Consider the following 72089-nt stretch of genomic DNA (forward strand, 5'->3'; position numbering starts at 1 on the left):
TGTGTATTAAATATTTTGAGAATCTAATGATTCATTCCCATTCTATATTCAGTCTCATCTATAACACTGAAAAAAATTCACTCCCCCTAGCTGCTACCCTTGGTTCTTAGGATAAAATGCCTTAGTTCAATCAAAAAAGTAAGCAAAAGTTGAGGTACTCCTACACTTAACAGTAGGGCTAAATGGAACTTTAACAAGCTTTTGTAATTCATTAAAACAGAATACTTTTTTAAAAAGTTGTAATGTAGGGTGTTAGGCTTATCAGAATAGCATAGGCTACAGTAGTTTTATAAACATTTCCTTTATTTTTAGGTGGTTTCAGAGGTGGAAGAGGAGGTGGAGGTGGAGGCTTCAGAGGAGGAAGGGGTGGTGGTGGTTTCAGAGGTGAGTGTGAAAAAAAAAATCTTTGAATCACTGAATTTCTGAATTGGTATTATCTACCATTGTAAATTTTTATTCAGTCTTATTTTGGTTTCCCAAGTATATAGAGCATCATTGCTTTAGCCTAATTTATAGCTTTATTTTTATATCACTTTCTTACTTTCCCCTTTGAATTTTTTCACCTACTTCTAATTTGTTTTGCTGTATTAATTTGAAAAATTAAAAGGTGTGTAATATGAATGACAGTTAAATTTGGTAAATTGGTTGTCTAACCAGTATAAGAAGAGATTTTAAACTTGCGATTTCGGGTATAGTGCTATTAAAAATTTATTTTCTATAGCCTTAATACTTTCATTTTCTCTTAATCAGGGAGAGGACATTAAGTGTAACAGTTGACAGAGAAACTTCCTGCATGATCTACTTCTGTGGATAAGAAACTTGTTTCTTGAGCAAGTCTCGAAGAACTGGTCATTTTCTGACAGTGGGACTGGGACTAAAATGACAACGCCATGCAAAAATGAGTGCAACAGAATAGGCAATTTTGCTCTAAAAGAGTATGAGCAAATGTTTTAATGTTTTGTACAATGCTTGGAACTTTGTGGGTGCTTAATAAATGGGCAGTTTTCATTTGAAGCATACTTGGAATTTTTAAAATAAAATGTTTTATTTCTTTAAGTTATAACATAGTAGCTGTGTTTATTAAAACAGAGCTATTTTTTAAGTTAAAAGGAATAACTAAGCTTAAACTCAGTGGATTTCAGGTAGGAAAAATGATTTGTTTGCATATATAACTGATCTTTAAAAAAGTAGGTTAGGGGAACAGTACTTTAACGTTATTTATAAATTAACACCCCCTTTCAAAATCTTTGCCTTTTGTATATGAAAACATCAGCACCTTTTATTTCATTTCACTTGTGTACGTTAAGAGTTACTAAAGCAGTTTTTTTAATTTCAATTAATAATTGATTAGCAAATTTTAGTGTTGATTATGAACCTATTAAAGTTGGAACAGCTCTGTTCATGTGAGAATTGAAGTTCAAGTAATTTCTGGAGAAACGTTCAATTCTCATTCAACAATCTTAGATGGGATCTTGAAAGTTTTACTGAATGTTTTTATTTTACTTTTTTAAAAGAAACTCTAAAGGTTTAAGATGTTATTTGTCATAAGAAAAGATGTTATTCATTATAAATAAATATTTGTTCAGATTCCTGGGTAGGGACATTACAAATGAAATTGATTTTTGATCCCTACTGCTAGTGTAGTATCAAGAAGTAACTATGATAGCAAGTTAGAATACTGTGATAATGGGACCATTTCCCTGCCATTGATTCCCCCCCAACACATGTGTTCGTTCTCAGAAAGAATGATGTTTCCATCTTTCCTTATATTTTCTAGCATGCTGTACCTAATATTAATACTTGGTTAACTCTGGACTGCTTGTTTGAGTAGCATATAGTATTGTCTATGTCAGTAATTTGGTTTTTACTTACCTTTTTTGATTAATGGAATTGCAGCAGAATTAATAAATATGTAGGCCATAAATATATCTGATGAACAAATACGCTGAAAATTACTTTTTCAGAAAATTACTTTTGGAATCTGATGAGATTCACTTTCCTAATATAGATACTCTTTGGAGTATTAACTTTATAAAGTTTTGAGTACTGGTAGCTATAAGATCTGGGACAGATCAGCCTGGCTCAACTTCATTTTATTTTTTAATTCTTTTATTTTTATTTTTTTTTAAAGATTTTATTTATTTGACAGAGACAGAGATAGCGAGAGCAGGAACACAAGCAGCGGGAGTGGGAGAGGTAGAGCAGGCTTCCTGGCGAGGAGGGAGCCCAATGTGGGGCTCGATCCCAGGATCCTGGGATCATGACCTGAGCCGAAGGCAGACGCTTAACTAAGACTGAGCCACCCAGGCGCCCCTATTTTTTAATTCTTTTAAAAAAATATTTTATTTATTTGAGAGAGAGAGCACAAGAGAACACGAGTGGTGGTGGCGGGCAGAGGGAGAGGGAGAAGTAGACTCCCCATTGAGCAGGGAGCCTGAAGACCCAGATCTCTAACCCAGGACCCTGGGACCATGACCTGAACTGAAGGCAGACACTTACCCAACTGAGCCACCCAGGCGCCCCTCAACTTCATTTTATACATAGCTGGAAGAATTGAGGCAAAGGATTATCTTGGGTCTTTCCTGCTGTGCCATTTTAGGAGTTATAAAATTAAGTAGGTAAATATAGCCCCCTAGTGGTTCTGTTCCATGTTTACACTGTTAGCTGGTGCATCTAGCATTTCTCTGAAGTTACTGATTTTGAAAAATTAACTTGAAAAGAATCAGATTTTAGTAATAATACATGACAAAGAAAATGGGGGGGGGGAAGTGGTAGGGATATCATATTCTAACAATTTTCATGCTAGATTATAACCCATTTGTATAACTACTTTTTGGGTTATTACAAGGTGGTCCAGAATATTAGAATTGCTCTGTACCTTACAAGATGAATGAATGAATCCAGATTCTTTGCTGAGATATGCTCTGATTGTTATTATCTGATAATTACTTGTGCATATCAAAGCATAGGGTAAATTAAGTAAGGTGGGCTGTGAAGTAGATCATATATATCCATGCCATGAAATAAAAGCTATTAATAAGTTAGACTTAGGTTTATTGGCCTGGAATTTATGATATGACTTTAGGAGAAAACAAGGTAACAGAATGATTTTATATATGCATATCTCCCCATTTTTGCTTAAAAGAAAAAAGAAAATGGGAGAAACCTCAAATCCTAGTATGAATATATGTTTGTATAAGCAAAGAAAAACAGAGAAGATACACACCAAAAAATATTACTACCTTTAAGGAAGTGAGACTTGGAAGGATGGAAGGAGATTACTTCTCTGTTTATGTCTGATTATTCAAATTGTTATGGAAAAAGAAACAAATGGAAAAACTTGAAAGGCTCAGCAGAAAGCAGGGACCTTAATCTGAAAAGTTTTAGGAGACCAAGTCTTGTTCTTAATTTCAGAACTGATTTCCAGCAGCAGTCAGTTAAGTCAGCTCCTGCTGATTTTGAGTTTGCTTATTGTTTGAATGGGAGGTGTGTACTTGATAATCTCCTTAGATACAAGACTGATGACCCAATTGTTTAAAATGTGTGGTGCTTGGTATTTCTCTTTATTTTGCTAATAAGCTTTTTCCTTGTTCTGGGAATTAAAATCCTTTCCTCTCCAGCCCAATTAAGTTTGTTAAGGGAGGGCCTCTATGAAAATGCCCTTCTTTGAGGTCTGTAAGTGGAAATGATTGGTTCTGAAAATTCTTTCTTCATTGGTTCTTAAAATATTTCATAATTATTGAAGGCTCATTATGAAGGCTGTCTCAATTTCTTTCCTCCAAAATGCTAAGGAATAATTTAGACAACAGTACAGACTCTAAAAATGAAGATGGCTCTGTCTTTTCACAGACTGAACACAATGTTGTTGCAGCTTACTTGATCACAGCAGGTATGGATGTTTACTCCATTAACCATTATTTTGTTTCCGAATGGGTGAAGAAAAGCAGAGGTTTTCAGCATAAGGTTGTAGAAAAAGCATGGATTCAGAGATGTTTCAAGTTCCATGTTGTTGGCCAACAAGTCACTTATCCTTTCTGAGTTGGGGTGCGCATGTAACAAATAGGAATAATAATACTTGCCCTATTTCTTGGCTGTATAGTAAGAGAATGTAGGTGAAAGGATAATGAAGGCATTGTTAATGGTGGTTAATGCCACAAGTTATTTTGAATCTTGATAAACAATGTAACAGTAGTGAAGTGGGGCTAAGAAAAGTTTTATATAAAATGAATAATTCTTTTATAATCATCCATATATTTGGTTATTACATTGTCAAGTTTTTATTGGGGAAGAGCGTGTACCATGGCAAAAATGTATTTTTATGTCCTTTACTGCTCTCATACATACTGTTCATAGTCTTATCTTTGGTGGTGGAATCTAGTTAAGATGGAAAGGCCTTAAAAAGAAAATTAAAGTTGTAAAAAGAGCAGACTATTGTCACTGAGGACAGAATTTGAAAATTCAGCTCATTCCCAGAATATGCTGTATTGGAAAACTCTTGAGCTTTGGATTTCATCTTTTAGTATCTTATCTTTGCAACAGTAAGCAAGTTCCTTCAGCTTTTTGTTCTTCCATTTTCTTATCTGAAAACAGGATAAGAATAAGATAACTGTCATGATTGTTGAGAAGAGTAATATTAAATGACCTAAATGACACATACAGTAGGCATTGGACACATATACTTGTTTCTTTCTCCCCATGTGTACACACTCATTGATGTATACTGGATTAAGATAAAGGCATGTTTATTGGAAAAAAGGGATGGGGGAAATAAAATAGAAGTTGTCTAATTATCTTTTTAATGTATAGGTTGAATTGTATAAATTTTATATTGAGTCACTTCATTTCCAATTTTATACTCATTAATGAGTTTTAGAAGTAACTGTTAGTTATATTGGTTTATTGTAATTTTTTGGATTGACTTATGAAATTCTCAAATATATTCAAAAGTGGAGGGGAAAGTATCACAAATCCTACTATACCCGGTATAGTCTTTATAGTTGCTTAGTTTCCCTATAATTCATAATTACTTCTGTGCTAGAAATTGTGATTCTTCAGTTAATTTTTGTAAATTCAACTTGTTCACTTGACTACCTCTGTATGATAAGTACTAGACAAGTTCTATTTTCTTTTTGATTTTTGTTGTTGCAACAGTATGAAAAAACAATATGCTAATTAAAGAGAAAGTCTTATTACAACTACACAGAAATACTTTGTATACAAACTTTTAGTTTAGTTAGTTTTTTGTAGATGACCAAGTAAAGCTGTCTTGTTTGATCTGTTTACAACAGTAGCACGCAAAGAAAATTTCTTCTTAAGGAATTGTTCTCTCTGGTTCTTATGCCTGTAGCAGAAACAATAATTGGAATTTTACTACTACTACTATGACGATGATCATCACTACCACCACCACTACCACTGCTACTGTTATTTGAATATTTGCACTGTTCTAAATACTTACACATACAGAATAATTCATCCTCACACAAAGTCAGTAAGTGAATTAGTTTTATCTTCCCTGTTTATATAGACGAAGAGTTTAAGTAACTTACCTAACACACACATCTACTAAGTAGCTATGCTGAACTGAAGGCATTTTGATTCTAGAGCCCTCATTTAACCTCAATGGTCAGTTTTATTAAGGAATACCTTGGGCATGTGTTATTTATGGTTTTGGTAGATAAACTGAAGGGAGCATATCTAACCTCTTTATGCTTCTGTTGAAAGATTTATTGTTCTTTAGGTCCCCTAGTTTTCCCCTTTTAACAAAACCCACTTATATTTCCAAATCAAAACCAAAGCTATGAGAAGAAGAATTTAGTTAAAGCATTTGTTTCATTTGTTACTTTTATCAAGAGTTTATTAGATTTTTTGTTTAAATTTTAATTTTCAATTTAATATTTCTTTTAGATTTTAGCTCTTACAAACTTTCACCAGCTTGAGCACTCTCCCTTTCTCCAGGTAAGGCTGGGAGGCAACAGGACATGGTAAATTGAGGATCTGAAATCATTCATTATGGATGAATTGTAAATTGAAGGGTAAGAGATACTAGGCTGCAGAGGAGGCTATGTACCAAGTAATGAAGAATCACCTAAGTCATAAAGGCGATGAGGAGTCACTGAAGGACATGATTCCATTTGCATTTTAGAAATATGCTATCGGGGGCGCCTGGGTGGCTCAGTCGGTTGGGTGACTGCCTTCGGCTCAGGTCATGATCTCAGGGTCCCGGGATTGAGCCCCGCATCGGGTTCCCTGCTCAGCAGGAAGCCTGCTTCTCCCTCTCCCACTCCCCCTGCTTGTGTTCCCTCTCTGTCAAATAAATAAAATCTTTAAAAAAAAAAAAAAAGAAAGAAATATGCTATCGTAGTAGCTAAGAGACCACATAGGAGGCCCCTGTGTGATTAGGAAGGATCCTGAGGAGGGAGAAGTGGCAATCGAGATAGAAGTAGATACATTCAAAAGCCAGAAGTTAGAATTGATGGTTGGATGTGGCAATTGAGGGAGAAGGGAAGGGAGTGTCAAAGATGACAAGTTTTCTGTTTGGGGGCTCTTGTGGTTAGATGGTGAAGCTATTCACCAAGATAGGAATACATGTGGGGAAGAACAGGTTTGAAGAAGGAACTCACACTGAATCTCTTGGTTCAATGTGAGAGATATCCAGTAAAAAGCTGGACACGTGGGTTTGAATTTTATGAGATCAATCTGGAAAGAAGCAGCACATAGCCTCAGATATGTATGAAATCACAGATTATGTGGTCAATGGGAAAAGAAGGGGGTTCTAAGAAGCTTGGATGAGGCACATCTTTAATAAGGTAGAGATGGAGAAAGGCAGGCCAGGGTGTAGATTAAGTAGGATCTGCCAAGAGATTGTAAGAAAGCCACAGAAGTCAAGAGGAAATTAATTTAGACCTAACTATTAAATGATCTATTGTCTACTCATTAGAAAATACCTGCAGTTAGGAAAACAGAACAGAGAGCTTGAGATAGCTGCTGAACGAATAGAGAAAAAGGCCAAATTGTTTACCTCATACCCTCCATTATATCCAAGACCTCCCCCAAAGTACAGTTACTTTATTCTGGTTGTGTACTTGGTAGGCAACAACTTACTGTACTATGTTTTATCTGACTTTCAAAATCGTCAATTAGTAGTTAGCTTAGGAAGATTCTTCAATTCATTAAGCTTTTTGGAGTATTTCTTGTATGTATGCTACAATACTTGATGCTAAAATTAGAGCCAGAGAGGGGCACCTGGCTAGCTCAGTTGGTAGAGCATATGACTCTTGATCTCGGGTTTGTGAGTTCTAGCCCCATGTTGGATGTAGAGATTACTTAAAAATAAAATCTTAAGAAAAAATAAAAAGTTAAAAATAGAGCCAAAGAATCACCAAATTTGCTATCATTGTGCCTTACTTATGCCTTGCAGGAATAATAGAAATTAATACGAGTTTTAGTTGTGCTCTGTTTATTAAACAAATCTGCTATATGCCACATACTCATAGAACACAGAAGTCATTAGGAACCTGAAATCTAGATGAGAAGACTAGGAGTATCTAAAAGTTAAATATAGCACCACATAAGATGAATAATGTGTAATATAAGCAAGTGCTTTGGGAATTTAGAGAAGGGAGAATTACTGTGGGTAGGGGAAGGCTCTAGAGCAGAGCTGGGCTTGAATAGAACTTTGAAGGATGGTTAGCATTTGTATAGGTACTGGAAAAAAACAGGGTGTTCCAAGTGGGAGAGGCTTTACAACAAGCCTCGTGTGTTTGATAAATAATTAGAATGGATGGCTTGTTTGGCAAGTGTGGAAATTTGCTTAGAGAGGTGAAAACAGATTGAGGCAAAACCTGGGTATCAGGTTGGGATGTGTGGGCTTTTATCCCACAGCCAATGGAGAGTATTGGAGCTCTGAGAAGAAACATGGCTAATTCTGTGTTGTAGCCAGCTTATTCTGCCAACAGCACAGAGGGGAAAGAATAGGATCTGGAGGATTAGTGTCACAGGATGCTAAAAGGAAGTTTTACTGAGGTGCCAAGATATAATGGAAGTTCTTCCTCAGCTGATACTTTTGTGTGTTGGTGCTTGGAAACCTTCCCTCTACAATTGTTGGGGGCTGCTCACACCCCCACTGTTAGGACCTAATATGACCTACATCTGGCTTATAGGAAATTTATGCATCCTTTGCAGGATGTAGAGGTTGTTAATTGGGCTAACATGAGTGTCTGGTTCATTCAACAATACCACTCATTGTATATTAATACACTGCCATTCTGATTATGAAGTTCAGTCATCTATCTACCTGAATTCAGTCCATTCCAGGGCATTGACAACAGTGAGTTTCTGGAACCCCAAGGCTAACAGATCCCAGACTGTGGAACCTTGACTAGGGAGGTATCACCTGTGAGGCCTCTCAATGTACGTAAAAGCCAGCCCAATTCCCTTTCTGAATAGTCAAACCTTGCAGTGTGCTTTCTGCAGGGGAGTGTTCATGTGTGCACGTTGGACGAGGTACTCAGATTTGGACATGGTGAGTTTCCAGAAATACTGGAACAGTCATGATCTTACACATGGTAGATCCCTAGTAAATGTTTAATGGCAATGAGCTGAATGCAAAGGGATATGGAACTGGAGCATGGGTCAGGGCTGGAAAGTGACAGAAGAGCTGTTAAGGTAGAATGACAGTTGAGGCTTGAGAAAGCAAACTATAGAGAAAGAAAAGCCTCAGGCCTCAGGAAGGAGGGGGAGGAAGACTGCCAAAAGAGATGGTATGGTCATACATATATCTTAAAAATCAGCAGAGGTGGTCTCATGGAAGACGGGAGGAATTTCAAGGGCAGCATGATTAACAGGGAGGACATTAAAACCAGCCTGCAGTGCTCTGTATGCAATTGGTAGATTCTTTGTTTAAATTTTCTTATTTCTATTTCACAGAAGGGCTGGGAAGGTATTACAACCAGTTTTAAGAACAGTTGGAGCTCCTAACATAAATGAACTAAAATGGATTTGCTGTTTTTGAAGGGGCTTAAATCTTTAATTTGGATACTACTTTTATTTTTATTTTATTTTATTTATTTATTTTTTAAAGATTTTATTTATTTATTTGAGAGAGAATGAGAGAGAGCAAGCACATGAGAGGGGAGAGGGTCAGAGGGAGAAGCAGACTCCCTGCCGAGCAGGGAGCCCAATGCGGGACTCGATCCAGGGACTCCAGGATCATGACCTGAGCCGAAGGCAGTCGCTTAACCAACTGAGCCACCCAGGCGCCCTGGATACTACTTTTAAACATTCAAATTAAACAAAGTGGTTTTGTGTGTGTGTGTGTGTGTGTTTTCTTTTGTCTATGTTCTCAGGTATAATAAGTATTTTCAGCAACCTAATAGTTCTGGGCATCTTCATTAAGTACAAGGAACTTCGGACACCCACAAATGCAATTATCATTAACCTGGCTGTTACTGATATAGGGGTCAGTAGCATTGGATATCCCATGTCTGCAGCTTCAGATCTGTATGGAAGCTGGAAATTTGGATACGCAGGATGCCAGGTATTGGAGATCTTTGGAATGAAAGCAAAATAAAATATTAAAGAGATGTAAATTTAAATGTCTAAAAAAAGAAATCCCAAGGTATTCAAATAAGATCATGTAGGATAATAGGTAAAGTGCTGAAAATAGTTTCAGAAGTGACTGTGAAATGTATTACTTAATAAAAGAGAAATGACATTGGTAGTATTCATTATATTTTCAAAATTCCCCTAATCCAAAGGAAAAAACCAAAAAATTAGCATTCAACTAGAGAAGAAAGAAGTAAAAATTTGCATATTCAAAACTTGCATATTGCAAATTCAAAAAGAAATATCCTGTTTTCATTGGAAACAATAAACTTTAATGATAATATCATAATATCTAAGTAATGTAGTTAAACTACCAGATTTTTTCCCCCTATGGACAGTCCTCCAATGGACTTGCAATTAAGTATATCCATTATTATTTTTACTGACAAGGAAATATATTAATATTAATTCATATTAGGATAGTAGGCAGATACGACTTTTGGCCTGAGGTTTTAAAACAGTTTACTATTTTAAGCTATAAAATTATAGAGAATAAAATGAGAGTAATAGAATAATGAATACTCATGTATGTCCCACCTGGTTTTGTCAAATCTTAATGTTTTGCAATATGTGCCTCAGGTTGTTTTGCTTTTTAAAGATAAAAAAAACTTGAGGGGCACCTGCGTGGGTCAGTCAGTTAAGGGACCTACTCTTGGTTTCCGCTCAGGTGATGATCTCAGGGTCGTGAGATTGAGCCCTGTGTTGGCTCCGTGTGCTCAGTGAGGAGTTAGCTTGAAAGTCCTCCCCCTCCTGCTCGCTTGTGCACGTGCTGTCTCAAATAAATAAAATCTTAAAAAAGAATTAAGATCTAAAACTTGAAAAATACTGTTGAAGGCCATTGTATACTATCCCAATCTTACTCCCTTCTCTACCATGAATGTTTTTCTATCTTAATACATATTTACCTGCACATAAACTAAACTGTATATTTTAAACTCTGTATAAATAATATATTGTTTACATGATGCAATCTTATTATATGATACTATGAAGTTTATCCATGTTGATGGATGTAGCTATAAGTCACTCATTTTAACTGCTACATGATACTCCATTTTGTGAACATACCCCAATGTATTTATTTTTCTGTTATTAAGCATTTATTCCCATTTGTTTTCAGTCACAAAAAAAGGCTTCAATAAGCATTCGTATGTCTCCTACAATATGTAAGAGTTTCTTTAAACATATTGCCTAGGAGAAGGATGGTTGGGTTGTAGAGAATATTCATCTTCAACTCCATCAGATGTGGCCAAATTGCTTTCCAAAATGGGTATGCCAATTATGAGAACATCTATTATTTTCCACATTCTCTCCAATGCTTGGGATTATCAGACTTTTAATTTTTTTTTATCATTTTGATGGGTGTAAAATGGTATCTTAATGATTTACACTTATTTGAATACGTATTGTGGTTTACATCTTATAAACATTCAGGTTTCCTCCTGTGTGAATAGCCCATTTTCCTGTTTGTCTTTTCCTCTTGTTGAATTCTCTAGCTTGTGAACACTAGTATTTTGTTTGTTATATGCACTGCACCTAATTTATGGTTTGTTTTGCACTCTGTTTATAGAGTATGTTGTATAGAAGTTTTACTTTAAGTCTTAAAATTTTTAAAGGGTTTATTTTAAAGACCTAAAACACTTTCCACACATGCCTTTAATAAGCCAGTTACAACATGACAATGGAAAATGTATTCTAAAATTATTAAAACAAAAAACATTCAATGTCCTTAAGATGTATTCTAGCCATGGAATAAAAGTTTTAAGTGTCTCTTGGGAGGGTGTGTAGAATGGTGTTTTCTTTCCAATTTTGATTTTTAGATTTATGCCGGACTGAATATCTTTTTTGGAATGGCAAGTATTGGATTACTCACTGTTGTGGCCATGGATCGATACCTGACCATCTGTAGTCCGGACATAGGTATAGCACTTCTCTCAGCTTTCTCAATGAATCTGTTTCTTGCCTAAGTACCACTCAACACACATGTACTTTAAAATATAAATGTAATGATTGGGGCGCCCGGATGGCTCAGTCGGGTAAGCGTCTGCCTTCGGCTCAGATCATGATCCCAGAGTCCTGGGATCAAGTCCCGCATCCGCCTCCCTGCTCAGCGGAGAGTCTGCATCTCCCTCTGCCCCTCCCCCTGCTCATGCTCTTTCTCTCTCTCTCTCAGAAATAAATAAATAAAATCTTTAAAAAAAAATAAAACATAAATGTAATGAGTTGCATTAAGACTGTATGGTCAGTCTCATTTCTCTGACAATCCTTATTCAAAAGTTTCAGTGATTTCCTATGATTTTAGAATAAAATCCAAATTTCACAGCACAACCTCCAAGGCTCCACGTGGTCAGGCCCTTGGCTATCTTTCCAGCTTTGGCTGGGGCCCCCTCACTTTGGGGTACTGGCCTAGGCCTTTCCCACTTCGGGATCTTTGTAAATGCTGTTTCTGTAGGCCTGGAGAGTGCTTCTCCCTGCTTGTCCTCTAGTTGATCCTTTTTATCATTCAGGTACAGGCTTAAATGCCTTTTTTTTTTTTCCTGAATATGAATTCATGTAGATAGGCTCTGAGTGAACTAAAGTGCTTTGTAAAGAACGTACTTGACAACAACTTTGAATAATCAGTTAAAACAAAGTGAAGAAATGAATTCCATCAATGGCAAATGATGCTAATATCTCATCTGTTTGTTAACAGGAAGAAGAATGACCAGCAACACTTATATCCGCATGATTCTGGGGGCCTGGCTCAATGGTCTCTTTTGGGCTTTGATGCCAATCATAGGGTGGGCTAGTTATGCCCCAGATCCTACTGGGGCTACTTGTACCATAAACTGGCGGAAAAATGATGCGTAAGAGACACATTTTCACTTTACAGTAATCAAATGCTTCTAATGTAGACATTCTCTCATCATTTCAAATTTAAGCTCAGATCAGATGTTTTGCACACAGTGTGGCCAAGTGCTTCCTGTGTAGTGATGATGTGATTCCAGCACTGCATTATGCTCGTTTGCAAGTGAAGGCCATCAGGCTCCCTTGTTCCCTTACCCTCTTCCGTCTTCTCTCTCCTGAGCACCCATTCAGTGCTGGTATCTCAGGGGTAGAATCTGAAAGGGAAGACGGGGCGTTAGTATCGCCAGATAACATGTGGCTGTCCCGAAAGCCGAAAGCTCCGGCTGACTCCCTCCTATCTTTTCAGGATGATCTGGTGATAAAGCTGAAATGACACAGCAAAGGCACAGTCACCGGAAGGACTTGCTTGCTCCTTAGTGGTGCTCTTCTGTAGTTACCAGGGAAAAGAGGGTAACTCAGTTTGTTAAAGAAAATGAAAGATGACTCAGAAAAACTGGTAGAAAATTTCTAACTCTCAAACTAAATCTAAATCTTAAACTTTTTGTAAAGGGTCAACAAGAAAATATCTTAGGCTTTACAGACAAGACTGTCTCTGTTATAATTGTTCAACCCTGCCTGTGAAAGCAGCCATAGACAGTATGTAAATGAATGTAGTTCCAAGGAAGTTCAATTTACAAAGACAGACGACAGACTGGGTGTGGCCCATAGGCCATAGGTTTGCCACCCTCTAGTCTAAATGAACTAGTTAAATATCCTTCCTAAGCTACGTCATAATATAGTGACTATTGAACAGTGCCAGGATTATTTTTAATTATTGTCCTGTTTCCTTTCCCCTATTCAGCACATTAAACAAATAGTGATATAATGATTCCCTTTTCTTATTTTCAGATCTTTTGTTTCTTTCACGATGACAGTTATTGCGGTAAATTTTATTGTGCCCTTGACAGTGATGTTTTACTGCTATTACCATGTCACTCGATCCATTAAATGTCATATCACTAGTAACTGCACTGAGTACCTCAACAGAGACTGGTCAGATCAGGTAGATGTAACCAAGGTAAGACATTAAAATCCTTAAAATGTTTTTGTAATGGAGCTTTTACACATATGTGGTCCATATTACCATCACCTCTCCCCAACACCTGATTTTTACTTTTTGGCTCTTTTTCTTGTGTTTGTCTCCATATTTCTAAATGATGTGTTTATCTGCTGTTTTGGATATTTTTGTTTGCTACTACTCTTGATTTCCTACTATGGATCATGAGAATTTATTTCTCTTACACCATCTGTCCTACTCCTCCACCCCAACCTTTCTCTTTCCTCATCTTGTCAGCATAATGTTAATATTTGGTTACATTATTGTACCTTATTGTAACTACTTAAATTTTGTTTATTGTAGATCTCTGTATGGTTCTGTGATTTGTATTTTTTGATACAATTTTTAATTTTGGGGTTAATCATTCATTTTCTTTTTTTCTCTTCCTCCTCTCAGTCCCCTCTTCTGCTCTTCCTCTATCCTCCCCACCCCCCATAGTTTTGTTTGCTCACTGTTCTGTGTATGGGTCACTAATTCATCTCTAAACTCCCGACCAGAAGCGCCAATCTCCTCTCTATTTTCAAATGCATTAGAGACTACTTGACTTTATCCTTTTCTTGGAACTGTCCTCCCGGCATTCTCACGCATCTTGCTCTACACTGGCCCTTCTCTAAGACCACTGCCGGCATCCTCAGATCTCCTTATCGACAGCTGGGAATGCCTGTGGCCTCTCTCGTGGGTTGGATCGCCTGTTTTCTGGCTTGCATATCTTCCCTTTTTTTTGGTTACTCGCTCTCATTTGGTGGAGCACATTCTCAAATAGATTTCTGAGGAGGTTATAGGGAGATAAATTTTTAAAGATTTTGTTGCCTGAAACTGTCTTAATTCTATGATCATATTTGACTGTTTGCCTTGCATGGAATTTTAAGTAGAACAATGATTTTCGAAGAATTTTGAAGGCATTGCTCTAGAGTCTCCTAGCTTCCGGTGTTGGTATTGTGAAAGCTGGCAGCATTATGGTGACTGACCCTTTGTAGTGTTCTATGTGTTCTCTCTGGAAGCTTGGAGGATCATCTCTGTTTCTCTAATTTCCTGGAATTTCATGCTGATGTGCCTTGAGGGGCCTCTTTATTCACCCATGTTCTGGGTACTTGGTGAGTGCTTTCAATATGAAGACTCAAGTCTTCCCCTTCTGGGAGATTTCTTGTATTATTTCTCTGGTGATTTCCTTCCTATGTTTTGTTTTGCTTTTTTTTCTGGAAGTTTTTTTTTTTTTTTTTTTTTGTTATTTTTTTTCTTTTTTTTTTTTTTCTTTTTTTTTTTTTTTTTTTTTTTGGGAGTTTTTTTTTTTTTTTTTTTTTTAGATATTGAATCTCCTGAATATATCTTCTAATTTTCTTAAATGTTCTCTCCTATATTGTCCCTGTCTTGGACTTTGTTTTTGTTTCTCCTTTCTGCAAGATTTCCTCAACCATGTCCCGGTCTGGGATTGGGTGAGAAAAGTGAGGTTCAAGCCTTGGGTGCAAGATTCAAACAGGCACCAAAAACTCAGCAATTCAAAAAAAAAGTAGTTGATGTAGTATTTTTTAAAAATCAAATTTAATGTCACATCAGAGAGAGAGAGACAAAGGATAAGAGACTCTTAACTCTAGGAAACAAACTGAGGGTTGCTGGAGGGGAGGGGGGTGGGGGGGTGGGGTAACTGGGTGATGGGTATTAAGGTGGGCACTTGATGGAATGAGAACTGGGTGTTATATGCAACTGATGAATCACTAAACTCTACCTCTGAAACTAATAATACACTATATGTTAATTGATTTTAAGTAAAAAAAAATAGTTAAAAAACCCATATTGAACAAAATATACAATTTTAAATAAAGACAGGATCTGACCCTGCACTTGCATGACTCACCTCATTACCCTAATCCTGGCTGACCACATCATTCAACCTTGCCACTGCATTTTTAAAATTCTGCCCTTCATTTTTTAAATAGGGTAAAGGATAAAAATGGTTTTTATAGATAAAAAGAGTTAATTTTACATCCTCTACTCCTTTCCAATAGCCTCCTCTTCTTGTTTTATGGATATATATCTTCTCTCATTTTTGTGATGGTATTATGTACATATTTACATTTTCCTTCTGTTCATCACATATTTTTTGTTTCCCCTGAATTTCTGCACCACTGTTTTTGGCCATCTTTTTAAAAAAATTATTGTTGAAGTATAGTTGGCATACAATGTTATATTAGTTTCAGGTGTACAACATAGTGATTCAGTGATTCTCCACATTACACAATATTCACCACAATAATTGTAGCTACTGTCTGTCATCATACAATGTTATTACAATATTATTGACTGTACTCCCTATGCTGTACTTTTCATCCCTATGACTTTATTTATTTTATAACTGGAAGTTTGTACCACTTAATCCCCTTCACCTACTTTGCCCATCCCCCTATGTTCCTCTCCTCTGGCAACCACCAGTTCTCTGTATTTATGAGTCTATTTCCATTTTCTGTCTGTTCATTTGTTTTGTTTCTTAGATTCCATATATAAATGAAGGCATATGGTATTTTCTTTCTCTGACTTATTTCATTTAGCATAATACCTTCTAGGTCCATCCATGTTGCTACAAATGGCAAGATTTCATTTTTTATGGCTAAGTAATATTCCAGTGTGTGTGTGTGTGTGTGTGTGTGCCATTTTTGTCTCTGTCTGTCAGTTTGTTTCCTCAATGTCTGGTGGTCAATGACTGTCTTCTGCATATTTAAGAGTGATGCACTAAAAAGCTGATTGTAAGCTCTGGGCATCCTTGTTCACTGGGATGTTCCTTTGGGGGAATTTCTGATGCTCTGTATCTCCATGTATTTTCTTTTGGGCTGGTCAATTTTCAAGGAGAAGATTCTTTCATGTTCCTGAGTGGGAAGCACAAGTCTGTTTCCCATACTCTTATGGCTCAGAACAGGGAGGGGACAGCATGCAGCACCCCTCTTTCTAGTATAGTGCTCCAGCTCTCAGTAGCCCAGTGCCCCCTAGTTTCCTGTCTTTTACACTGAACCTCTGGATTCTTCTGGGGAGAGGAAGGGGAGTTGCCTGGCTGAGGGAGGGGGTTCAGAAATCTAATTGCTTCTTTCTGCAGGTTTCAGTGAGTTCTGCTATTTTAAGTTCCATGTGCAGCCCCACATTCAAAGCTAGCTTGTTACCTCCAATTCCAGGGACTTTATGTAGTTCTGTGGAATGGATTAGTCTGTATTTAGTTTTCCCTCACTGCTGGCTCTTTTAAAAAAGTTTTACTTATTTTTAAATTATTCTTGTGTCTGGTAAGTAATTTGCTGCTTGTCCAGTGGTTGTTCAGTTTTAATTTTTACAAAGCTATTGTCTAATCTGTATTCTCAATCCTTATGGGTTTTTATCTTTTTTTTTTTTTTTAAAGATTTTATTTATTTACTTGAGAGAGAGAGAGAAAGAGAATGAGCAGGGTGGAGGGGCAGAGGGAGAGGGAGTAGCAGACCCCCACCCCCTCTGAGCAGGGAGCCCGACGTCTTGGGGGCAATCCCAAGAGCCCCGGATCATGACCTGAGCCAAAGGCAGATGCTTAACCATCTGAGCCACCCAGGCACTCCTGGGTTTTTATCTTTTTAAACCTCTTTCCATCATTTTAGTGGACAATCAATAAGGAACAATGTAAAAGTTATAATTTTTTATTTAAACAAGATGCAAGGGGAACTTCTTTACAAAACTATCTACACTGTACATGTATATCAAGCTCAAATTGTCTGTATTAGAATACAATGAACTCAAAAGAGGATTTTGTTTTTTTCCAGATTGAATTTAGAAAGTTATTTTTTTAGATGAGCATATGATGACAGTGCGGGGGGAAAGCACAATGCCAGCAGTCCATAGCACAATTACTGGAAGTGGGTTAGGAGTGGGTTTTCATCTGCCTCTCATCAAAGCCAGCTTTTGTATTCTTCCCTAGCACAGTAAAAGAAAGAGGTCATTCTTTACATTTGTTTACCGTTCTATCCATTTAACAAGCTCTTGTTATCATAGAGGACTTGAGGCACATAAGCAAAGTGCAACGAGGTTTGGAAAAGTTCAGTTTTTCCTCTATGTCATCAACAACATAAACTTACTCAGATTCTGATCTAGATAATTTTTCATGCTATTTTAAATATATTAGCTATTTCAATATTTTAGATACGGGGTTTGCCAAATACTGATTTTTTTTACAGATGTCTGTGATAATGATACTTATGTTTCTGGTGGCATGGTCCCCTTATTCCATCGTGTGCTTATGGGCTTCTTTTGGTGACCCAAAGAAGATTCCTCCCTCAATGGCCATCATAGCTCCGCTATTTGCAAAATCTTCTACATTCTACAATCCCTGTATTTACGTGGTTGCTAACAGAAAGTAAGTAATGTTTAAAATGCTTTTAAATAAAAAACATGGATATAGAAAGGATGTTAAAAAGATTTTTGGGGAGGTAAGTGACAGAAACTCACTTCAAACTAGTGTAAAAATTATTTGGCTCATGCAACTGGAGAGGCATCTAGGCCTTTAAATGCCTAGAGCTCCAGCTCTGGGACAGCCTCTTCCCATATGGAGGGGAGATGATTACAGCAACCCAAGACCCAAGTTCTACCAGCTAAGCACCCCCAAATTCGAGTGTCATCTCAGATGGCTTTCTGGCAGAAAAGCTACTAGAAGGTGGTTGGTGGGCTCAGCTTAGTTCTCATGGCTACCCCAACACATGGAACTGATTTTCCAAAGAAAAGAGTGGTTCTATTATGAGAAAATGGACAAGGTGAGGAAGGCAATGTTGGGCTCCATAAGTGGGTGGTGTAATTGTATATTTACTAGAAAGAAGATATTCAGGGCGCCTGGGTGGCTCAGATGGTTAAGCGTCTGCCTTCGGCTCAGGTCATGATCCCAGGGTCCTGGGATCAAGTCCCACATCGGGCTCCCTGCTCAGTGGGGAGCCTGCTTCTCCCTCTGCCTCTCTCTCTCTCTGTCTCTTATGAATAAATAAAATCTTTAAAAAAAAAAGAAAGAAAGAAGAAATTCAAATGCAAGAGAAAAACTCAGTGCTAAAATAAAATGGTTTCAGGAGTGGGTAGTCATTCAGGACAATAAAGAATACTTCCTTCTCCCTTTGTTGGAACTCAGCAAAGATTTCTGTCTCCTCAGTGAAGCCTAGATTATTTTACTTCCTGTTACTGCTAAAAGATGGAATAACCAATTTATTGTCCTTAAATATTTGATCAAAAAAAAAATCTCAGTAGAGGCCAGGTAATTTGATCCTGAAATGCAAACGTTTGTATTTATGCACATGTTTGGGAGAGCAGCTTTAGCTACAGGTATACAAAGAAACATAAAAAATTTAAGACCAAACAGATCACATAAGAAGAATAAAGAACGTATTTTAAATTCAGATTCTATAGGTAGTTCTTTTGGAAAGGTTAGTCATTCTCAAGCTCCCTTTAATTTCAACTGGCCTTTGTTCAGAAGAACAAATGTGTGAAATGCATATCCTTAGTTCAAGTAAATTGTAACTGACATTTGAAGTGTCATCTTAAACAGACATAATTTTTGATTTTTATTAAATGTCTTCAATGTTTATAATCAATGGTGCAAAACTGGTCTTTAACTATAACTATACCTTCTGTATTTATGAATGTTCTTAACAGGGGATGTTAAAGTTGGAGGCAAAAGTTTATTTGGAGATGTCAGTTAGCAGTAGAGGTGTCTTAGACATATTCGAAAATGCTTTAAGAGTTCCAAGTCGTTATAGGATAATGCCAGATTTCCCCTTTCTTACTGCAGATTTCGGAAGGCAATGTTTGCCATGTTCAAATGTCAGACTCACCAAGCAATGCCCGTGACGAGTATTTTACCAATGGATGTATCTCAAAATCCACTGACTCCTGGAAGAAACTGAAATAAGAGAAAAAGTACACAGCATCAAAATATCTTATTTACTTTTTTCCCCAGTGGTTTAGTTTTATTTTAAATATGATCCTGTTTAGACCAGATGCAGACATAGATTATTGTTTTATTAGACCCTGAATTCCTCAAGTGTAGCTCCGGGTTCTTCTGTTTGTGGGATGGCTATTCTAATGATTGCTTATTTCCTTCATGTAAACTTAACTATTCATCTCCTTTGATGAATCTAGGCACATGAGATTAAGGCCCATTCTCTTTCTCCCAATCATGGCATTCATTACACTGCATCAATGACCTCGTAACTTGCCTGGACTCTCCATTAGACTAGAAGTAGCCACTATTTTAATGTTAAAATAAATTAATAATGATAATAATAGTCTTCAATAAGTAAATTACTGAAATGAGTTGTTCCTAGGCAGATGGAAAACATTTTTAGCATTTCACACTTTTAAAATTGTAATACAATTATTAACTTCTGCTATTTGACAAAAATATTAAACACTGTTGCTTCTAAATCACATTAGTTGATGCACATACTTTATATAGCAATATAATCTCTGTGCATATCTTATGTATTCTGCATTTTTAATTAACATTTTTCTGTATATGTATTTCCATGTATTTGCCACTAGAATTAATTTAATCAATTTTTTTGTATATTTGTTCTCTTTTTCCTGTTTTGTTTGTCTGAAATTCGTTTTATTCTGGCAAGAACGCAACATGTATCTATCCTCTTAACCAGTTTTTAAGTGTACAGTACAGTATTGGTAACTACGTGTACAGCAGATCTGTAGAACATATTGTCTTGCTTAACTGAAACTTTATGTCCATTGATAGCTGTATGCTTGTTCTTTGATGTATCCTTAGCAGACAGATGCATTTTGCCTGGCACATAGTAGGCACTCAATAAAAAAAAATTGTTGAATGTTGAATGCATTTGTAGACTCAATTATTTGTTGTTTTACATAATCATTGTTTAGATAGTGGACATTTAAAATCTGTGGTATTTTTTTTTAATTGAGCAAATTTTTCTGACTTTATTGTTTCTATATGCATCCTATCAATTTTAAATAACATTTCTCATAATATTCTTATTTTTATAGAATTGACTTTCTTTTGAAAAGATTTTTGGTTTAAATTGTTGATAGAACCACCCAATATAATAACAAGATTAAATTATATATGTGTGTGTGTGTGTTATTGGGCAGGGCCATTCAGGAGGTACCTGATGTGCCCAGATATGTGTGTGTGTGTGTGTGTGCGTGTGTATAAAACCTAAATCCTTGATTGTCAATTATCCATGAGGATTTTCCATCTTATGTACATGGAGGTAGTTTTTAATGATTGAATTTAATTTTTATTTTCTGATAGAGCCTAATTTTGCTAAAAGACATGACAGTTGATTTTCAGATATGGCTTGATGCCTGTATTGAGAAACTAGTTGAGAATAAAATATATTCTTGAAGATAGATCATGGCCTTCATTACAAACTGCTGGGATAAGCCTTACACTGCTCTGAAGTGACCTGGGAGAGCCAGAGTCTTAGTCCTGCCACTTAGTGGTGGATTGAAGCATTTTGTCTAAAAAATCTAGGTACTAGATTTTTTTACTTTGTTTTTGGAGATCATAAATGCAAAAAATAAAATTTATAATGTTATAAATAATCTGCAGTATTTTCTAGCATCTGCTAAAAGATTGAATTATTTTTAACATTAAGTGTATCTTCAAGACATAGTAGCAATTACATCCACAGAAAAAGGACTTATTTTCTTGCAAATTTGCATATGGGCACCTATTGAAATTTTCTTGACATGTGCTTCATTTTCATTTTCCTTAGAATGTGTTACTTTGCTGAAACCATATTCAAAGGCTAGGTCGATTGATCCCCTGTAAAATACACTTGAAGGTTAAGTAACTACAGATCTCAGCTAATCCCATGTAATCTGCTGTTACTAAATGGCTGTTTGTATTCCTGGCACACCAGTTTCTGAAGCTTAGGATTTGGTTTTTACTTTTTGTTCAAATAACCTCTAGAAAGAGTGATGTGTCTCTCAGCATGTCTGTGCATTGTGCTTATTAGCTTTTTGGAGGGAGTGAGCTGTTTATGTCCTTCACAGTGCACCTGCGATTATCATGGCAGAAATGACGGCACGGGATCAAGGTATGCTCCTCTCTTTGCTACTAAGTGTTCTAATGATTCTAAGGAAAAGAACTCCACCTAGACAGCCTTGTTTTGAAAGCAAATTGTTGGCCAGATATCGGAGGAGAGAAGGTTTAATTTACATAGCTTTAACTCCATTGTTTTAATACCGGTTGCCCACTCCATTGTTTTCATTTTGAGCAGCTTAGCTTTTAAAAGCCCCTCAAATTATTTGAGATTCTCAAACACACTCTGTATTACAAAAATATCCATTGCACTCATATTCACAACATGTCCCTTTCAGGAGGTCAAAACCACTGAAATGAGTGTGGCCAGCTTAGCTTGTTTATAGAAAGAAAGCCCAGGAGGGAGGGCAGGTCAGGAGGTACTTGACGTGCCCAGATGATTTGCTTCCCTGGTTTTCCATTTCATTTTGAGGGTTATTCATGCCAACTAGATAGATTTTAAAAAGCAGGAAGGAAGATCACAAGGGTGAAATTAGAGAGGTTCATAATTAAGATTTTTCATTTTAAAGTTTTGGAGTTTACAAAGAAAAGAAGTTTGAAAGATGCGGATCAATTCTGTCTGTTGCAGATACTGGGGGGCCTCACAGAAGTTAGTCAACCTCTGGGTTGCTTTAACATCTACCTGTGAATTGAGAATAATTACATACTTATATATATGTGAGTCCTTTGAGATAGAAGTTAAATGCAAAACAGGACTTTTGTTAGCTAAACATGGTAGAACTTGATTTTTTTTTTTTTTTGGAGAGGATATTTATTTGAGAGGAGAGAGAGCGCGAGAGAGAGCACGGGGTGGGTGGGGGGAGGGCCGGGTGGGGAGAGGGAGAAGCAGGCGCCCCGCTGAGCAGGGAGCCCAATGCGGGACTCAATCCCAGGACCCTGAGATCATGACCGAAGCCCAAGGCAGATGCTTAAGGACTGAGCCACCCAGGTGCCCCTGGAAGAGTGTATTTAATAACAAAATAAGATTATTTTGTGACTTGGCTGAAGTGAACAGTGAGCCTCTTACAGAAAATAATTTGTTTAAAGAATCGCCCAATTTATGTCTTACAACTTTAAACGAGTAAATAATAACACTTAAAACATATTTTTGAGTAATTTGTCTTGTTATTGTATGAACTTTACTTAACCAACTCATGGTATCTTTTTGAGATATTCACTAGGTGGTTTGAGACAAAGAGAACAATGTAACAAAGACCTACTTGGCAAAAGATATGAAGCAGTTAATGACTCAGGGCAGGGTACTTTTGAGAAAAGTCACAGAAATGTTTCTTGGTGATGGCCCCATTATTGATGGATTTTATAAAAACCGTAGTGTATTAGGACTAGCAAGGACTCTAGAAATAATCTAGTTCGACTGCTGTCATTTTATAGACAAACGCAACCGTACAGACATTAAATGACTTGTCCAAGGTCACAGCACTGAACTGATGCAGGGACTAGTTGATAAGACCTTTCAGTTTCCTATGTAGGCTTTCTTCCATCACACTGGAATGCTGACCTAATGAGTAGAAACCAGATCATTCCTGTATAAAGTAGCAATGGAATTTGTAATACAGAATAGAGATGAAGAATAAGAGGTGTTCCCAGAGAATTTCAATGATTCCATAGAGCCATCTCCTAAAGTTACAGAAAGATGACCCTGTCGTCAGTACACCGCAGCTTTATGCTATCTACCTCTCTTCACATTATACGCTGACTTTTGAAATTCACTGATCTAATGTCATGTGTTTTTACTGAACGGCTGTTTCATTGTTACTATGTACAAGTATAATGTATTTGTGCATCTAATGTATTTATACATTATACAATTTAGGCTATGCTTTGCAAAATTTTTATTGTCTGTTTTCAGCAATCCAGTGGGGGTGAGTATATAATGATAAATAGGTCTTTTTTCAGGCTAAAATGAATCTAAATTCTCTGATTCTTCATCCTTTACACCCACACATGGGACAGGCTTGTTTTTCTATGCCTGTTTTACACGTGCCACTAAACAAGATCACGATGTGACTTATTCAAGGTCACTTCAGTTAGTGAGTGGTAAAAGGAATAAACTCGCAGTTTCTGGTTTATTCCTTAGGCTGAGAGCAATGCGCCAGTCACATTATTAAAATAGAGTTCAACTTTAAGCATCTAGTGTGAACACTTCCTTTTTCTTTCTCCTTCCTCCCTCCCTCCCTCCCTTCCTTTTTAAAATTAAATTACCTTCTTAAAGAGGATCAATTTATAACTTCAACAGGGGATTTTTTTTTTTTAAAAATAGGCCATTTCCTAAAGAGGTTAGGAGTGTGTATTTTGGAGTTGGACAGATGTGGGTTTGAAAGGCAGCTGTGTAACCCATTAGCTATGTGACCTTGGGCAGGTACCTTGTGTTGGTGGGCCTCAATTATTTTCTCTGTAAAAATGAGATTGATGATAAAAATAGCAAATAGCCGTTAAGTGCCTCTTATGTGCCAGGAAGGTATAAAACTTTATATCCATTTCAATTAATCATCCTAACAGTGCTATATGGGAAACTGAAGTTGAGGGACTGGTGAAGTGGCTTTTCATGGCCACAGAGAAGTGGCAGAGCTTAGATCTGAACCAAGATCAGCCTGACTCCAGAGCCTGTGCCTTTACCTATTACCCAATATCTACCTTATAGGGCTGTTGATGATCAAATAAGCCAGATGTGGTATGCTACATAGGCCTGACACATAAAGAGCTCCATCTGTATTAGGTTGAACCACCTGAAATTGCTTATATTTGATCATTTTTAACCTACAAAAATGACCATTTCATATGGTTCAATCTAGAAGAAGATGATGATGAATTATGAATAGGCCAGTCAGGCTGAACGAATATTTTGTGAAACCAGTAGGAAATGAAAAAGTGATGCATGTTTCAGGTATTATTTTTTCACATGGGTCTTGGAAAGCAAGTTTCCTTCCATTGGTCTTGTGACACTAGGTCGGTGCTATGCAATGACCTGGATATGAACGAGGTCCCTACGAACTTACCTGTGGACACTGTGAAGCTACGTCTAGAGAAGACTGTCATCCGCAGGATCCCTGCACAGGCCTTCTACTACCTGGTGGAGCTCCAGTACCTCTGGGTGACTTACAATTCCGTGGCCAGTCTTGATGTCAGCAGCTTTTACAACCTAAAGCAGCTGCGTGAGTTGCGCTTGGATGGAAATTCTCTGGCTGCTTTCCCTTGGGCATCTCTGCTGGACATGCCCCATCTGAGGACCCTGGATTTGCACAACAACAGAATAGCCAGTGTGCCAAATGAGGTGGTCAGGTACCTGAAGAACCTTGCCTACTTGGATTTATCAAGCAACAGACTAACCACACTACCACCAGATTTCCTGGAGAGCTGGTCCCACTTACTTACAACATCATCACGAAGCCTGGACCTTACACCACGAAGAATTATTCTTGGTAAGTTCAGAAGCCTCTGGGCTTCTCGGGTCCAGATAATTTGTTTTGCATGCCTTCAGTTGTCCAGTCTTCTCATATGTATTGAATTTGGCTCCTTGCTCTCTACTTGCACTTTTGTTGGGATGGCACTTTCTTTGCTTGACCTAGGTCAGCTGACCTGTTTACCCTGTGTAAGGTGTAATGGCTGTGTGTGTGTGCTGGAGGAGGGAGAGGAGAGCGCCTCATAAACTGAGAGGCTAACGCTGCTGTTAGCGAGCCTGGGGCTGAGTGATAAAATCTACCAACCTGCCCTGATTCTGAGAGCACAGCAGTGCTCCACGCTCTGCCACAGTCAACCTGCTCTGTTCTCTGTTCAGCCCTTCAGCAGGCTCTTCAGGGGTGGAAGAGGGGCACTGGCATCTTTATGAGGTGGCAGCGGATTTATTAGTTAGGGAGAATAGCTTCCAGATTTTCTTAATCTAAAAAGAAATGATGAAGACAATCTTCTAATGGATTAGTGTAGCTGTGATTTGTTTTGTAGACTTTGATCTTGACTTTGTTTAGGTTCTGTGGGTATTTGTCTTTGGTTCTTAAAGTATAAACTCCTTCCACTAAGTCTCTCTCTTCCTTTTTTTGTATCTTCCCGCAGTGCTTTGCATGGCACTCTGCACATGGCAAATGCCCAGTAAATATGGTTGCAGATTGAAATCAATGAGCTGAGACCCTTCTCAGGGGTACCTGTGGGCAGTGAGGCCTCCCATACTTTTGTGTGAGACATAAGCCTAAGGCTCTCATCAATCAATTCGATCTCCTACTAAATTCTTGTTCACCCAATAAGGCTGTGTTGTCAGTTCACTTGTGATGTCCATCAGGGCCACAGAAGAGGTTGTATTTCACAGGATGAAAAGAACTGAGTGTTTGGCCAGTGAAATGACTTTTAAGCCTTTTGGTGTGAGAAGCAACTCGATGCTAAATTTGTGCCAGGAATCCCTACTGACCAATATCACATGCTCAAATATTTGCTGAAGTGAAGTACAAATAAATAAAGATAACTTGAATTTTTTTTTTGATAAAAAGGAAAATGCTGTGACAGCACTTAAATGATTTTAGCATTGCTTTGGTTGAAATGAAAATGCATTTTGGTGCTTATGAGACTAAAAGTATGAGTGATTAGAACCAAATAGAAAGAGGAAAAATCATGTATTTATTCTATACCTATTTTATGTTTGCCTACTGCTTATCTAGTGCTTCAAACGTTTTTATTAGAGAATAAGAGAAGTATTGTAGGGTGAGTGGAAAAACATTAATTTAACGATAGTTGTGGAGTCCTTCGTATTATGTATACCATAATAGGCACCATGTAAACCTATACGATAGTATTTATTTACTCTATTTTAGCCACTAATTTAGTCCTTAGGACTAATAGCTGGAAATTGTCTTAGTGTAAATATTGAGATTCTGTTTCTCTACACATTTTTCTAAGTTTCTTTAGATTTACCAAGAGGAGATATATAGTAGAAAATAAAATCAAATTACCGAATTGCTAATCTGAGATGGGAGTGTCTTATAAAGAAAGACTCCTCTATTTTAGCTTTTTCTGTTATTTTACCTATATCTGAGTCTTCCAATTTCATCATTAAAATATGGTGATGAAAACCAGTACTAGCTTTTCTAGAATTCAGTGTTTAACTGTAGCAATTATATCTTTCCAGGTGCCCTGGAGAATTTACTTTTCTATTATTATAGTGGAATATAGTCTGTTTTATTTGTTAGTGTCTTGTGTTTATTACTGTTAGCAGATGGAAGTTCTGTTTGTAACAACAATAGTAATAGCTAATATTAATGGAGCTCAGGGCCAAACCCAGTTCTTATACTTTATAGATTTAACTTTTTCCGGTCTCATGTTAACCCTGTGGTAAGTACCATTTCATCCCCATTTTATAGAAGAAGAATTGAGATACACGTTAAGCCACGTGTCCAAATGTACCCATCACACAGTGATGCAGCTGGGGTATGAATACAGGTGGTTTGGCTCCACAGCTCTTGCTGTTCCCCATTCCTTTGTCATGCAAGGTATTGTATGTAATAATACCAGAGTTCTCTTCTTCATATATGCATTACTGATCTCTTTAAGTCATGTCTTTATTTAAAAAAAAAATTAGGAAGAGGCTTTTCCATTACTCCTCTTTTCTACATGAGTAAAAATATCAACTTAATAAAATTGTCCTCTAATGTATCATATAAACATAAACTAGTGTCCTGCAAGTAAACATTTAAATGAACTGTGAAACTAGACTGGATTTTTTATTTGCAATATAGGTAAATTTCCATGGCCTCTTCCTCAGGGATACACAAATATTTACACAGGCAGACTCTGTAAGGCCCAATACTCTTTGTCTTGGAAAAAGCATGCAGGAGGAGAGGGCATAAAATGCTTTTTTGGGGGCTTTTTACTGGTACTTGAATTTGCTCAATTGCAAACATGAGTTCTTTTCCTGTTCAGAATAAAGTTTACCTGAAGGGCAGTAGCCACACGAGTATTCCCACAAAATTTTTCTAAAATGGCATTCATTTAATTCAAAAACACTCCTCAATCCCTGTTGATATGCCTGTTCTTTTCGAGGCACAGAGGAGATAAATCCACATAGTTAACTCCTTGCCAGGTGCTCTTTTGGGGACTCCCTGGCAGTATCTCAGCCTTCAGGACAATGCCGTAAATTGGGTCTGATTATTACCTGCTTTGTACAGCTGGTGAAGACGCAGAGTCAAGCTTCAAGTTCAGTCCATCTCCAGAGATATCATTCTTTTGTTTTTAAAGCCTTTTCTAAATTGAGGAGTTGAGGTATAATTTGCACACGTGGATCTTAAGTGTACAGCTTAGTAAATGATGATAAATGAAATACCCCCCGAAACCCACACCCTCATTAAGATATGGAATAATTTCATCACACTGGGAAGTTCCCCTGCTCCTCTTCTCAATCAATGTCCTCCATTTCAAGCAACCACTGTTTTTATTTCATTGCAATAGGTTAATTTTGTCTGCCCTAGAATTTTACATAAATGGAATCATGTAAGATGGCCCTTGTGCCTGGCTTCTTTCATTTAGCATTATTGTTTTTGAGGTTCATCCACGTCACTGCATGTATGGGTAGTTCCTTCTGCTGAATCATTTTCAGTTTTATGAATATATGAATTGTTCATCCTTTCTCCTGTTTTTGGACACATGGGCTGTTACCAGTCTTTAGCTGTTATGAATTAAGCTGCTATTAACGTTCTTGTGCAAAGCTTTTTGTAGCACATATTTTCATTTCTCTTGGATAAATTCCTAGTCTTCAAATTGCTAGGTCACAGGATGGCCATATATCTTTTTAAGAAACTGCCCATTTTCCAAAGATGTTGAACCATTGTACACTCCCACAAGTACTATACAACAGTCTACTTGCTCCGTATCCTTACCAACACTTGAGGTTGTCAGATTTTTCTCATTTCAGCCTTTCCTGGGGGTGATGGGTCAGGGAGTGATTTGACATTGTGATTTTAATTTGCATTTCCCTGAAGACTAATGGTGTTGACCATGCTTTCATTGGCTTATTGGTCATTGCTATATTCCTTTATGCCAATATATAACTAAAAAAAAATTTTTTTTATTATTAAATACAAGCCTTTTGTTAGTTACATGTGTTATTGATATTTTCTCCAAATCTGTGATTTATTCATTTTCTTCATGGTGTCTTTGGAAAGAAAGTTTTAAATTTTATTTTTAATCTTTTTTTTTTTTTTTTTTTAATTTGACAGAGAGAGACACAGTGAGAGAGGGAACACAAGCAGGGGGAGTGGGAGAGGGAGAAGCAGGCCCCCCGCTGAACAGGGAGCCCGATGCAGGACTCAATATCAGGACCCTGGGATCATGACCTGAGCTGAAGGCAGACACTTAACGACTGAGCCACCCAGGTGCCCTGAAAGTTTTAAATTTTAATGATATCTGATTTATCAGTTCTTTCTTTTATAGTTAGTGCTTTGTGTGTCTCATCTAAGAAGTATTTGCCTGCCTACAAGTCACAGAGATTCTATTTTCCTTATAGTTTTAACTTATATATTCAATTTCTGGCTTTAATATTCTTAACTTTTATGCTTATGACTGTGGTCCATCTCAAAACAGTTTTTGAGTATAGTGTGAGGTAGGGGTTGAGGTTTTTTCCATGCAGATGTCCAGTTGTTCCCCCACCATTTGTCGAAAAGACCTTACTTTCCCCTGATTTGTTAAATGCCACTGCCACCACAAAACTGACTAAGGCATGGTTTTTGCTTTCAAGAGCTTATAGTCTGCAGAATTACTTTTGAACAGAAATTTATTGCTGACTTTTCACCAAAAAATAGCACATTTAATTCAACTACTGTGATGCATGGAAAACATTATCCTTTTAGAAAAGGAATAAAGCAAAGTTGATTTGCCCCTCTCCAAGAATAGTTAGATGAGCTAAATTTTAGTGCAAATTACTGTGATTGTGGTTGGTATGTTGCCTTGAAGGAATGCAGTACAAATAACAGTTTAACTTCAGGGAGTTTTTGTACCTCTGTCCCCAAAAGGAAAACAAAACAAAACAAAACACTTAATGAATGGGTTCAACACTCAGGTCACTATTATTATTCGGGTTTTAAAAGTTGTGCCTTTGACCTTGATATTTCAAAGCTAGAATAAATATATTTGAGGATTTAAAAATATTTTCCTGTTTTATATAACTTTAAGACAGAGCCAGTTGGATTAATTTTTATTTTTATTATTTATTTTATTTATTATTTTATATATTTTTTCCCAAAGATTTTATTTTATTTGACTTTTTAATTTTATTTTATTTGACAGAGAGAGACACAGTGAGAGAGGGAACACAAGCAGGGGGAGTGGGAGAGGGAGAAGCAGGCTTCCCACGGAGCAGGGAGCCCGAGGTGGGGCTCAATCCCAGGACCCCGGGATCATGACCTGAGCCGAAGGCAGACGCTTAACAACTGAGCCACCCAGGTGCCCTGGATTAATTTTTAAAAGAATTTTGTTGGGGCACCTGGGTGGCTCAGTCAGTTAAGTGTCCGACTCTTGATTTCAGCTCAGGTCATGATATCAGGGTTGTAAGATGGAGCCCCCGCATTGGGCTCCATGCTCGCAGAGAGTCTGCTTGAGATTCTCTCTCTCCCTCTCCCTTGGCCCCTCTCCCTGCTCATGTGCGCACGCGTGCTCTCTTTCTCTCTCAAATAAGTAAATAAATCTTTAAAAAATTTTTATTTCACCATTAACACATGTTTATGATAGTTTCAAAGCATGAATAAAACTATTAATGTTACAGTTCTTGGATCTTTCCCTATGTAGACATTTGTGCTCCAGACATCACGGCTTTGACATGTGTTTATAGATAATAGCACTTAGAGCTGCCACCCATGGCTCTAGATGTTTTTAGGTGACGAAATGAGTTATGGTGGAAGGAATATTAGATTAGGAGGCTGAAACATCTGGGACTTAGTCAGGATTCTAAGCTACTTACAGAATCAAGGCAATAATCTCTTTGTGCTTTAGTGTCCTCTCTGATGTGAAACTCAAAAGAATCATACTAACTTCCTGAGGTCAGGTAAGACAGATAGAGCTTGAGAATGAAAGCTTTAAAATCAGGATACCAAGGTTCAAATCCTGACTATATCCAGTTGTATGACCACAGGCAGATCCCTTAACCTCTCTGAGTGTTGGCTTTCTCCTCTTTAAAATGAGGATGGTACTAATGTTATCTACCTCAGCTATTGTCAGGATTGAGGTAGACAAATCCTTTAGCATGCTTAGCACTGTTGGAAGATAATTTTCCAAGGCCTCTCATATTTCTGCAAGTCTTGTGAGCCAGAGGCCGTCACTGACTGTCTTTTGTCCTCAACTATCTTTTTAAGGATGTTTGTGTACAGAACTGCTTTGGAAGGTAAAGGTATGTCTCCCTCCAGAGAAAGGGTAGGCATGTTTACTGCCCAGTATGATGAAGATAATGTCTTCCTCCAGAGCTGTAAACTATCCTCCATCTCTGACCAACTGAGAGGTGTTGGCCATCTAAAGTAGGATAAAACTCAGACCCTTTTACAATTCCTGACAGAGTACAGTATTTGCCACACAGGAAGCAATCAATAACTGTCAACTTGTTTTGTTATTATTTTATAAAGCAAAAATCTAGCATAGCAACTGTTTTGAGAGCATAACATTTACCCACATAGTAATTATTACATGACAGAATGAATTTGATGTTTGCTGGCAAGTTGGATATTAGAGACTGGTCATAGATTCATAGGACTAAATGTAAGAGGAAGAAGTTCAAGGTAATTCACCCATAAATGAAATTTCTAAGATAGAAGATAAAAAAAAAAAACAGTGAGTTTTTACCAATACTGGAAGAAAAATATGAACCAATCATCATGAAGTGCTATTATGATAAAAATAGACATAAATATAAACAAAAATAGATGTAAAAAGAATTTACGAATGAACGTTTAAATCTTCCAACATGGTCAGCATTTTAAAAAATTGCAGTTCTGTCTTTTCTCCTTATTAATCAATGTATAATCTACTCTACTGGTAAAAAGCCACAACCACAAACCTTTTTGAGATAAAGCCCCTGCAGCCTTGGGCTTTATGTGAGGCTGCTGTGGGACATCATCACCCTTAACATCCTTAGAGACTTTTGTCTGCCAAGGGCTCTGAAGCACCCTCTGAGATCTTTCTGGGGTCTTAGCAAATAATTTTATAGTTTCACCCTCCCTGGATCTGATTTTTGCTCAGAAGGCCTTTCTTAGTTTGAGAACTTTGGAGAGGCCAGGAGTAAGAAGTAGGTTGTTTTTTTTTTTTTACTTTTTTTTACTGTGTTCAGTTTTATTATTGAACCCAGCAAGTTTCGGCTCCTTTCTCTTTAACGGTTCTTCCTTACCTGCTGTCTGTCCTTTCCCATTTTACCGTGAGCAGCAAGAAGATGCCAGGTAGCACTCTCAGCACTTGGTGTGGAAATATCCTTAGCGAGAACATTCGTTTCATTGAGTGCACTTCATACTTTCCATGTTAACCACAGGTGACAGTGTTTCTCAACTTTCTGCTACTCCATCAAAGGTCTCCTTTCCTCTAGTTTCCAATAGTTACATTTTCCTCACTTTCCTTGAAGGCTCTCACTGACGGTCCCCTTGAAGGCCAACGCACTTCTGCTAACAGTCCGAACGCTGAGGGAGGCAGTCCTCCAATTGGAGGCTGTCAGCTAACTGTATTCCTTGCTGCTGATTCTCCGATGAAGGGGCTTTGAGCAGTGCACCTTCTCGGCCACCACGCATGACATTCATGCCAAACTCTGTTCCAGCCTCTGCCCGTTTCCAGTCTTACCTCCTGACATTGCGTGCTTCTCACTCTATACTTCTGCTACACAGAACTTGTACTACCTTCACAGGTCTTCAAATCACACAAAACCATGACATAGTGTGGGCTGAATTAGGTGCCTCTCTACACCCTCCAATATCTACAATAATATTAGTACTTTCCTAGCACCCTAGAACTATCTCTAGCCCTGTATTTCTAGTGTTCTGTGGTACTTGGATTAAAACCTTGGCTTGGATGCTGATTAAGCTATATGGCCCTGCTCAAATCATTTGATTTCTCTGTACCTCAGCTTCTTCATTTTTAAAATGGGAGTGGTAATCCTCTTCCTCATCTTTTGGGATTAAATGAGACAATACAGATAAGTGCTTAGAACAGAGCCTTGTCCAGAGTAAATGCTCAGTAAATGTTGGCTATGATCACTAATGACCTGACCTGACAGGCTCTGTTCATTCAGGTAGCCAAACTGCAGGGCAAGACTGACAGGGAGGTGATTCCATTTCATCTCTCAAAGCACTTCTGCTTTTTAGGGAGACAGTGCAGACCCCTGCTTGCCCAAGAGGTTGTGATGTAAGCGAAAGTCAACAGAATAACCTTTATCAATCTTTTCCTCCCTTCTGGTTTAGGTCTACAGGACAACCCTTGGTTCTGTGACTGTCACATTTCCAAAATGATCGAGCTGTCAAAAGTTGCGGACCCTGCTGTAGTGCTTCTCGATCCACTGATGGTCTGTAGTGAGCCTGAGCGCCTGACAGGGATTTTGTTTCAGCGGGCTGAGCTGGAGCAGTGTGTGAAGCCGTCTGTTATGACCTCGGCCACCCAGATCACGTCTGCTCTGGGCAGTAATGTTCTGCTGCGGTGTGACGCTTCTGGCTACCCTACCCCACAGCTCACCTGGACCAGATCCGACAGCTCGCCAGTTAATTATACAGGTATTTTCTTTTTTCCTGTCTTTAAAGATTTTATTTATTTATCTGAGAGACAGGCAGAGCACGGGCACGGGGAGGGGCAGAGGGAGAGGCAGACTCCCCGCAGAGCAGGGAGCCCGATGCAGGCTAGATCCCAGGACCCTGAGATCATGGTGTGAGCTGAAGGGAGACGCTTAACCGACTGAGCCACCCAGGTGCCCCCAAAATTGGCTAGTTAATTCTAATAAAATATGCCAAGATTGTTGGGTGAAAGGAATTTGAAAGGTTCGTTTTATTGGTTAATATTTTCCTCAGTATATCTAACTACATAGATGAAATTAGACAATCTGATTTTTTTTTAGATAGAAAACAACATGATCCAGTGGCTGGATGATTGTGAGTAAGGCCCTTTGTCTTGCTGCATCATCTTGGATATGGCTCACTTTAAAATGTGTAACTATTACAGTTTTCTTAGAAAAGATTTTCATACAGGTTTCTCAGTTTTGAATGATCATTTAAATAATAAATTACATGCAAACCTTATCATGAAGCAAAAAGTATAATTTTTAGAAATATTGGTTACATAGACTTTTTAGATCCTACTATGACCAACTCAATGTTTTGGCCTTAGTTTCAATAGTGATATTCTGATGAATTAAAGTGATACGTATTTTAAAAACTCCTTAAAATTAAATGTAAATCAAAGTAAAAATTATGAAACCTGATGGAATAAGAAATAGTTAAGCCCTAATATTCTTATAAGTAGATAGTAAATGGCCCACAGCTTATGGTATTAAGTTAAATTTTGGGATACTAAGATACCACTTAGTACATTATTATTCTACAGAAAGCTTCAGAAATCAAGACAGAATGGTAATATGTTAGGTTTTAGTGTTTAGGAAAGTAAAATTCCAATTTTGCAAAAACTATATATTATTCTACAAATAAAAGAATCCATGTTTTACTAATTTATCTAGATTAAATATAAAATGAAAGACTGAGAATACTAATTATGACTTCTCTATGTCAGAAAATGATCTGCTATGCCATCTGGCTGTGTAGATAGATAGCATTTTATTACAATGAAAAAATATTTGGGGAAATATTTAAGATCTTGTAAAAACCATTTTATGGGACCACAGTGAGTTAAAATTGGAGGGCATCCTTGAGATCACTTTGTCTTATCCCCTTATTTTAAAAGTACAGAAACAGGCCTAAAGATGCTAACTGACTTGTCTGAAATTACAGGTTACTGTGAACAAACGTTTACTAAAACCAAGTCTCCCAATTCATACCCTTGTGTCTTTTTAAAATACCATTCTCCATACAGACCTCATGGTACTTGACATGTCCTAGACTTTCATGTAGACAATTTACAGAACTATTACCTTCTATCAGAGACTGGTGACAGTGTGCCATTTCCCTCTTGGTTTATATGAAAGGGATGCATGTAAAACCAGATCGGTTAGCATGTTGCTTGAGTTTCTTTTTTTCCCTTCACAGAGTATATATATATTTTTTCTTACAGTAATTCAGGAATCTCCAGGGGAAGGAGTCAGATGGTCCATAATAAGCTTGACAGGCATTTCTTACAAGGATGCTGGGGATTACAAATGTAAGGCCAAAAATTTGGCTGGAATGTCAGAAGCTGTGGTTACTCTGACAGTGGTTGGTGTTGTCACGACCACCATATCATCAGATACCTCTGAAAGAACTGGAGATCACCCTGAGGAAGAAGTCCAGCCAGGAGCTAGAGCTACATCCATACCTGGTTCATTGTCATCTCCCTGGCCTTCTTCCTCCCCTGCTTCTTCCATTTTTCTTTCTACTTCTACTTCATTTCCTCCCTCCACTGCTTTCTTCTCCTCATCTCCTTTCCTCTCCTCCATCGTTTCTTCAGCCACAACTCTAAGCACTAGAATTTCAACAAGCCCCACCATGGCCAGCCAGCAGTCACTCCAGCTCCACCCAGATGGGGAAAGAAATTTAAAGGTGGAGATGGGTGGAAGTAAGCTTCCCTCAGCCAGTGCAAGTAAAAAAGAAGAGTTGGCATCAGTGGATCAAGCGACGCCAATGGAAAAGAATGCCACGATAGAAAATCTCAGGGTAGTCGGTGAGACTGAAGAGAGTGTGACTTTGATGTGGAACACCATCAACACCACACATAAGTCTGAGATGACAGTATGGTACTCCAAGTATGGTGAGAAGGACCTGCTGCTGCTGAATTCAGACTCCAGCAAGAGCCAAGTAACCATAGATGGCTTGGAGCCTGGTAGACAATACACAGCATGTGTCTGTCCGAAAGGAGTGCCTCCCCAGAAAGACCAATGTATTACCTTTTCTACTGACAGAGTTAAAGAAGAAGGTGATTCTCGAGTGTCTTTTCTTGTCGTGGTGAGCGGTGCTGCCTGTGTTGTTGTCTTGCCATTGATTTTTTTCCTGTTGTACAAAGTTTGTAAACTGCAGTGTAGGTCAGAATCCTTCTGGGAAGATGATCTGGCAAAAGAAACTTATATCCAATTTGAGACCCTGTCCCCCAGGTCTCAAAGTGTAGGGGAACTTTGGACGCGAAGGCATAGAGATGATTCAGAAAAACTGCTGCTTTGTTCTAGGTCAAGTGTGGAATCTCAGGTGACTTTTAAAAGTGAAGGTTCGAGGCCAGAGTATTATTGCTAAGGTTTTACAGCTTAGGTACATGTGAACTCCACAAAATTTCTTCCACGCAATTAAGGATCTGAGGATGTAGTTGACCCTCTGATTGGATGACTTTTGTTCAGACTTTCACATCCTCTATGAAAATCACAAATGGAGTGCTTTTAATTCTGCTTTAAAAAAATTACCTTGTGAGGGGCACCTGGTTGGCTCAGTCAGTAGAGCCTGCAACTCTTGACCTCGGAGTTGTAAGTTCGAGCCCCATGTTGGGTGGAGAGATTACTTAAAAGCTACCATGCGACTTCTGAACCGAAAAAACAAACAGTCTTGATTTTTGTTGTGCGGAAGATGTCCATAGAAATAATTTTTGGGGTAGTGCTTAATAAGTTAATAGTATGTTTTAGGGTAATGTTTTAGTTCTTAAAAATAAATTGATGTGAGAATTGTTGTAAAAAAGTGAAGTCTGAATTTTAAAAAGATAGTTTTTCTGGGAAGTGAAGAAAGATTAGTATAACCAGCTAAGCCTTGATGTTCATCATGTTTGAAGTGCTTTATGGTATTTGCTGTGGGTATTTATTGCCGTTGCCTAGTGGGCGAAAGTGAGAAAGTACAGAATTTTGCATTCACTAAGGTTAAGTCCAACCCAATGGAGAGGGAGGGCTCTAACTCTTGGTACCATTATGCATTACAAGACTGTAGAGTTGTATTAATATTGTAAGAAAAAATCTTCCTTTATCCTTAGAAATATAGGTATTAACAAAAAGAAGTTTAAAAAGAGGATCATGAAAATAGTAAGGCCAATTCTAAAAATATTAACCATTGCATCCTAATACATTTGCTAATAGACTGTATGGATCTTTAAAAAAAAATAAGTGCTCATTTTGAAACAATCTAATATTGTGATATTTACTCTTCTCTTCCTCTCCTTTTCTCCTTCTCTCCCTCCCTCCCTCCCCCTTCCTTCCTTCATTTCTTTTTTTCCCTTCTGCTTTGTCAGAAGATATTCAGGTAGCCAAAGGACCACAGCTAAGCTGTTTGTCTTTTGCCATGTTATATTTTGATTTCCTGGCTACAGGGAAGAACTTTGAAAGTTTTTTTTAGATCTGAAAAGGATGTTTTAGGATTCTGAAGAGCAGTTTCAATCAATTAACTTGGTCAAATTTTCTAGGTAAAAAACATAAGGGAAATTGAACTGGAGTTGGGCACACAGATAGGAAAGGGGCTTTGTACATAAAATTTAGGTTTTTTTTTTTTTTTAAAAGTTTATCACCACCTTTACTAAAGATTATATTCTCTTTACACTGGAGACATTGGAGTACAGAATGTATTTATTAAGGTGTGTCAGGAGTCTTGAAATATTCTGAGAAGCAAGTTCTAAGAAAATCCTATATTTTGCATAAGCAATAGATTGGCTTTAATGTAACATACTGTGGATATTATAATACAAGGAGCTGGACAATGAAAAATTGTTCATTCCAAATGGTTCTTAATTAAAAAGGAAAAAGAATTCCAGTTTAGACATACTCTGTATATTAGGAGGAGACCAGCATGGATGGAAGGCCTGTCCAAAATGCCCAAATGTATAATTTCTTTTTTTTTTTTAAAGATTTATTTATTTATTTGAGAGAATGAGAATGAGAGAGAGAGAGAGTACATGAGAGGGGGGAGGGTCAGAGGGAGAAGCAGGCTCCTCGCCGAGCAGAGAGCCCGATGTGGGACTCGATCCAGGGACTCCAGGATCATGACCTGAGCCGAAGGCATTCGCTCAACCAACTGAGCCACCCAGGCGCCCCAAATGTATAATTTCCTCTCCTTTCCTTCTCTTTCCTTTCCAGCCTGTTTGTCCTTGGTGCTTTCATCACTGAGTGCATTGTCTCATCATCTAACAGTTTTAAATTCAGTATGCATTGTTAAGATTTGTTAGAAAAATACCTTTTACAGACAATTTTATGTCTAGCTTCAAATTCTGTCGGGATCAACTTATTTTAAATTAAAAGACTGCAAAAACTTGCATTTTTTTACTCTAAAGACATGATGGAATTCACTGCCATATTTAATATGTTCATACAGACTGCCAAAGTACTACCAGGTTAGAAATAATGACTACTGGAGAATGTTACGGACTACTGAGGCAAGTGGCACCCAGATTGTACAAAGGAGGGTTATCTGTTAAGAAAGGAGACTTGGCCCACCCTGATCAGGTAAATTACTGACTGCCTTCATAACCAAAATCAAGTGAGGCCTGCATTTAATTTTGACCAATGAGGAAAAGCTAGCTGCTGGTGTGGAGGGGAGAAATCATCTCTGTCATCTTCAGCTTCATGGTCTTAGCCCATGAAGTGAATCCTAAGTAATGTGTTACTAATAGTAAAAGAACTAAAATTGTAAATCAGCTACTTTCTAAAAATACATACACTTGAGTGTAGTCAAATGATATCTGATGGTATCATTGCTCCTACGTTCTTACAGGTATGGTTTCCTGAGTGGGAGGAAAAGGTTGACATAGCAAGTAGCATGAAAGTCTACGTAATCAAGAGCCTGTTTCTCAATGTCACTACCAGCATTGTAGAGAGCAATCAGAACTGACATATAGCAAATATATGTGACAATTAAATATGATTACAATGTTTTACTTTCAGACAAGGTATATTTGAGGTTTGTAAAACTTGGGTAAATGGTGAGGGTGTGTCACATGGGAGACTATCATAAATGATGTGCTATGATATAAAAAATGTTGAGAACTCCAAGCTCATGGTTTATGATGGCCACAAAAGAAAACCCTGGACTCTAGAGTCAGACAAGTGTCCTGAACTTTGGGAAAATTTTACAAAAGGTCAAAGACAAAAAAAAAAATTTTTTTTTTTTGAAGATTTTATTTATTTATTTGACAGAGAGAGAGACAGTGAGAGAGGGAGCACAAGTGGGGGAGTGGCAGAGGGAGAAGCAGGCTTCCCGCTGAGCAGGGAGCCCGATGCGGGGCTCCATCCCAGGCCCCTGGGATCATGACCTGAGCTGAAGGCAGACGCATAACGACTGAGCCACTCGGGTGCCCCAAAGACAAAAAATTTTTGACCCACAGACTTGAGTCTCGAAAAGGGATTATGGCTAACAAAGGGAGATTTTATTTATTTATTTTATTTATTTTATTTTTTTTTAAAGATTTTATTTATTTATTTGACAGAGAGAGGCACAGTGAGAGAGGGAACACAAGCAGGGGGAATGGGAGAGGGAGAAGCAGGCTTCCCGCTGAGCAGGGAGCCCGATGCGGGGCCCGATCCCAGGACCCTAGGATCATGACCTGAGCCAAAGGCAGACACTTAACGACTGAGCCACCCAGGCGCCCCAACAAAGGGAGATTTTAAAAACCCAAAAACTTTTAGCTGAATAATTGTGAAATAATTTAAATAAAACAGGAGACAGCTCAGGAAAGTTGAATGGCTGTCTACTCATCTGAAAGTTTAAATAATATATGTAGAAGATATAAAGAAGGAAGAGTAATCAAGGATGAAGGTAGAGGTGTAGCAAATCTATTATGAAAGTGCCATAAACTAGGGCCCCCAATAAACTGAGGATCAAAAATATGGTAAAGTTGGCCAGAAGGAACTGGAAGGCTTTTCTGTTGTTGTAGTTGTTAAAAAGAAAAAGGAAATAATAAGTCTACTGTTTAGAGATGATAAGAGAAAGTATATCAAAGAAGTAGCAGAATCATTCAACTCCTATTTTTTCTTCTCTTTTCTAAATGGGTTTTTCAACTGAATATGGAGAAGAAACTACGAAAAGTGAAAATTTTAGCCCAAGATAGGTAAGGGATTAGTAAATTAACTCCAGGATATTTTAAATGAGGCCGGATAAATTACTATGATGGTAACAGAATTTTCAGCCATAATCTCAGAGCTACTGTTTAGTAGTCTTTGAAAAGTCATGGCAAAAAGGAGAGATACCACAGATCATTAATGACTAACTTTCATCTTTATTTTTGAAGATTAGAATAGGGTAGGTTTTGGAAATTATGGGCACCTTGATTCATGCATGCAGAACTGACAACAGATTGTTAAAAGGCTTGTTTTTGAGCATGCAGAAATGAATGTTATGGTCATTAGCAGCCAACAAATGTCAACTAAGGAGAAGCTTTAATAAACCAGTATGGCTTATTTTTTAGGAGGTTACTAGGCAGATAGATCAAAGGACTGCTTGAAAATCAAATAGTAGCTAGCTATTGTTATTTGTCCTTCCTTGATGGAGTACTAAGGGTTGCTTCCTCTCAAAAATGTCTAGTAATGGCTTTAAATAACACGAGAAAGTGTTTGTCAGGGTGCCTTTCCCCTATTTAGCATTTTTGTAAATGATTGGATGAACACAGACTTCTCAGTTCTGCAGAGGACATGAAAATAGGATATCTTAAGTAGGTGCTTCTCAAACTTTTCCACACAATATTCCTAATGGAAGGGGAAAGTAAACATGTACATCTGAGAAACCAGGGCAATTATCCTAAGTGGCTGCCAAAAGAGAGATGTTTCTCTGAATTATTTTGTCTTAATTAATAACTATGTGAATTTCCACTCTATTTCATATTTTTTAAAACTACAAAATAATTCTCTAATCAACTTCTTTCCTTCCTTCCTTCCTTTCTTTTTCTTTCTTTTTTGTAAAAATTGGCATCTCTGTGCCTTTGAATACTTTGGCACAGATTCTCCTCAGGTGCTCTGCTTATCTTCATCCAAGTCAATCATAAAAACCTTAAATAGAATAGGCTAAAAAACAGAGAACTATGGCTCTCTATTAGAGGCTTTTTCATGCTGAATAAAGCCATCAATGAATGGACTTATAGGATAGGTAAGACACCAAACTTGAAAAGGATCTTAATAAGATGGCATATTAACAGAATTAAATCTAACAGGGATAAATACAAAAATTTGCATTTAAATTGGCACAAATATAGGTGTTCAAGTGATAAAAAAATCTGTGACTTGAGATTTTTAATTTAGATTTAGAATGATTCCAATCATTCTATGAACCAACAGAGTTATGTAATTGCTAAGTATGGTAGCATTAAATTACTTTAATATAAGTGGTAGATAGACCAAGAAAGGTAACAGTCCCTCTATGTTCTGCATTAATAAACCATTTTTATAAGAGCAAGTTTAATTTGGGTGCCAAATTTAATAGGGACCTTGATAAACTATGGAGTATCCATAGGAAGAAAACTAAGATCACCAAGCATCTAGAAACTTTATCATGCAAGAAAGGGTTAAGAACCTAGAGCATAGACATAGACTATGAGGAGACCAGATGAGCTTAGTGCAGCACATGTCACTAAATGTTGTCCTAGAGCATGGTGCTGAGAAGCATCTACTTACGTTTTCAAAATGGAGGTTACTGGGTTCTGCAGGTAGAAATTTCGATTCAGCAGCCTGGGGCCTTGGAAGTTGCATTTTGAAACTCAAGCCAGGGGAATGATACAGGTGAGGTGAAGACTCTGAGAAACACTGTTCTATGTAATGGATGTAGTAGCAGTATTGGAATTATAAAGAAGCAGAGTGGCGCCACATGAAAAAAACCAATAATCTTTCTTGGTAACAACTAGAGTTAGAAAACAGTATAGAAAGGCGTATTGCAATAATATCATTCGGGACATTCACGGATACTCCAGGAGTCAGGGATGATACAGAAGGGACACTGAAGGACACTGTAGACTGAAAGTCCTCTGGTCAATCATTTGGACTATAACAGAGAGAAAGAAAAATTAATAAAAGTATATTCATTGGTTTTAGTGGAAAGAGAATGCTAACATTGGTATTTATGAGTAGCCACTTTTTTGTTTAATTTATAATAAAGTTGATTTTGTATACAAACATCTGACTCTTGATTTGTTTAAACAGTGCATATGTTGATGTTGTTTTCCTTTTATGCAGTTAATTTCAATTAAGTGGTTGCATGAAAGAGTTATTGTAATTTTTTTCTCTTTGGCATAGGATATAACATTGATTTATTTCTTAATTATTCAGGGAAAACCCCCCCAATGTTTATGGATTATTTTGGTACAATTTGTAGGCATGATTTAGTCCTTAGAGAAAAGCAGCAATTTTTGAGAATACCATGAACTACAAATTGCCTGCGAAAGAAATAAACATCAAATTCCCATGAATGTCCTGCCATTGGTGCAGACTGGTGAGTATGGAGAGCAGGAGAAGGAAGTGTTAAAGGACTGCAAGAAAGAAGAGAGCCGAGAGTATATGCAAAGCAAAAGCAAAATCACCAGAAAACAAAAGGCAAATATCAAGTGCAAATATATGGACCTTGCGTCTGAGACTTGGTAGTTCCAGCATGAGCTATAGGGAAGAGACATGAAAGTGAGTGGGACCAGAGTTGGAAGCCTCGGAAAGGCATTGCTTCTAGGAAAGAAGGAGCTAGAGTACAGTGGTAATCACCAAAGACATGGTATTAAGAAAAAAGAAAGAAACAAGAGGGGGAAATTAAAGCAAATGCACTGACACTGATCATTTAATACATTTAATTGAAGAGCAAAGACTAAAACAAGAGTGGGTACATGAGTGGAAGAATTGTATATGAACAGTGTACAAATGGACAGAGTAGGAAGAATGCAACTAAAAAATGGAAGAAGGAAGAGAGAAATAGGAGAGTAGAAGATTAATTGCCTGCTAGATAAGTAATAAGCGGAAGTCAAAGGATACTATTTAAAAATTATAGACCAGATAGTAAAATGTTAAGTAGGAAGGAAAAGAATTAAAAGCACTATAAAAGGCCCTTTAAAACAACAAAAACAAAATGCATGCCTTTCTAAAAGCCACGTGAAATTAAAAAACAAACAAAATAAACAAGCAAGACATGAAATAGAGAAAGAGTAAAACTATTTGTTTTTAAAGACAAAGAAAAATACCCTCAGGGTTTCCAAGCAAAAAGGTCAAATTACTTAAAAGGTTAAGAAAATTAGGTAGTCATCAGACTTCTAAAAAACAACATACTAAACAATGTACAGCAGAGACGCCTTTTGAGGAAACTCAGAGCAAAGAAAATGTAAGCCAGGAATCTTCTTTACAGTTAAGCTACCCTGTGAGGTTAAAGAGGATAAAAAGCTATTTTCCCCTTTTCCTAACAGGTTTAGTGGTTTAAAGCATATTTTGCACATGATTTTGTCAGGGAGGAATCTGGAAAGAGCTTAGCTGGGTTGTTCATTTCTGATGCTATCATGTCAGTTGGGATGGCTGAGGCTGAAGAATACACCTGCAAGATAGCTTCTCTACTCACATGTCTGTGCACTGGTGGGACAGTGGAAGGCTGGGTTTAGATGGGTCGCTCCCCTTCTCTGCATAGTTTCAGGGCCTCTGCACATGGTCTCTGTAGCTGAGTTGTCAGACTCCTATGTGGTGGCTCAGGGATTCAAGAAACCAAAGCAGAAACGGACAGTCCTCTTAAAAGATACACCCAGAACAACATATTCTGTTGATCTAAGTAGTTACAGCCCAATCCATAATCAATGGGGGAGATAAATAGAACCCCACCTGTCAATAGAAGTGTGTAAAAAAAATGTATGGCCATCATCTTCAATCCAGCAAGTAGAACCTCCCACCTAGACATTAAAAAACAAAACAATAAACAACCCTTGGTGAAAGCTAAAATATGAGAAGTTTCAGAATTTCTGAAAAATAGGGATAATTTAAAATTCTATATATAAAAATCAAGATACTTTTAAAAAGCAATCAGCAGAATATTCATAGTGGCAAATATATATGTCAATAAAAAAAGTGAATAAAAATAAGTAAATTAAATTTCCAAAAAAATTAGAAAAAGAGCAAAAAAGTAAGCAAAAGAAGCAAATACTGAAGGCAGAAATAGACATTAATGAGGCAGAAAATAGAAAAATAGGAAATCAAATAAATCCCATTTTTTTGAAAAAATGAACTAACGAGATGATCACTAAGAAATTTAATTTTAAAAGGGGATAAAGGGCAAATATACAACATAAAATGACAAGAGAGAAATAACTACTGATACACAGAAAATTTTAAAAATCAGAAGACTATTTTGCATACCAATATGTAAATAAATAAGAAAACCTAGATGAAACACATCATTTCATAGGAAAATACAACTTACCAAAATGGACCCAAGTATTGATAGAAAGCATAAGCAGAGCACTTATAATAGAGTTAAAAGAAGCTATCAAGGAACTGTCCCCCAAAAGTCACTGGGCCCAGATGATATCATAAGAAAATTCTCCAAAAGAGACCAAAAGAGATAATCTTAGTGTTACTTAAACCACTTCAGAGAAAATGAAGGAAAATTTTCAAATTCTTTTTACAAAGCAATTATAACACTAATATCTAAATATGATAAAGATAATTTAAAAGGAATATTTCACATATCATTTATGAATACTGACATAAAATAACCCAAAATAAAATTTTAGTGAAGAGACTTCAACAGCACATTAAGAAAACCAAGTAGGGTTTATAAAGAAATGCAAGGATAGTTCAATATTAGGAATTCTATTAATATAAACTACTATATTAATTCATTGATAGTTCCGAAAAGCCTTTGAAAAAAGTCAACACTTATTCCTAATAAAAACTCTCAAGAAAATAAAAATGGGTGAATAATTCCTTTATGTATGATATTCATATATCCATAGATCACTGATTAGGAAATGTCACATATCATTGATATGATTAGGGTTGACATATATACACACATATATATATTTTTTTAAGATTTTTAAAAAAAATTTTATTTATTTGACATAGAGAGAGACAGAGAGAGAGGGAACACAAGCGGGGGGGTAGGAGAGGGAGAAGCAGGCTTCCCGCGGAGCAGGGAGCCCGAAGCGAGGCTTGATCCCAGGACGCTGGGATCATGACCTGAGCTGAAGGCAGACGTTTAACTGTCTGAGCCACCCAGGCACCCCTACACACACATATGTTAATGTATATACACACACGTAAGTGTATGTGTCCATATGTACACACACACACACACACACACAAAGGCAAAGTTTTACCTAATGTGAAAACACAAAGGCATACCCAACGGGGCTCCTGGTGGCTCAGTAGGTTAACTATCTGCCTTTGGCTCAGGTCATGATCCCAGGGTCCTGGGATCGAGCCCGGCATGAGCCTGCTTCTCCCTCTCCCTCTGCCTGGAGCTCCCTGTGCTTGTGCATGCACTGTCAACTAAATAAATAAAATCTTAAAAAAAAAAAGGCATACCCATCAAGAACAGGAACACAGCAAGAATGCCTACTATCTCCACTATTATTTAACATAGTACTAGAGGTATTAACCAACTCAATTAGACAAGAGAAAACAATTAGAGGTGTAATAATTGGAAAACAAAAAAAGAAGTAAAATCTCTATTTGCAGATGATGTGATAGTAATGCTGAAAAACCTAAAGAATTAGTGATAAAAACAACTCAAAAAAACAATAGAAATGAGCAAGGTGGCAGTCTGTAAAGCCAACACATCAAATTTAATAACTTTTGTATGTACAAATAATAACCAATAGAAGATAGTATGGAAAAGAAAACCCTGTTTACAATAGCAAAACAAACAGACAAATAGCTAAAATAGGAAAAAATGAAATGTGAAATATTTAAAATTCACTTAAAGAAAAAAATCGTTCCTGAAAGATATAAAAACAAATTTGAACAAAGCGGAAGGCATTCCTTATTCCTGATTAGGATGTTTCAGTGCCATCAGGATGTGTTATCTCCAAGTTAATTTATAAATTTAATATCCCAATAAAAATACCAACAAACCCTTTATTTTTCTGGAGCTAGACACTAACTACTTAGAAAAAAAAGGGAAATAATAAAACATACACACATATCTGCTTATTCTTTAAAAAAAACACAGGTAATAAAGCAATGAAATAGATTGCCTACTAAGGATGTGTGTGGAGAAGCAGGGGGTGAGGAGGGGGTGATTTAGGGTGGGAGGAATAGGGGAGAGAGCACACTTCTCTGAGTATACCTTTTTGAAAATTTTTTCCTTTTGAAAGCATATTAATCTTCTATGTATTCAAAAATTAAAATTGAAACCTCAAGTATGGGAAAAGAAGTATGTAAACTAAATGCAAACAAAAACAAATGAACTCCAACTGTATTTCCAATTCATAACCTGTCCACATTGAAGGGGGGCAGGAAAAAAGAATTTAAATAATTTTCTCATTTTCATTTTAAATTAAAATTTTAATTTTGAGATAATTGTAGATTCACATGCAGCTATAGTGGGGGGAGGCTAGGATGCCTCATTACAGCCTGGCAGGGATGAAAGGCTAAGCTCCTCATTTGGCCTTTGCTGGTGGTGAAGATGGGGTGAAGATGGGGCCCCAGCTTTTTCTGTGGTGTTTGACTGGAGTAGAGTGGTTATTATCCAAAAGTTTCCTGTTTTGCTAGGCTGCCCTTTCCTAATCCTTTGGCTAGAGAAAGCAGCCTTTTGCTGTTTTTGTCTGTGCTTGTTGGCATTTCGGGATTGACAGCTTCTTCAGCTCCAAGTGTGGCATACAGAAGGCAAAAAGAAAAACCAGGGAACTCATCATCATGTTGTCCCTTGGGTCTTGAGGTACCTCGCTAGTCTGCCTTCTCTCTACCTTTCAGAGTCTTCTGTTTAAGTATAAAGTCCATTTTTTTTAGTTGCACTGAATAGAAGAAATAAAAAACAGTATGTCTATTCCATCTTACTAGAAGTGGGAGTTTTTCCCAAGTAACTTTTGAATATAGTCCTTTTATAATCTTGGTCTAAGGGGGGAAAAACCCACAAATAAATCTTGAACTCTTTCTTTTGGTATTTTTTTTGAATATTATAAGTGTAACAATTCTAAAACTATTTCCTATGTATTGTAGGAATAAGAGAACAGTGAATGGGTTGATATTCTTGGAAGCCCGGATTCTTACTGCACAGGGAGATACAAATATGGGGAAAAGAAAGAGAAGGAAAAACCTGGTGGGGTGGATTGAAATTTGGAATTGAAGGTATGAACTTATTATTTCATATCTCTATCCATCCATCCATCCATCCATCCATCCATCCATCCATCCATCCATCTGCATATATTTGCCTCTTTTAGCTCTCTATCTTTGGAACCAGCTATAAGCAATTATACTCCAATAGTAATCAGCACACCTAGTACCAAATCTTGCCTTCTAAATACCATTCCCCACTGAAAGGAACATTCCTTGGAGAAATAGCTAATTTCAAGATGGTGGTAAGGAAGGTAAGAGTTGAACCAGAAGCATCTTATTGCATCAGAATATAAAGAAGTTCTTTCTTTTTTTTTTTTTAAAGATTTTATTTATTTATTTGAGAGAGAGAATGAGAGAGAGAGAGAGAGCATGAGAAGGGGGAGGGTCAGAGGGAGAAACAGACTCCCTGCCGAGCAGGGAGCCCGATGTGGGACTCGATCCCGGGACTCCAGGATCATGACCTGAGCCGAAGGCAGTGGCTTAACCAACTGAGCCACCCAGGCGCCCAAGAAGTTCTTTAAAAATGGGTAACATCAAAAGCCCCCTTGAAACCACTTTGCAGGTTTTTCTCCTGGCTAGATCTGGGACAATTTGAGCATAAAAATGAGTGAAGATGGTAATGAATTATAACCCACTAAGTAAAATAGAAATCCATGAGTCAATCCATGGATAGTATATAGCGGACAGGTAGGTAGGCAGGTAAGTAGGGAAGTATGTAGGTAGGTAAGTAGGTAGGTAGATAGATAGATAGATAGATAGATAGATAGATAGATAGATGAGAAGTCCCAGCTCTTCCATATAGCAGAAAGCTGACTGATAAATCAGGAGTTGGAAAATCACCATTTTGTAATTATCAGACTGAAGATTGGTTTGAGCAAGAATCACCAATGAATGGCAAATCTAGGGGGAAAAGTTTGAGAAGGATTAGGATATTTGCATGGTTTTCCAACTGTCTCCCCACAGACTGCTCATTATTGCAATGGGAAAAATAATAACTGTACAGTGGATAAGAACAAACCATTGGGAAACGAAAATTAAGATCACTGGTAAGGGGGCAAGAGACATAACCTGCCTTGATATATTATTTCCTGAGAAGGGCACAGTATCACTTACATAGTATTCTGGCTGGGGATAAAATAAACAGAAAAAAAGATTTTATTTATTTATTTGAAAAAAAGAGAGAGAGAGAGAGAGAAGCAGGTTCCCCGTTGAGCAGGGAGCCCAATGCAGGGCTCGATCCCAGGACCCTAGGATCAGGACCTGAGCTGAAGGCAGAGGGTTAACCAGCTGAGCCACCCAGGTGCCCCTAATAAACAAACAGAATCTTATGAGAAAATAGTAGACTAGCCCAAATTGAGGAACTCTTGAAAATAACTGACCTGTATTCTTTAAAATATTTATGTCATTAAAGATAAAGAAAGACTGACAAATTGCTCCAGATTAATGGAGACTAAAGACTAAATAAGAACTAAATGCAGTATGTTATGCTGGACTGGATCCTGGACTCTTTGAAGAGAGAAAAAGTATAAAGGACATACCTGGTGAAATTGGGATAAGGATGCTTGATTAGATAAAAGTGTTATATCAGTGTTAAATATTTTGAATTTAATAGCTGTACTGAACTTATGTAAGGGAATAAAAATCAAAACTCATGTTCTTAAGAGATGCACATGTAATGCTGAGGAGTTAAACGGTTTGATGTATCATGATGTATGCAACCCATACTTCAATATATATTTCCAAAGAACAAGAGGTTGATTGCGCAAATATGCCAAAATGTTAACAACTGGTGAATCTGGATAAAGGATATTTTGGAGTTCACTTGTAACTTTCTCATGAGTTTGAAATTGTTTTAAAGTCAGAAAAATAAAAAACAATAGAGGATAGTAGATCAAAGGTCAGAATGAAGGTAGGAAATGAAAACCCTGCTAAAGCCCCGGCTCTGAATTATAGATAGAAATTTGGAATGAAACCAATTTTGTTCAGGTTGGCAGAGGTTATGATTATAATCATTTTTCATATATTCAACATATACTGGAAGAACAGAACTTCAATGAATGTAAGTGGTTATATCAGGTTCTTTAGCTTGTTGGGGAAGATGAACATTTAAGAAGTAGTGAAAAATTGAAAATTAGTTTTGATATTAATGCAATTAAGGTGTATCCTTAGATAGAATTCAATGGTGCAAATGCATTATTAGAATACAACCACTTTAGGCAGGTATTTTTGGTATTTGTTTAAACATGATCTGTGCCATATGTCCCAACACACTGTATCTATAGCCAGTGCCCAAGCACAGCAGCTGATACCCTTTCTTCTGGACAAATGGAGTAGTTTCCTTAGCCCAGGAAAATGCTTACGAACTCAACATTCATTGAATTCTCTTTCCTCAGGACTCCTTACCCCACCTCCTCACACACTCTTGCCAATCCTGATATCCTTTTACCCTTAGCAGAATCTTACTTCACTTTAGCAATTTGCACATTTGTAAAATTGGACACCTGGGGTTTTAGTTTTCAAAGCATTACTCAATGGGTGTGTCCCAGCTTCTTGGCTTCTTTGACTATGTGTGCACATCTAGAGTGTGCATGCTTATGCACATGCCTGGCAGTTTGCTCCTTGATAAACTGGCCCTCTAGTACTCTCTTGGGATTAAATTGAGTTCTTGATGTATGGCTACAAATGTATTGACTGTAGTCATGTTTCAGAAGCCAAGCTCTCAGAAGGAAGCAACCATGTCTGTCAGTTTGCTAGGTGTCATATAGGACTGTTTAATGGGTATTTCATGATGACCAAGGATTCTTTTGGACAGTTTTATGGCTCTGATATCCACTTATACTTAACAAGTATGACCTGAATTATTAACTTTTTGCTTGATGGCAGAAAACAAATTCTAACAAAGGATAATAAAAGATTAAAATAGAGATGCACATGTCAAGTTGAGGAGTAAAGGGGCATGATATATTATGATGTATGCAAACTATTCCTCAATATTTATTTGGAAAGAGCAAGAGATTGATGATGCAAATGTGGCAGAATGTTAACAACTGGTCAATCTGGATAAAGGATATTTTGGAGTTGTTTCCCCACCAAGAGAATCAAGGCCTCCTTGCAGTGCGATAAGTGGCCAAATATTTATTACTTCAATTTGAATTAATTTTTTCTTGCTGAGATTGAACACCTATCTGCTCATATATTTTGGTTGTTTATTCTCTTGTGAATAGCTTGTTTTTTGACATTTTTTCTATTGGGTTGATCTTTACCTTTTTAATTTGTAAGAATATCTAAATATTAAGGATATTAACCGTATATCTGCTATACATATTGCAAATATTCTTCCCTTCTTTTCATATGCTGTTTAGCCTTATTTATAGTGTTTTGCACAGAGAAGTTTTATATTGCTGTGTAGTTAAATCAGTTCATATTCACACTTATGGTTTCTGGCCTTATTACTGTACTTAAAAAGTCCTCCTTGTCCTCAAATTGCATATATATTCTCCAAATGTTCTCCTGAGCTTTTTATAGCTGTATTTTACTGTGAAGTTTCTAATTTACATGCAATTTTAATTTATGCATGATATGAAGTAGACAGCAGATATAATCCAAAATTTTGGTGAATTAATTTTTTGGTGAATTAAAATTAACTTAGTTTTGTAAATTTAATATTTCTTGTAACTTTACAATGGAAGGATCAGACTATGTATGTTTAAAATATATTTATAATGAAAAATTTAAATAATTATTTTGTTCTCAAGGGGAGAAATTAGAGAGATTTTATTTATTTATTTATTTATTTATTTATTTATTTGATAGAGAGAGAGCATGAACAGTGCAGAGGGGCAGAGGGAGAGGGAGAAGCAGACTCCTCACCGAGTAGGGAACCTGCCCTGTGGGGCTGGATCCCAGGACCCTGGAGATCATGACCTGAGCAGAAGGCAGACGCTTAACCGACTAAGCCAGCCAGGTGCCCCGGAATTTTGTTTTTCTATCTTGATATTTTCATGTAAGGAGGTATTACCATGAGCCCTTTGGATATTTTTTCTTTTTTCTTTTTCTCTCCTTCTTCAAGCCTCTTTTTCAAAGGGGGGCTGTTAATGTGAAAGTCAAGTGTCAACTGGGTCCTAGTTGCAGGCAGCAGCCTCACACACCTGAGCCAGCTCCCACCTCCTGCACTGCCTGCCTCATGGATGGGTCAGGACCAGATGTTTTCCATGGCGTCTGGTTTTGTGTGATGTGCACATCTAGGGTAGGAAGGAGACAGGCCTACTTATCTGCCCTGTGCTCCCAGGGTGGCTGTCAAGGCAGTTTGCAGTCCTCCATTCTCTTAGTCTCTTTGTCCATCTAGCTCTTCATCCCAATGGCTCCCAAGGAAGAAGAGAGGACGTGTGAAGCCTCATTTTGGTCTAAGCCCAAACCATATTTGCTAATCCATCTTCACCAAGGTGTCCTGTAGGCTGAGATTTACTGTGCCTCCAACAATAGGCCTCTCACTGTTATCTTCATGTATGTAGCAATGGTTTGTGTTTATGGGCTATTGGAGCAAAATCTAGAAGGGGAGTAGAATGGGAGTAGAGGAAGAGTAAATTGTTGGTACCCCCAGCTTTTCATACATTCTCCTAGAAGCATTCATGGGTGACATCCAGCAAATATTTACGGGGTGTCCACCATGGGTAAAACACTTTGGGGTGGATAAAGCCCTCTAATAGTTCACAATCTAAGTGTGCATAAGTGCCTGTGGGGTTGAGCATGCTTGACTCTATATGTATGTTCAAACCTGCACTCAACTAATTACAATGCAATGTGGTAAGTGGTAGAAGAAATGTTAGCAAAGAGCAAATATTAGCACAGAGAAGGGGGCATTTGACTCCTCCACTTCTTAGTTTATGCCAGACTTCCATTTTCAGTAGGAGACTTGACAAGTGTGCTTGACTACCTGTTGTAGACGTACCTAACAACACATCAAGGGATTTGGGTCTCAGTCTGTTCTGTCACTAACTGGGATATCTTTTGTCTATGGGCCTCATTCTTCCCTATTTTGGTGACAAAGGATGTTGGAGTTGGCTTTCCATGATTCCTTATAAAATGCTGTGATTTATTCCTTTCAGGAGATGAACAACGAACTGTAATTGGCAATTCACTGCCAATCACAGCACATACTATCTTTGAGTCAAAAGACACTTTACCAGCCATCTGATACAGCCCTCTTAATTCAGAGAAGGAAACCAGCACCCAGAAGGATGGGTATTTTGTACAAAGTCAGAGCCATTCTTGGTCCCCAGGTTTCCTCATGTTAGTGCAGCTGAATTACTTAGACTTCGAACAGAATTCAGTTAAGAGTTGCTGGACTAGGGGGCACCTACGTGGCACAGTCAGTTGAGCATCCGACTCTTGGTTTCAGCTCAGGTTGTGATCTCAGGGTGGTGAGATCCAGCCCTGAATTGGGCCCTGCGCTTGGCGAGGAGTTTGTTGAGACTCTCTTTCCCTCTGTCCCTGTGTGCTTTCTGTCTCTAAAATAAATAAATAAATCTTAAAACAAAACAAAACAAAACAAAACAAAAAAAGAGTTGCTGGACTGAATGCCCAATAGAATTTGACTCAACACAATCAGTATAAAACAAATGCATGCAGTCCAAGGGATTTCAGGTGAGATACATTCCCTTGAGCAATCAACTGGACATTCTTGGCAGGAGGTAGTAAATGTGATTGGGGAAACATCTGTGAATACCATTCTTTCTGTGCTCCAGAAATGTCACCCTTCTCAGGAATGTGATTAACTGGGTGTTTAGAAACAAACAAACAAAAAAAAACCCATGTGAAATAGACTGCTAAGGTACTGAAAATTTTCCTCTATTCACTTTAAAACAAATAGCATGTTTACAGCAGATTAAGTAAAAGGCATACTATTGGGTTTTGGTGAACTTGGTGTTCCCTCTTGATTTGTTTCTTGATTTTATCAGTAACTTCTGGGGTGAATGTTAAGTACAGAGTCAGTAAGTGTGAACTGCTCCAAGCAGTGTGTCATGCTGGAAAAAGGAACAGAGCCATTAAATAAAGTTCTGGTTTAAAATAGATTAAGTCTAGCAAAGATCAATTTATTTAAATATTAAGTGAGTCCAAGCACCAAATTCACTCCTGTGCCCTCTGACTTTGCTCTCAGTTGGCCTCCTCCTTGTCCCCATCCAAGGACAGCATGGACAGCTGTGGTAGAAAACAGGGTGTGTCTCTGGCTATGGGGCTCAAATGCCACACACTAGATTCTCTCTCATCGTGGCATTTGAGGTTGAGATCCACACACTGGCTTTGGTCCCTAGGCAGCTGGGAGGTTGTATGGGGTCACAGGCTTTCTCACATGGGTGCTCGGCTTCACCTTCCCAGTGGCTTCATTTCCTCCTAGGGTAGAAGTGATGCATCTCCATTCCCTGTTAGGATTCCTCAGAATTTTCCAAATGATGAGGTGGGTTTTACCTAGAGTTGATGCCATATTTGGGGGATGACTTCTGTGGGGGACAGGCACTTCACGTAACTATCACCTTCACAGAGGATTTTTCTGTTATTGGGTTTTGGGAAACTATTTGTCTGTGGGTATATTTTTGACTCCATATTTGCATGTGTGTGTGTATTCATACACACACAAATGCATGCACGCATACTGCAAGATGTTTTCCTCTGCTTTTTTACTTTTCACCTGCTAGTCATTCATTTCTTCACTTGACAAAGAGACACTGTCTGCTCTGTGCCAGGCACTGTCTCTATTGACAAGATGTGTGTTTGGTCATGTGACTTAGCAATCTGGTAGGAGTACTTTGAGGTAGTTCCATCTAAGATAATGAACTTTAAATAAAAATAAGCCAGTCATCCATACGAAAAGATGCTCAACTTCATTCACCATCAGAAAAATACACATCAAAACTACAATGAGATACCATCTCAAACCTGTCAGGATGGCTAAAATGAACAACACAAGAAACAACAGGTGTTGGTGAGGATGTGGAGAAAGGGGAACCTTCTTGAGCTGCTGGTGGGAATGCAGACTGGTGCAGTCACTATGGAAAATAGTATGGAGTTTTCTTAAAAAGTTAAAACTAGAACTACCCTATGATCCAGCAATTGCACCACTAGGTACTTACCCAAAGAATATAAAAATACTGATTCAAAGGGATACACGCACCCCAATGTTTATAGCAGCATTATCTACTGCAGCCAAATTGTCCATCAACTAATGAATAAAGATGTGGTATATATGGGTATATATGTATGTATATGTACATATGCATCTGTATATATGTGTAGATATGCATATGTATATATATAACATATATATTACTCAGCCATAAAATACCATATGTGGTAGATATGTGTATATATGTATATGTGTATATATATATTATATATACAACAAAATATTACTCAGCCATAAAAAAGAATGAAATCTTGCCATTTGCAATGATGTGGATAGAGCTAGAGAGTATAATGCTAAGTCAAACAAGTCAGAGGAAGACAAATATCATATGATTTTACTCATGTGGAATTTTGTTTTAGATTTTATTTTGAGAGAGCGAGAGTGAGAGAAAGCGAGAGGGAGCACAGGGGAGCGGGAGAAGAGCAAAGGAAGAGGAAGAGAATGTGTAGCAGATTCCACACTGGTCACAGAGCTCAAAGCGGGGCTCAATCTCAGGACCCTGGGATCATGAACTTAGTTGAAACCAAGAGCCAGACACTTAACTAAATGAGCCACCCAGGCACCCCTCACTTATGTGGAATTTAAGAAACAAAACAAATGAGCATAGGGAAAAGAGAGAAAGGCAAATCAAGAAACAGACTCTTAACTACAGAGAACAAACTGATGGTTACCAGAGGGGAGGTGGGTGAAGGATGGCTTAAACAGGTGATGGGGATTAAGGAGGGCATTTATGATGAGCACAGCGTGTTGTATATAAGTGTTGAATCACTAAATTGTACATCTGAAACTAATATTACACTGTATGTTGACTAAGTGGAATTTAAATAAAAACTTAAAAAAAAAAAAACAAAAAACCCAGGGGTCGCCTGGGTGGCTCAGATGGTTGGGCATCTGCCTTCAGCTCAGGTCATGATCTCCAGGTCCTGGGATCGAGCCCCACATCGGGCTCCCGGCTCAGTGGGGAGCCTGCTTTTCCCCCTCCCTCTGCCTGCAGCTCCCCCTGCTTGTGTTCTGTCTCTCTCTCTCTCTCAAATGAATAAATAAAATCTTAAAAAAAAAAAAAAGCCAGACACCAAGGAATAATAATTTGAGTCATAAAGGAAATGGGAAATTTATAATATCCAGGTACTATTCCCAGCATCAACTTTCTTAGTTATGTGATTAGTTAATTAATGTAGTTGATCTTTTCCTCAGAGTGAAGGAGTTTTTTGGTTTCAGAAGTAGAACATGATTTCTTTGGTGCTGCAAGACTGATTCAAACTACACCAATCCTTTCAGATAAATGCCAAGCCTATTATATTTTTCAAATCCAGAAGACCTTGTAATTTCATACATAAATTATCATTGATACATTAAAAATGATTTCTAACTTTTAATTTGATTCTATGCTTTTGGTATACCTCTCTGTACATGTGGGAGATTAAAAAAATTATGGTTTTCCCCATAAATGTAAAAGTCTTCAATTTACAGCCACAATTTCTGCCTTTGTCTTTTAATCCCTGGGCCAATATAATCCAGATTTGACTACCTTCTTGGGGGCTATATTTTCTACTCTAGGCACTGATTTTTTCTCCAAGAATGGTGAATCATGAGACAAATTGTTCTTGTTGAAGACTCAGATGTGGATAAAGATTATTATGTATCTATTTGCTACACATGAAACATTCCATGTGGAAATTTGTCTTAAAGCTCCATAACTGTATTACATTACTAGTTTAATACTTATTTGAATAGAGAGAGAAATGTTTAACACTATTAAGAAGACAAGCTTGATAGGAAGTGATGGAAAAGTCTCACCTTGAAGAGACACAGTGGTGGGCCAACTCCAAATATTCTCAAAAGGAATTTTAAAGGAAATCCTTTAGTAAATCTGTATGTATACATAAAAAATGGACTGAAAAGAAACTAGTTAAGGAAGGCAGAGCTAGGAAATTATCATATAAAACAGTACTAAGTGCATGTTTCTACCCACACATGCCTAATTTCAAGAATTATGTCAAGTAAACAATCTACTTAGTAATTGTCAGGGAAAAACTGTCCTGTCGAGGCTTATTATGTTTCTCCTTCTATGTTGGAAACATGTAATATGTTGGATAAAAATTAATTTGTTAGCAATGGGCAAGATAGAGATTTGAAATGTTAAACCAAGCATCCTTTGGAGAATCATTTTATCTTATGTCCCAGTTTCTAAATAGGATATATTGTTTTGGACTCCTGAATGTTCTTGACACGAACTACTGAGGCTGATGCAGAATCCTTACCTGTGAGGTCTTGAATTCCAGATGGAATTTTGAGTAAAGTATGGCTCTGTCGGAGGCAAGGAAACATTCTAAGGGAATTACATTCTAAATGTAATTTTCCTTTTAATAAACAAGGCAGTCCAAAGGACAGCACTATCACAGGCAGCACACCTGAGGGCAGGGTTTTAGGTTATAAGAGAACTGAACGTAATGTTCTTCATCTGAAGGCCAGCGGGTATCTTACTAAGTCTCCTTCGAAACAACTTCAGGCCTTATAGATTGGGACCGGCTGGGATTGCAGAAGGATCAACATCCCTTTGGCTACAGATTTATTACATCAACCTTGGAAGAGGAAAAGAAAAAACAAAAAGAAATGGCTAGTTCAAAGCCCAAATTCCTATTTTATAGATATAAGCTGTCCAGGTTCCTATAAGATTACCACCGTTTTCAGCCATGCTGAGATGGTGGTTCTTTGTGTAGCCTGTTCAACAGCGTTGTCCAGCCAATAGGAGGAAAGGCCAGGCTCACAGGAGGGTATTCATTTAGAAGAAGGCAGCACTAATGATCCACACCACCTCTTGAATTTGTGTTCTATCACAGAAAGCCTTAACAGTTCAGTAATTCAATTACTCTACCAAGATAATGTAATTTAATTCTGTAAGGTATACAACAGTGATCTCCTATTTTGGTGTCAGTTTTTCAATAAGGTTTTGGTTATGGGCAATAAATAAATATAATAAAATTACAACTTTAAAAACCAAATCTTAACTTAAAAATGAGGGAAAACCCATAATCTTACTGCCTAGTCAAATAAATTATTATCAGTTTTTCTCTGTTCTACAAAAATAAATACTAAAATTGTAGGACAGATAAGAGTTTGTATATTTTTCTATTAATATTGTGGTAAACATGTCCCTTTTAATGAGTATGTCATATTCTCATAATAATTTCTTCACTATTTGTTATTGTAAATGAAAACTCTAATTTTTGCTACCATGAATAACATTACAATACCTTTTTGTATGATTATAACTTCTTTTTTTAGTAGAGAGAATATTCCTTTAGCGAGAAATTGCCAAGAGTGAGATTACATGGTCAACGCCTATGAATATTTTTATGGCTCTGAAATGTGTTGCCAAATTGCTTGCTAAAAGGGTTGTACCAACTGCAAGTTGACTTTTAAAGGTCAGACTTATTTTGATACAAGATCAACATATGTGCTATATTAAACTAACCATTTATCAACTGGTGAGAAACAAAATATATCATTTCCTAATACATAGAATAAGAATATAATCCAGGAATCATGCCAAAGTCTGCCATATTGTGAATGGGCCAGGCAATCACAAACCTCAGTTCTGTTCATTTTGGTCACAATTCTAAAGTGGATCCCTTCTGGAAGTTACATTTTGGACAAGCTGTGGCCTGATGCCCAGAGAAGATAATTTCAATGCTTCTTTTTGCCTCAGCACACAGCAGGAGGACCGAGGTCGTAGTTTTACTTGTATATATGCATAGTGAGCTCAATTTTATTTTGTAATCTCCTTCATTTGAGAGGATTAAGAATGAAGATTACAGCTAATTCCCAAACTCCCTGGAAACAAGGTAATTTTCCTTTTAAGAAATCAGGGAGTCAGATTCTGATGCATAGTTTAAAAATACACAGGCACAAGCAGTTCTATCTGTACAATGCCATAGTTGTATAATTTTGTTATTCTTGGTTTAGCTGATACATTTAACGAAAGGGCTAAAATGAAGACATGAATGCATCCAGGGAAACCGGAGCCACAGGTGACCTATGAGAGAATGAATCCTTTCCATGGCATAGATTTAACTCAGGTGAATGATCACAGGATCTGAGATTCAGTGTTTTAACAACTGCCCCAGGATGTCTTGGTCTCAGTAAAAGTGGCTCAATCCCTTCCTCTCTTCTTTCTCTAATACACACAAAGTCTTTGTGTAGAGTTTGGAATAACACCATTTATCTGTTATTCCACAAACACTCATATTCATTCTTCGGGTTGTTTTCTTACATTCTCATTTGACTTCCCTGTCTTGCGTACTGAATTAAACTTCCTTGATAATCAGGATGTCTGTTTATTTAATGTAATGGCTGCCTCTTTTTTCTTATTGTCTCCAGGCACATCTTTATGGATCACTGAAAAAAACAACTTCGTTTCTCAAACAACACAACCAGCAGCCAGAGGGACCTTATCAGGTGGAATTCTCAATGCAGGGGAGACATCAAGAAGTTGGCAAAAGGGAACAGAAGGATGGATATGGTAACCCATATTTTCCTGTTGGTGCCCTGGCACAGGGGATGGGGGAGATGAGCGCCCATCTTAACATTTTTACCAAAATAAAAGAAGCCCTAGAGACCAGAGGTTTAGGCAAAAGTTCTAGAGTCAGACAGACTTGTGGTGTATGTCTCTCAATCACTTCATAGCGTCTCCATTACTCAATAGCTCTGAGACTTTGGGCAAGATCCTGAACTTCTCCAACCTCAGATTTACCTTCCATAAAATGGAGTTAATGTCTACTTTTCATAGGGCCAGGTAGAGGTTTTCTTTTCCAGTCTTTTTCCTGATGGTGGCTCCTGACTGATGGCAAGCAAAGGTAGCTGATATCTGAGGGAAAAAAAACATGACTTTGTATCTTATTTTTAATTTTACTTCTGGTATTGTGGGTAAAACATTAGGCTTTGGACTCATTGAAAAAACTCCTTATATAATGAATTATTCAGTGAGGTAGTAGGATACAAAGTCCCTGTATAAAACTCAATTTTATTTCTATAAAAGAGCCACAAATAAGTAGAAAATAAAATTGAAAAACCATTTACAGAAACATTCAAAAACATAAAATACAAATAAATTTAACAAAAGATAAGTAAAGTTCTACACTGAAAAGTGAAAAACATTGATGAAATTAAAGAAAACTTAAAATAAATGGAGAAATATATAATGTTCATAGATTGGAAGACTTAGTATTATTAAGATGTCAGTTCTTCCCAAATTGAACTATATATTCAGTGAATATATATGTGGAGAAAAATAAACTTCTACTCCAACCTCATATAATACACAAAAATTAACAAAGATGAATCACAAACCCCAACATAAATGCTAAAACTCTAAAAGTGCCTAGAAAAAAACCAGGAGAATATATTGAGCCTGGAATAGGTGACAACTTATTAGAGAGAACACATACAAAAAAATGTAAGCATAAAGAAAAAATTAATAACTTGGACTTCATCAGAATTAAAATCTTTTGCTCATCAATGAAAACTTTTTTTTTTAAGATTTTATTTATTTATTTGAGAGAGAGAATGAGATAGAGAGCATGAGAGGGGGGAGGGTCAGAGAGAGAGGCAGACTCCCTGCTGAGCAGGGAGCCCGACGTGGGACTCGATCCCGGGACTCTAGGATCATGACCTGAGCTGAAGGCAGTCGCTTAACCAACTGAGCCACCCAGGCGCCCATTCTCATCAATGAAAACTATTAAGAAAATGAATGGACAAGACACGGACTGGGAGAAAATATTTGTAATACACAGATATGAATTTATATCCAGAATATATACAAAAACTATAAATCAATAAAACAAAAAAATGAAAAAACCCAATAAAGAAATGGGCAAAAGATATGAATACACATCTCACAAAAGAGGCATGATCAATTAACATATGAAAAAATGGTCAACACTATTATTCATCAGGGAAAGGTATATTAAAATTGCAATGTAATATTAAGTCATGCTTATTAAAATATTTAAAATTTAAAAGATGGATAATACCAGATGTAGGTGAGGATGTGAGACAACCAGAACTGACATGCATTACTGATGAGAGTATAAAATGGAGCAGCCCCTTCAGAAAAATGTTTGGCAGCTTCTTATGAAGTTAAACATATACTTAACCTATGAACCAGCAATTAGGTGTTAACAGAACAGAAATAAAAACATTCATTGAGCGAAACCTAAAAACAATTCAAATGTCCATCGACAGGAGAATGGATAAATTATGATACATTCATACTAAAGAATATGCCCTACAATAATAAAGAAGTACCAATACATGCAAGATGGATGAATGTCAAACACACATTGAACAAAAGAAGTCAGATACAAAAGCAAACCTACTGTATTACTGCATTCTTCTCAAGTTCAAGAACAGACAAAACTAACCTATGATAGACATCAGAACCATGGGTGCACCTGTGGATGTGGGTGGGACTGACTGGAGGGAGCACAGGGGACATTTTGGTGGTTTTGGAAACATTTTTCATCTTGGTCATTGTGTTGGTTTAAAGTGTATATACATTTACCAAAACTCATCAGATTTTATACATAAGATCTGTTCTCTTTAAATTTTATTTTAATAAAAATAAAAAATGAATGCATCTCAATTGCAAGTCAGGCTGGGAAGACCAAATGAAAGCAACTTTATTTTTGTTTCTCTGGTATTCGAAATTTTAAAAATATACCATTTACTCAAATATTTTCTACCCTTTACTTTGTACATCCTTCCAATTTTAAGTGGTAAACAATGATTATTTTCCCCCAAAATAATTTCTATCCTTGGAGGTAGAAGAAAGGAAATAACTATTTCAGTTTTATAAATATTCTAAGAACAAAGAAAGAACTGCAAACTATGGTTTACATTTTCATTAGTTTCCAGCAAGCAGTTTTTTAAATTTTTATTTTAGAGAGAGAGGGAGAGAAAGGGCATGGGGGGGGGGGAGAGGGGGAGAGAGAGAGAACCTCAAACAGACTCCGCTAAACTCGGAGCCCAATGCGGGGCTCAATTCCACAACCCTGAGATCCCTGAGCCAAAACCAAGAGCGAGAGGTTTAACTGAGCCACCCAGGCGGCCCAAGCAAGTAGTTTATAGCATCTCTAGTACTCCTGTCAGCCTTCTAACAGTCTACACTTAAAAAAAATTTTTTTTTTTGAAAAAAGATTTGAGAGGAGAGAGAGAGAGCACGAGCGGGGAGGGGGTGGCGAGGGGCAGAGGGAGAGGGAGAAGCAGATTCCGCGCTGAGCAGGGAGCCCGATGCGGGGCTCCATCCCAGGACCCGGGGATCATGACCTGAGCCGAAGGCAGACGCTTAACCGAGTGAGCCACCCCGGCGCCCCCAGTCTATACTTAATGGAACTATGCTTCCTACAGATTCAGTGGAATTGAAAATCAGGGGAAAGAGTGTATTATGGATGATTAAAAAAAAAAAAAAAAAGCCAGAGTTCTTTCCCTAAACCTTAACATTTTTAGAGGTTAAAAATAGGGGTGCCTGGGTGGCTCAGTCGGTTAAGCGTCTGCCTTCGGCTCAGGTCATGATCCCAGGGTCCTGGGATCGAGCCCCACGTCGGGCTCCCTGCTCAGCAGGAGTCTGCTTCTCCCTCTCCTCCCCGCTTGTGCTCTCTCGCACGCACGCTATTTCCTCTCTCTCACTCTCAAATAAGCAAATAAAATCTTAAAAAAAAAAAAAAAAAGACGATAAAAATACCTGAGAGCACGGTGAAGGAAGCATAGTTGGATGAGCTCATGGAGAGGACGTGAGGCTGGTTGACCTGCCAGATGGACCAAGCAGTGGGAGGCTCCCACCTCCTCCCCTGGCTGGGAAGGTCCGTTCAGCTCATCGTTCCTGTAGCTGGAGCCATTTCAAGGATGCAACCTTGAGAGAGCAATGTGTTGCTGAGACTATCTGTAGGATATACACGATTAAACTCTGTTACGGCTTCTGTATAAACTTTTAAGATTCTGGCGAGTGAGTGCAGAGATCCACTTGTCTTGCAACCTCCTATGACGAGCCTCCTAAGTAAGTTCCCTTGCTTATTAAAACTGCCACCTCCCTAGCTTATCCTAAAATGTGTGTACAAAGCAGGTACTTTATGATAAAATTGTGTAGTGCACGCAATGTGTGGAATTCAGAGGAAAACCCAGAGTCAGTGATTAACAATGACAAAAAATGCAAGTAAATTAGCCATTGTTCAAGGAAAGCAGTGGTGCCATTTCTCTTTTGTGGCTTTTTAGACTTTTGTTGCCCCGAACTTCCATTTTATTGGAAACTCACTTTCTACCTGGTCTTCCTTTTTTTCCTTTCTTGGAGAGAGTGGGGGGAGGGGCAGAGGGAGCAGGGGAGAGAACCTTTAAGCAGACTCCACACCCAGCACAGAGCACCGCCGCCCCCCAGGGTTCCATCCCACAACCTTGAGATCAAGGCCTGAGCCGAAATCGAGAGCCTGATGCTTAACCGATAAGCCACCCAGGTGCCCATCCACCTGGTCTTTCTTGATAGGTTTTTTTTCTTTTTCTTTTTCCTATTTTAAAGAGTTTCTAAATAAAATTCTCTATTTCAGGAGTAAAACAAAAACCAAAAAGCTTCCACTTACCCATCTGGAGTGGCCTGCCCCTTTCTTGGCTTCTCCCTGCCCTTCCAGTACAGGGTCACTTTCAGATTTCACCCAAGAAACTCCTCAGGTTGCAAACAAACAGGCAGGCTGAGATTATGTAGATAAATGCAATACAGTCTAAAATGAGCTTTTCTTTTAATTTTAAATTTTGCTGCTGCTTCATAGAATTATAAATTATATATTATAGATTGTTATGTTCTTTTTTATTTGTCCAGTTTCTGGAGGCTTGTTTCTTCCTCTTGGTCAGAGGAACCTTTCTAGGTGACTGGGGTGGACTTAGCTGAAAAATGGAGCATGGGCAAGACTCCTCTTCTATTCTTGTTTATCAAGTGCTTTTTAAAATCTGATTTCATTTGGTAGAAGAAGCATGGCATTACTTAATCTGTGCATTAAGCATAGCATTGCTTAACTGGATAGTGGATAGTGACTCCCCTCCTTTTCTTAAAAAAATAGACCATTTTTATAAAAGCAGATTTAGACTTACAGAAAAACTATGCAGAAAGTACAGAGAATTCCCATATTCCTCCCTCCCTCCCTTTCCCCTGTTGTTAATACCTTGCATTGGTGTTCTACATTTGTTACAATTGATGAGCCAATATTGATGCATATTGTTATTAACTAAAGTCCATAGTTTAGAGTTCATGCTTGTTGTACATTGTATGGGTTTTGATAAATACATTAATGTATAATGGCATATATCCACCATTATTACATCATACAGAATAGATTTAGTGCCCTAAAAATCTTTTGTGCTCCTCCTATTGATCTCTCCCTACCACAACCCCTGACCACCACTGATCTTTTTTACTGTCTCCATAGTTTTGCCTTTTCCAGGATGTTATAAAGTTGAATTCATGCAGTATGTAGCTTTTCAAATTGGCTTAACAATATGCACTTATGATTCCTTCAAGTCTTTAATGGCTTGATGGTTCATTTTATTCATGAGTGATATTCTGCTGTATGGATATACCACAGTTTATTTTTCCATTCTTCTCTTGAAGGACATCTTGGTTGCTTCCAACCTTAGGCAATTATGAATAAAGCTGCCATAAATATTTGTGTGTAGGTTTTCTTTGTGGACATAAGTTTTCAGCTCATTTGAGTAAATAACTAAGGAGCACAATTGCCCTTCTTTTTCAAGAAAACTTTTACATCTGTTATTTGTATCTTGATAGATTATAATTTGCCTTGTGTAGCTAACTCCTGTGACTGTGTCCCTCCCAATTTCTTTCCCTTAAGACCATTTCAATTTCTCTCACATATGAATCACAAGAATGCCAGACACATGTCGACAACTTTCTCTTTGAAAAGCAAGATGTTTTCAGACTTGTAGGAACTACCCTGATACACCTGATAGTCATTGACAGAAGCAGCCCATGAAATAGCTTGTATATTGCTTTGGCAGGTGGATGTTAAGTGCTAATAGTTATTCATATGGAAATACACTGCCTTGTCCCTTCGGGTTCCTGCAGTCATATGCATGTGTGTAGTATAAGCTTTGCTCTTTCTTTTGGTGATGGCCCAGCCTGTTTATTCCTATCAAAACCACTGTCAAGAAGGAGACAGTAATGACTTCAGAGTTTATGCCCTCTATAAATGGATGTGATACTGGGGAAATTTCTCAGTCTTTCTGATCTCCAGTGTCCTCATTTGTGAAATGGACCTCATTTGTGAATTGCAAGGTGGTGGGGAAGATTGGAGGTGCTATGAATAAAGCATCTACTTCCTCTATGCCTGGCTCATTGGGAACAATCTGTTGATGGTGTGGTAGTGGTGATGATGAACAGCAGCTGGGCATACAACAAATCTGTAACCCAGGAAAATTAAGTGCTTTGTGCCTCAATAGGAAAATTTTATCTGCAGGGTAAGAATGGTGACCAGCACATATAACCATGTCTCCCAATAGCCTACCTTCTTCTATTAATGTCCACTTATGCTTAAAAACATTCACAGCAGTCTCCTTGCCATTAATGCCTAATTCTCTTACTGACCCACCAGTAGGGTTTCCTCCCATCCATCCATGTCCTCTCAGGATCTAAGGATCCAATAAATAAGCATTTATTTTCTTTGTCCATTTCCTGTTCCACGTCCTATGGTCAGCCTGGCTTTCCTCCTCTCCACTCTGATCTGAGATTTCCTGTTTATCACACGAAGCTTCACTGCATGCTCCAGTCCACAGTTTGCTGTAGTTGCCCAGAATAATTGGTGACTGGCCATTCATTAGCTCATACTCATAAACTATTTTTTGTTGTTGTTAATCCGCCTAAGCAAGCTCTTAAACTTAGGGGCCCATGACCTCTATTTCGTGTACAATATCCTATCATATATAGATGTTTAATTAATCAATGAATCAGTTAATTTGACTCTGCCAGAAACTGAAATGGGTATTTGGCCCATAAAACTGATTTTTTTTTTTGCTTTTAAATTTTTTTTTTTAAAGATTTTATTTGAGAGAGAGAGAGAGAGGGAGAGACAGAGCATGAGATGGGGGGAGGGGCAGAAGGAGAAGCAGACTCTCCGCTGATTTCTGGGCAACTTTAAAATACGGCCGATGTTCATCTGCCCAGGTCAGGTTCAGGTTTATCTAGGAGTAAGAATATGGAGTAATAAAATATCGCTGCAAGTCCTTCCTGCATGGGTAGCTCTGGCTTAAGATTTTGCTATCTGGGCAACCCTGGATTTTCTGTGGATTAGCTGAGATTGATCTTTTCCATCAGTCCCCAGTCTTGATGTCCACCATAGCCATGGCTGTCTCCATCATCTCCTAAGGGGCTTATGCTCAACATTAATGACCATATTAGCCCAGGTGACATGTAATTAGGAAAGTGAGCCTTTTTATGACCAAACATAGTACAAGAGATTCTACATCCAAATAGAATATAGTTGTGGATTACTTCATATCTGTGCTCATGTCATTCCTCCTCCTCTCCACTAATCCAGCCTGATGCTTGACTGTCCTTCTAATTGTTGTCCTCTCTAACACTGACTATGCATTTTGCTGAAGGGGAAGCTTAACAAGGTTAGTAACTTAGTGCAGGTTATTGGTAGGACACTCATTCCGAGTCTCAAGTCCAAGTGAGTCCAGAAAGCAATGGAATATTCCATATGTCCCCCCACATGACTTCTGCTGCCCGCCAGGGTCTGCTTCTCTTGTGAGAAATCAGAGCTGTCTGGCAGAGGCCGGCTAAAATCAGAGAACTCCTGACTTTAGCCATTTCAGAAAGCAACCCGGTATCTGAGGAATGATGAGGACATAATTAAATTTGACTGAAAGGCTTGGAGTTCTTCCCATTCTCTACCAGAATGGGTGTTCACTAGTGTGACTGTTGTTTTTGTGACTATCGCTTTATCTACATTTTGACTAGCACTTGGAACACTACCTCTGGGCAACTTATATGAAAGCTTGTTTTCCAGGATGAAGTAAACTGACAGAAATTTCCACTGTTCTCAAATCTGGTGTAAATGGTTTGCCTGAGCTGGATATTTCTGGGTGCATTCCTGACAAAATAACTGAGGAGACAACTAATGGGTATGTCAAGCTTTTATGTTCTATCCCTGAGAGGTGAAAAGAGAGCCTAAGTTGTCTGGGAAGGAACAGCAGTCAGCTCTGCTAGATTTCCAGTGCTTCCCAGATTTTGCACTGTTAGCTTATTTTTTCCAACGTGGCTCTGTAATAACAACCCACTCCTTTCCTTGCACTCCTGGCCCCTCATGATGTTTTATTATGCTCATGCTGAAAGAAAAGGTGTCTGTGCATACTGTATCTCTTCATTTGGCTTCAGGGATTTCCCTTTGATTTGGAAAGAATAATCTTCCAAATTCCGCTATAAAATATACAGGAGAAAATAAAAAAGATAAAGCTCCAGGAATGTGCACTGGTGTTGACATTTTGTTCTAATATTGCTCACGTGAATGATCAATTACTCCAAGTCTGAATTATCAGGCACTGTTTTTCACTATTGATTTGTACGGCACAGTTTAACTTTGTTTCCATCCTTCCCTGTATTAAAACATAGCCACTCTTCAGCAGGTACCCCCTAGACACCAGGAGCAACTCCACAGCCCCCTAATTGCTCTCTCCCTGGTTCTGCCCAGAATATTTATGGTGAGTCGCCAGTTATCTCCTCTCTGGCAGCCGTCCCCGCTTTCCTGCAGCGAGCAATTGACCACACTCACATTTGCAAACAGAGGCTCACTCAAGTGTCACTAAAGGAGAGAGGAGGTGGAGCCAAAAGGGCTTTGAAAAGGAAAGGGAGTCATTCTACTTTTCAAAAAGAGAAACTGTTTGGGGAGGAATCCTATCTCTGTATTTCTTCTTTCAGCCTCATCAAGGGTCGCGGTCGGAACTTTCCATCACTTTCCCTTTTTCCTCTCTCTAGCCGTGGCCTACACCGCTCTGCCTGTCGCCGCAAAAGTCAGCGGCAGACCTCTACAAGTCAGTGGCCGTGAAACTGCGAAATTTGTCATATGGGTGTCAGGTATTTCTTCCTGACTTCCCAAGAACTTCGATAAAGAAATCTTTCCCGAGGGTCCCTTTCTGGCTGCAGGCCACTGTCTTGAGTTGAAGGAGGACGAGCTGGAGGACTACAGCAAAAAAGCAGAGTGAAAGATGCCCCAGGGCTGCCCGCCAACCCAGGGGGGACACGCTTGGGGTCCGACGTAACCACTCTGCCCCGGCTATGCTCAAGCAAAGTCAAGTTATTTTCTGTTGAAAGCTCAAGCCCATCAAGATTATGCTGCTCTTCCTAATCATTCTGTTGCCGGTAGTTTTTAAATGTAGTTTTGCTAGTCTCTCAGTCCTGGAACGATGGAACTGTCCTGGAGGCTCTCTCCCAGGAAAGGGGAATTCTACTTGTGTGGGTAAGTAATCTCATTAAAAGGAATTTACATCCTCCCAGAAACTGCCTTCATATACCTGTTCATTCCGTTTTGTATACTTGGGCATTTTTTTTTCTGATTTGCTTTTGGGTGGGTACCTTTGTGTAATTTTTGTTTTCTAATGCATGTATATTTTCTTCCTGGCTGTTAGAGGAAATCTGCTACCGACTATAAAAAGTCATGGCTCTCAAACTGTTCTTGCGTGTGTGAGTGAATGTGTCTCAGGTATAAGTAACTGAACATTTCTTTTCATGCAAACTTCTGTCTTTACTCTGACAGGAGTAACTACTCACTTAGCTGGTCAGCTTTATGTTGGAAGCTGGGAAACAGGAGTTTTTTGGGAAACTGTTTCTATATAAGCTATAAAGAAAAAATCCTTCTTTCTGATAACTTTGTATAAGAACTCAGAAGTTGCTAAAACACCAGAGGACAATGGGAAGGAAATAGGGAATAAATGTGATTCTATCATTTTGAAAGCTAAGTTTCAAGTTAAACCTCCTCTCCTCTCTCCCCTCTCCTGCTGTTTCTGGAGCTCTGAGGGCAACTTCAGTTTTTGAGTAACAGGTGCATTGAAACTTTGAGCACTGCTAAGAAATGACAGTATGCCACACCCCTCCCATATTAAATGGGTTTTTCATCAAGGAGAAATGGGACTTTTATCACATGCAAAGAATCATCTTGCTTAAGGACTTCACCTGAAAAGCATCTCTCTCCACCCTCCCGCCGCCTCTTCCCCCTTCCCTTCTTCCCTTCTCTCCCTTCCTCCACTCCTCCTCTCTCCATCTTCCTTTTCTCTCTCTCTCTCTCCCTCTCTTACTGTTGATTTGGTTTGTTTACTTCTTGGGTGTGTCTCCAACCTGTTGCTCAAACAAGACAGCCATTTCTACTCATTAGAGGGCATAAACTCCCCTGACATACCTTTTCTGTCGTCCTGACCTTCTGAAAAGGGGTATGGCTCCCAAAAAGAGGTAGAGGGAGGGAAACACAGTAAAGTTTCCAGAAGAGAAACCTCTGGAAGACAGCACAAAATCATGGGAATAGAGAGAACAATTCTGAGTCAAACTGCTGACTTTGGGCTCCTGCCCTGGCTCTCCCATGAAGGAAGTTCCGAATAAGGAAGTCAGGTGCTCTTGCTCAGAATCTCAGGACTCTGTCTCCAGGCAGTTCTCATTGTAACAAATGAGCAGAACCCTAGGGTACTGGAAGGAAGGACGGAATTCTAGTGACCTCTATGTCTCTGGCACCTAGAACATTTCTGCTTTTATAATATGTACTCTATAAATTCTTCCTAAATGAATGAGAAGTCTCTCCCTGGCCCGCTAATCACATCGTCCTAGGGAATAGCTATGAGAAGGGGGTGACAAAAGACGAAATGACCCCACGAGCCTGTTACTCAGCTGTTGGAGCAGAAGTAAAAGCTTTTGGACAGTTATGCTAAGTGGACTGGAGCCTCTCTGGGGTGGGAGAATTTTCTGAGAGTAGTTGGCAAATGACCAGAGACAGGCTCTGCCATCTGCATGGGATGTGAGGGGAGATGGTAGGAGCCAGTCAAGAAGCAGAACCTGAGAGAGAAAAAAAAAATGACAGAAGTGAACTGCTACACATAGCTTTAGAGTCTCAGGGAACAAACGGATTCCTGCTTGCAAAGGAGCCTCCGCCTTGTGCTTCTCGCTGCCCCTGCTGGTGGCTCAGAGGCGCCTTTACTGAGACTGGTTGCACCAAATAAACCTGAAGCCTAGGCTAGAGACGGTAAGTGAAGCGGGACTGTGTCACAGAGTGGAAGGTTTTAGAAGCAAACACGCCTCCTTTCAAATCCATTCTACCTATTTAATACTTGAATAATACTGGAATATTGCTGGGAAATAATAAGACCCCATTTCAGCATTGTTGTGGGGATCACATGAGATAACACATAAAATGCACCTAGCATAGAGGCTTGCAGATGGTGCTCAATAAATATACCCTTGGCTCTTCCATGTCTTGGCTAAAACCCTTTGATCACATCATACCAGGCAGTGCCTTATTTGAACAGTGACATGGCACAGACCCCACAGAGTGTAGAATGTCTGGATGCCACTTTGTGACTCTGCCTCTGCTCCCTCGTTCCTTGCAAGTCATGGATTTAAACCCCCTACTTTACACTCCACGTCTCATGTTAGCTGATAACTGCCTGGGTCACACCCTTGGCCCCCTGCGTTTCAGAGGATAGTATTTCTGCTCTCTAAATAGGTAGAGTGCTATCATTGATTTTTCTCCCAATTAAATTCTACTCGCCTTTTTTTTTTTTTAAGATTTTTATTTATTTAACAGAGAGAGAGAGAGAGAGCACAAGTAGGCAGAGCAGCAGACAGAGGGAGAGGGAGAAGCAGGCTCTCCGCTGAGCAGGGAGCCCGATGTGGGGCTCGATCCCAGTACCTGGGATCATGACCTGAGCCGAAGGCAGCCGCTTAACCGACTGAGCCACCCAGGCGCCCCTCTACTCGCCTTTTTACTTGCCCTTAGCATTGAGCCAGACCATCTCTGGCCAGCAGGAAGAATGCTTTGTGGTTGGACAAGATTCAGGTTACTTTACGCCAGGTTGTCATTCACGTGACTGCTAGCCAGGTAAACCACTTGATAACACAGGACTGGGTTTTCTTCTCATTTCCCACCACCCCCACCACCCTTCCTTTTTTTTTTTTAATTGCGTGAGTATTTTATTAGCCTCTATTTGAGCTAGAGTAGGTGAGGGGAGCGCAATAAGGAATATTGCTTGGCAAGGGGCTTCTGAACTTTCAAGCCTATTTGCCCTGGAGGAGAAAAATGAGCTGAAAAAAAGAACTTTTCCTGTTTGCCATGTATACCTGTATTATTTATTTGAGCTTTCTTAGTAAATAAAGGGTGAGGAAGAAGTACAAGCTAACCCTGAGACAGCTGACTTCAGGAGGGATCCTGGGGCACTAAGTTAGCCAACCGGGGAGATCACTCAGTAAACAGTGAAATCCCTGATTTCAGCACTGACTACGGCTTGGTCAGCCTCCCAGTCATGTGCAATGTGGAGTAATTCCAGGATCAGAATCTTGTTTGTTTTTTCAGCCAAGGGTATGCAAAAGTTTGTTTTTCTTTAAAATCTAACTGCAAAGAAATTATAGAAATGATCTTTTATGCATACCATGGGAGTGAAACCACCCCCTCAAGTACACAATACTTTGTGGTCTTTGAGGGGTCGTCGAGCTTAGTGGTAAAAAGCTTAAGTTTTGGAGACAGACCTGGGTTCAAATCCCAGTTCTCCTGCTTGTGAATCCTGTCTCATATTCCTTAGTGCAAAACAGAGATAATTACCCCCTCAGGATTGTTGTTGTCAGGATGATGTTAATGTATTTGTTTTCAATGCTGGCCACACATTATAATCACCAATGTCTAGGTTACCACCCTGGTCCATCTGGGTCAGAGTCTCTTCTGGGGGTGAAATCCAGGCATCATTTTCTTTGTTATTCTCCTTTGGCAATTCTAACAGGCATAATGGGCAGCCTCGGTTCAGGACCACTAAATTAATACATAAGAAGTGCATAAAACAGAGCCTGGCATATAATTAGCTTTCAATAAGTCTTAACTGCTATTAATATTTTTATTGTTGTTAACATTATTTTTATTGGTGGTAATAGTAGTAGTATTTTCTAAATGTGGTTTGGTTTCTTCTACAATAATTGAATTTTTTTTTTTTTACACACAGAAAAATGCCACATTGAAAAAATTGAGGATAGTTTTACCACATTAAAAAATGTAGTCAAAATAATTTCAGCATCTATAACTTGTATTTTTGTAATCAGAAGAAATGTTTATTAAAAATACAAAAACATTAAACTGACTTGAGTCAGTGTTCATGCAGACCTGCAATTCCAATGTTAGCCTTTCTGTGATATCAACTGATAAAAAATTGCACTAAGCACAAATTAAAACTGCTTGCTAGATTTCTTACCAGTAATAATTTTATTTTAATAACAATAACAAAAATAAGCCACTTGAAAATGATTATTTAAATTTCTTGTGTATTTTTTCCTTATATTTGGAACCAGTTTCTCTAAGATTTTTAAAGCGGTTGAGGTCATACAAAAAAATAATAAAATAATTCTTTAAATGAATTTACATTTTTGAACAAGTTGGGGTTGTCCAAATATTTGACATTCAATTTAGAAGTTGGAAGGTGGGAATTCTTTGCTTTTGTTCAGAAGAGAACAGCTAGTTGTTTCCCATTAAAAGTAAATGGACTAGTAATTTGGCTCACATAAATTCAGAATCTTGCTTTACTATCTACAACTTTGCCTTCATGAAAATCCATTTGAGATAATTTCTTGTTTAGTATGAATGGTTGTTTTCTTTTCTTTTCTTTTTTAAAGATTTTATTTATTTATTTGACGGGGGGGCGTGCGGGGGAGAGAGAGCACAAGCAGGGGGAGTGGCAGGCAGAGGGAGAGGGAGAAGCAGAC

At 38.1% G+C, this 72089-nt stretch overlaps 4 protein-coding genes and 1 pseudogene across 9 annotated transcripts in view; all 5 read left to right on the plus strand.

The window, feature by feature from the left end:
• The window catches only part of GAR1 (GAR1 ribonucleoprotein), a 9251-nt gene extending 8191 nt beyond the window's left edge, over positions 1-1060 (plus strand). For all 3 annotated transcript variants that reach the window (XM_035030271.1, XM_035030269.1, XM_035030270.1), the window contains exons 6-7: positions 313-384; positions 751-1060. In XM_035030271.1, the coding sequence (XP_034886162.1) occupies positions 313-384; positions 751-764 (86 nt within the window). In that variant the 3' untranslated portion in view covers positions 765-1060. The remainder of the gene's footprint in view (positions 1-312; positions 385-750) is intronic.
• A 1397-nt stretch (positions 1061-2457) lies between these two features.
• RRH (retinal pigment epithelium-derived rhodopsin homolog) lies at positions 2458-20300 on the plus strand. Its single transcript, XM_035030274.1, has 7 exons — positions 2458-3889; positions 9348-9538; positions 11427-11526; positions 12299-12452; positions 13342-13510; positions 17728-17906; positions 19320-20300. Exons 1-7 carry the CDS (start codon positions 3784-3786, stop codon positions 19432-19434), a joined length of 1014 nt encoding a protein of 337 aa, XP_034886165.1. The 5' UTR covers positions 2458-3783; the 3' UTR covers positions 19435-20300.
• A 1180-nt stretch (positions 20301-21480) lies between these two features.
• Positions 21481-35964, plus strand: LRIT3 (leucine rich repeat, Ig-like and transmembrane domains 3). The gene is made up of 4 exons (XM_035030141.1): positions 21481-21600; positions 24552-25024; positions 33005-33310; positions 34815-35964. The coding sequence occupies exons 1-4, from the start codon at positions 21482-21484 to the stop codon at positions 35960-35962; spliced, it is 2046 nt and encodes a 681-aa protein (XP_034886032.1). The 5' UTR covers position 21481; the 3' UTR covers positions 35963-35964.
• Positions 35965-38037: 2073 nt separating this feature from the next.
• Positions 38038-56899, plus strand: LOC118026998 (annotated as a pseudogene).
• Positions 56900-66930: 10031 nt separating this feature from the next.
• EGF (epidermal growth factor) overlaps positions 66931-72089 on the plus strand; it is a 103036-nt gene continuing 97877 nt past the window's right edge. For 2 of the 4 annotated variants that reach the window (XM_035030277.1, XM_035030278.1), the window contains exon 1: positions 66933-67605. In XM_035030277.1, the coding sequence (XP_034886168.1) occupies positions 67479-67605 (127 nt within the window). In that variant the 5' untranslated portion in view covers positions 66933-67478. Of the gene's footprint in view, positions 67606-72089 lie in introns of all 4 variants that reach the window. The other 2 variants (XM_035030276.1, XM_035030275.1) reach the window with 2 other exon arrangements.

Source organism: Mirounga leonina, unplaced genomic scaffold (assembly GCF_011800145.1).
Source record: "Mirounga leonina isolate KUSES-001 unplaced genomic scaffold, KU_Mleo_1.0 Mir_357, whole genome shotgun sequence".
In the NCBI taxonomy this organism is placed as follows: domain Eukaryota; kingdom Metazoa; phylum Chordata; class Mammalia; order Carnivora; family Phocidae; genus Mirounga; species Mirounga leonina.

Excerpts from the sequence above, each read along its gene's own strand:
- RRH (XM_035030274.1), top strand. The coding sequence starts at position 3,784 with ATGCTAAGGAATAATTTAGACAACAGTACAGACTCTAAAAATGAAGAT. Across the intron at positions 3,890-9,347 it reads AGCTTACTTGATCACAGCAG|GTATAATAAGTATTTTCAGC; the intron begins GTATGGATGTTT and ends CTATGTTCTCAG. Across the intron at positions 17,907-19,319 it reads TACGTGGTTGCTAACAGAAA|ATTTCGGAAGGCAATGTTTG; the intron begins GTAAGTAATGTT and ends TTCTTACTGCAG.
- LRIT3 (XM_035030141.1), top strand. The coding sequence starts at position 21,482 with ATGTGTCTCTCAGCATGTCTGTGCATTGTGCTTATTAGCTTTTTGGAG. Across the intron at positions 25,025-33,004 it reads ACCACGAAGAATTATTCTTG|GTCTACAGGACAACCCTTGG; the intron begins GTAAGTTCAGAA and ends CTTCTGGTTTAG. Across the intron at positions 33,311-34,814 it reads CTCGCCAGTTAATTATACAG|TAATTCAGGAATCTCCAGGG; the intron begins GTATTTTCTTTT and ends TTTTTCTTACAG.